The sequence below is a fragment of the Benincasa hispida genome, chromosome 2 (genome assembly GCF_027475165.1).
Source record: "Benincasa hispida cultivar pf3 chromosome 2, pf3_genome.v1.1, whole genome shotgun sequence".
NCBI classification, from domain to species: domain Eukaryota; kingdom Viridiplantae; phylum Streptophyta; class Magnoliopsida; order Cucurbitales; family Cucurbitaceae; genus Benincasa; species Benincasa hispida.
This window is the reverse complement of record NC_143479.1, coordinates 43,284,695-43,356,783: the sequence shown is the minus strand read 5'-3', so window position 1 is coordinate 43,356,783 and position 72,089 is coordinate 43,284,695. Positions and strand designations below refer to the sequence as shown.

General features: G+C 34.4%; 3 protein-coding genes and 1 pseudogene across 3 annotated transcripts; 1 reads left to right on the top strand and 3 right to left on the bottom strand.

The window, feature by feature from the left end:
- Nucleotides 1–23,936: 23,936 nt before the first annotated feature.
- LOC150037917 (uncharacterized) lies at nt 23,937–26,071 on the top strand (annotated as a pseudogene).
- A 7,756-nt stretch (nt 26,072–33,827) lies between these two features.
- On the bottom strand, nt 33,828–35,898 carry LOC120072067 (uncharacterized). The gene has a single exon (XM_090310692.1). It carries the CDS (start codon nt 35,798–35,800, stop codon nt 33,851–33,853), a length of 1,950 nt encoding a protein of 649 aa, XP_090166818.1. The 5' UTR covers nt 35,801–35,898; the 3' UTR covers nt 33,828–33,850.
- A 6,833-nt stretch (nt 35,899–42,731) lies between these two features.
- Nucleotides 42,732–45,041, bottom strand: LOC150037916 (uncharacterized). Its single transcript, XM_090311168.1, has one exon. It carries the CDS (start codon nt 44,818–44,820, stop codon nt 42,871–42,873), a length of 1,950 nt encoding a protein of 649 aa, XP_090167294.1. The 5' UTR covers nt 44,821–45,041; the 3' UTR covers nt 42,732–42,870.
- A 20,129-nt stretch (nt 45,042–65,170) lies between these two features.
- Nucleotides 65,171–67,958, bottom strand: LOC120071875 (Core-2/I-branching beta-1,6-N-acetylglucosaminyltransferase family protein). The gene is made up of 2 exons (XM_039024283.2): nt 66,511–67,958; nt 65,171–65,654 (listed from the first exon to the last, which is right to left on the bottom strand). The coding sequence occupies exon 1, from the start codon at nt 67,609–67,611 to the stop codon at nt 66,523–66,525; it is 1,089 nt and encodes a 362-aa protein (XP_038880211.1). The 5' UTR covers nt 67,612–67,958; the 3' UTR covers nt 65,171–65,654; nt 66,511–66,522.
- Nucleotides 67,959–72,089: the final 4,131 nt, after the last annotated feature.

The window sequence follows — 72,089 nt, the reverse complement described above, 5'->3', positions numbered from 1 at the left end:
TGTTGTCATCATTGTGTTGGAGTAATCATTCAAATCATTTGTCAAACCATTTAAAATGAAGTGTGTATATATATATATATATAAAGTATTTTTTCTTCCTAATCAGCAACTTCTTTTATTTGTTGTTCAGTCAGATCTTCGCTTGAAACGACTGGCTTATCTGTGGAACAAGCGTCGACAACTTTCTTAACTGTAAGAAAATACAACATCTTCTGCTTCTATCGTTTGAAGTTCACTCCTTCGAATTGGATAGATGATTAAGGGCCATCGCAAGGGCCTTCAAATTGGATAGATGATTATGACTTGTAAGGGCCATCGCAACAGCAACAGATGAAAACGTCTTAAAATTGTTGGAACCGGCTATCATCCGACGGTGAAACTTGATAGCAACAAATACTCACGAATGAAAGTCGTTAGAAATGGGAACTTGTAAAACAGAAACTCATTACTGGTTGAATCGCAGATTTCACTCTCTTTAAGATGTTTCATGGCTCTGCCCAAGTGTGCAAGAAACTCAATAGTATTGTCATGTCGTCCCCAACATAAACAACCCAGAAGTATAAAACTGTCTTGAACGAAGATGCACAGTGACCGATAAGAAAACTCACACCCTTCGATATGATATGCTCAAAAAACATATTAAAAACAAAGGAAGGAATGGAGAGGGATTGAGTTGTGAGTGGAAAAATGAGTTGTGAGAAATGATGGAAGGCTGACACTTTCTATAGGCCTTAAAGGGCAACTATAGTGCAAAACTGTCGGGGAGGAAGACGTGTCTAGCCACAGAACATGCGCATGTAGAAGTCGACACGGGCAGAAGACCAATGACTGAAGACCAAAAACTGATTTTATTATTATTTTTTAAATAAATAAAAAAATAATATTAATAATTTAATAATATACTCAAAAAATAATTTTTCCTCGCCACACCTAACCAACCAGATGGACGATGTCGTGCGCTATGGGATGTCCACCGTACCTACATTAATCTATCTCCCCACTCCCTCTAAAATATAGGTATGAGGACCAAATCCAAATTCCAAGATGGGAGTATATAAAGGAGAGTCCACTTCTTAACCTAAGCAATGTGAGATTCTCAAAAGCAATATTTCGTTTTAGAGCTCAAATTTTCACCAACAAAAAGTTAGATGCATTGTTGAAGAATGCAAATAGAGAATTAGAGTCGTTAAATTGAAAAGTTATGTAATATTTATGATTTCTAAGTACGATAATATACATACATTCAAAAATGAATCCTGACAAACGATCATAGACAAGCTTCAAGTTGGGTCCTTGGACATTTAATAAAGTAGAAGTTTGAAGACGTCAATCGTTCATATAGACCCAAAGACATTATGAAGGACATAAAACAGGAGAATGATGTCAGTTTAGGTTATGACAAGGCATGGAGGGTCAGGAAAGAAGTGATAGTTCTAGTTAAGGGATCACCGGAATAATCTTATTCAATGTTACCCAAATTTGGTGAAGCCCTAAAAATCGAAAATCCTGGTTCAGCCTTTGCATATGAACTGCAGGAAGATAAGTATTTAAAGCATGTCTCCATAACCATATATTAGTGGGAAGTTCCATTCGGTTTTCGTAACTGAAGAATGAAATGAAAATTGTTTTCATTTTGCTGAGATCACGCTTAATTACTCAAAGTGTGTTTGGCTTTCTATCGCTTAATAAATCAGAGCCTATACAATAGCTTGTGTTTATTAAACGATCGCTTACACATGCGCGCGCATCTACTAGACGATCGCCTACCTTTTGCTAAATGATCGCTTAGGGTCCGAGTTTTACTAAACGATCGTATAGACGATCGCTTACCTTTTCCTACATGATCGTGTACCTCACCTAAACGATCAAGCACCCTGTCTAAACGATATACTCGCCTTTCTCCCACTTGCTTGATCATTGTATACGATCTCTTTTCCTATTCCCCTCTACCAAATCCGAACAGAGCCCATTCTTTGGATTCTTACTCCGAGAATACCAAGGGTTCCAAGTGGTGGTGTCGTCCCTATCTTCATCTTTTTGTGTGGAGTCCATTCGTGGTAGACGATTGGGTATTGCCGAACGATAGCTTACCGTTCCAACGAGAGCGAGAGTGTCCGTTCATGGAGAGAGCGAGATTTCAAGTAAAGAGAGTCTTGAATTGGTAAGTTTACTCGTTCTCTTGTTTATTTATCTTTAAGAATGCTGGTAATTTAGTTGATTAATGTATATCTATTTGTTTGAATGTAAATGTGGAAATTCTGTCACAATGCTTTTAGAAAGATCCGCTTCCTCTCATAGAGACTCTTATATAAGAGTTCCTTCAATTTGTATCAGTGCCAAGTTTCTGATATTCCAAATTCATTGATGCAAAGAATTGCATTTACATTCTTGGTGGGTAAAAGCATGTCTACTCTCTGTTTTAAGCGTTAATTCGTTTGTAGATGTGTGGGTTAATGGAGTTTTATGGGTTGAAACCTTGGTTTGTTAAATTCTTTTACATTTCAAGTTAATTTAAAGGCCCCTGCGTTTTTGGGCATTATTAACTGCTATCGAGTTTGTATTCAAAGTTGTTTGAGTCTTTGAGTCATTTGTGAAGAAGCTTCGTAGCAAGAGTTGTTATTCTTTGAGGATGAAGACGACCAAGCGTTGGTTGGGTTATGTAGATGATGGGGTAGACGATCACTGAGTATCAGATAGTCGAGTGCTGTTTTGAGCACACGCACTAGATGATCATATAGCTCAGCAAGCTTCACTGATTAGTTACTGCTATATGATCGCGGAGTAAAGCACATAGTAAATTGTTTACCTATCGCGTGTTAAGCGATCATCTAGACGACCGATCTTCGCAGATTCGTTGTTGTCTAAGTGATCATTTAGCATCCGCATGCTATTGTCATGTGCGCTACACAATCATTTACCTGGAGGTGTTTACTAAACGATGGGAGCTTCACCCAGTGGTTCAAGACCCGATTCGTCTTTGAACTAGTTTGCTCGGTTGAAAAATGTAATAGATAGAATTTTTCATTCTGGTTTTAGAGGTGGTTCATCCCGATCCATTCAACTGTGATTTTATACATGAGATGTATGTTTTATATATATGTCATTTGGTATGCACATATAGCAAAATCCCACCTTAGGTTATGCATTGGTCATGCATCATCACTTTATTATAAATGTTATGATTTAGAGAAGCATGATTTAAATTACGTCTGAGCATGCTTATGCATCATATAATATAAGATTTATATTTATGCATGCAAAAAGCATTGACATGCATCATCTTTATATTATAATTGTTATAGTATAAGGGTGTATCGAAAGCATGTGTGCTTGGTTGTTTCTTGTATATAAAAGTTATGTATAGTAATGACTGGACATTGCATGAAGCATGACACATAGGTTAATTTATAAGTGTTATAAATACCTTGTTGTGTGGCAATGTATGTTTTAATTGTTTCTTTTATAAATGGTTATAAAAAGAAATTATAACTAAAATCAATAAGAAAGACATGCATGCCAACTTAGGTTTAATTCATGGTTTTAAAATGTTTAAAACTTGGATGAGATAGACCTAAGATCACGGTTCTAATATGATTAGCAACCTTAGGCTTAATCTTTTTAATCAGTTTAATGGGATTAAATTGACTAATAAAGGTTAAAGTGTAGCAAATCTACCTATAAAGAACCTTTGTCTAAGGTAGGTCCTGCCTAGGCTGGGGTATTTAAGGTGACGAAAACGTAACACCCCTATCTAGGAACCTACCTAGAAAGATGAATTAGATAAATTTGATGCATGCATACAAGTTAAGGACAGTCCATTAAAGAGTTTAATGTGACTACTTGAACTTGTTTTATTTCAAAGACAAAAGTTGTTTTTGAGCGGACTTATAAATGACTTAGACTAAAAATAAATAGCCGGATTGCCTAGGTTAATGAACCCGTAGGTAGAACATTCAGCGGGAGGTACTTGGGGCATTTGATGCTTCATTTAAACCTTTTGCGTTTCTCCCTTATTGTCTACATCGTGACATCTACCTTCAGCCTCGTGGAACCTTGACAGTGTCCCCCTAAAGAATGATGTTTGGGTAGGTCAATATCAAGGTGGATGGAGAGAATGTTTATAGTAAGTGGGAGGGGGAAGTGCGACAGCATATCCCACGGTCTCTCTCGTTAGGTTGAATAAAGTTTCTGCTCATAGCCTCGAGGCACCCTGAGAGTGTCCCCCTATAGGATTGCAGTTTTGCGTGTTTTTTTATTTGATTTCCTGTAAGAGGATAAAGTTACTTAGTCTCTTGTCTTAATCTACTTCTTCCCTACGGTGGGCTCATTAGGTTAGGACTCTGGGGCCGAAAATGAGGGGTCACACTTACGCGGAATTGTTAAGGGTTAACAGTTCTGGAGCGAATAAATGGTGGCTGTTAGGTTCAGTTCCAAGAGTTGATTCTGCCTAATGGTTGAGAATGTCTCATCCTAGTGAAGGGGCATCTGATCACCCCACCGGTGACGTTTGTCCTGCCTCACTGGGGCATCATTGCAAAATAGAAGTCTTAATAACTTAGGGTACTTGGAAATTGTTTTGCTAAAACTAATTGGTTAAAATGTGATTTAGCAAAGTCTTATAAAAATTTGTTTGTTTTTCAGCAACGGTTTTAGAAATGGCTATAGCCATAATTACTTTGTTAAGCGCCAAAAAACTTATTGGCGACAACTATTCGAGTTGGAAACATATGATCACGATGATACTTATCATCGAGGATCTGATGTTTGCCCTTACGGAGGTCTGTCCTCCTATTCCAGCTCCAAATGCTTCTCGAAATGTTCGGGAGGCGTACGAGCGATGGACACGGGCAAACGAGAAGGTCGGAGCCTATATCTTGGGCAGTCTTAGTGACGTGTTGGCCAAGAAGCATGAGCCCATAGTCTCAGCGCGTGAGATCATGGATTCCCTGCGAGGGATGTTTGGATAACCGTCTAGACAACTTAAACACGAGGCTATAAAATACATCTTCAACTCCAACATGGAGGAAAGCACCTCTGTTCGTGAACATGTGCTTAACATGATGGTCCACTTTAACATGACGGAGATGAATGGGTCTAGAGTAGATGAACGCAGTCAGGTTAGCATAATCCTGCATTCATTGCCGGAGAGCTTCCTCCACTTTGTAAGCAATGCGATGATTAACAAAGTGGAATATACCCTTACAACTTTCCTCAACGAGTTGCAGACATACCAATCTTTACTGAAAAGTAAGGAGAGAAAAAGGGGCGAGGCAAATGTTCCTCGTCTTCTCGAACGTTCCATTAAGGTTCGACCTCAGGGACAAAGTCTGCACCTTCTACTTCTAACTTTTGAGAGGGGAAGAAGAAGAAGAAGGGTGGTAAGGGGAAAGGGAAAGCGCCTGCTAACCCGCCACCTTTCGCCCCAAAAAGGGATCTGCTGTTGGTTAAAAAAAGAAAATATTTCTATTGCAACCAGGACGGACACTGGAAGAGGAATTGTCCTCGCTGGCTAAAGGAAAGGAAGGCAGCCAAGGCAGACAAAGGTAAATATAATTTAGTTGTGCTAGAAACTTGTTTAGTGGAGAATGATGATTCTGCTTGAATAATTGATTTAGGAGTCACTAATCATGTCTGTTCTTCTTTTCAAGGGATTAGATCCTGGCGACAGCTGAAGGCTGATGAGATGAAGATGCAAGTAGGCACCAGGCACGTCGTCTCAGCTGTGGTAGTGGGAGGCATCTAGTTAACTTTAAAGAATAAGTTTCTTGTATTAAAAGATGTTTTTGTAGTTCCTGATTTAAAAAGGAACTTAATTTATGTAAAGAGTCTGTACAATGTAAATACACTCTTTCTTTTAATATGGATAAAGTGTTTATTCATAAGGATAGTGTTGAGATTTGTACAACTAAACTAGAAAATAACTTGTATGTGCTAAGATCATTAGCCTTAAGTTCCCTCCATAATATATAGATGTTTAAATCTACCGTAACTCAATCTAAACGTTAATGAATTTCTCCAAATGAAAATGTTCAACTTTGACACCTTCGATTAGGGCACATCAATCTCAATAGGAACAAGAGATTGGTGAAGAATGGCCTTCTAATTGAGTTAGAAGAAAATTCTTTACCGGTGTGCGAATCTTGCCTTGAGGGTAAGATGACTAAAAGATATTATACTGTTAAAGGTTATCGAGCCAAAGAGCCTCTTGAGTTAGTACATTCTGACTTCTATGATCTTATGAATGTGCGAACCCGAAGAGACTATGAGTATTTTATCAGTTTTACTGATGATTACTCTGGTATGGGTATGTTTATTTGATGCAACGGAAGTCTCAATCCTTTGAAAAGTTCAAAGAGTTCAAGCTTGAAGTTCCAATTGAAGGATCTCTTATTGAAGAGTTCCATGAGCGCGTTCGGATCGCTTCGATTTCACAATGATCAAAATACATATTATACATTCAAAACATACAGTTTTGCAAACAAATACTAATTATCGACAAGGGAAATAGTACCATACCAGTTGAAGACAATCTTCAATCTTCGGCACTCACAGCAGCAGAAAACCTCCACGCAATCTACCAACACCCAACAGCAGCGTCAACAACAGCAACACATATAAGTACACGAACACGCGCGAGGCGACTATCATATAGGCTCTCGATTCCTTAAGTGATCGTTTACAATCTTACCAACGCGCGCTCTCTTTTTCTCTTCGGGCGTTTGATTGAACGAACAAAAAATGAAAACATTTTTCATTTTAATTCATCGGTTACAATAACCGACTTGCCCCACTAACCTAGTTCGAACGTGAATTTTTGGATTAATTATCATATAATTAATCAACTAATAAATTAATAAATATAATCATATTATATTTTTATCCTATAGTTTGATATCACATATCTACTATAGTATTTTCTCCTCTACTTGATATAAATCATATTTATATCTAATTTCCTCCAAAATAATGTATCTCATACATTTAGCCAATTATATCTATATAATTAACCAGTCCAATTATATCATATATAATCAAACTTCCTCTTGACAATTCGAACATTTCAAATTAACCCAAACACTGGTTCTCGGCTTTATCCAAGCTACTCAGGGGACCTAATGGACCTATGGCTCGAAGCTCCAACGATCCGTGAATAGCTGACTAAACTCTTTAGCCTGAGATCTACCATCCGTTAACTGTTAGGCATTCCATTAAAGACAAACAACTGAACTCTTCTTACCATAAATATATTTTTGTGTCCATTGGATATAACCAATCATGAGTACAATGACCTTTCATAGATGCTCGTAAGTACAACTGGGCCAAATTTTCGTTTTGCCCCTGTAGTTACATCTCAATTCTTAAGTACCACTGATTCCTCTAATGAACAATACAACATAGTCCAACTATGTGTGAACACCTCTCAGGCCAAGAGAAGGTGTATGGCGCCACATCGTTCAAGCCCCGGAATCAACCCTTAAGGGAGCTATCTATCTACTTACCCCCGTCTCGGGGAAGGAATGAATTCCATCTTGTGTAACTGGGTTCCCAGCTCCCAAATCAGACGAATCCCCAAAATGGTAGGTTTGAATCGATGAACTGGCCACTCATACCCATACAAATCAAAGGACTGCCCTCAATGGCAAGAGTTCCCAACTCACTCAGGATTAAGGTCATGTTACCTATGGTCATCCTAGTGAAGTGAAGTCTCTGTCATGAACAGTGTTATATAACGAGAAGTTAACACTTCGTGGTCAGGTTTTATACAAACTCTTTGTATAGGATGCCCTCGCTCGCATGTCCCCAATATGAATGATCAGGATTAGACCATCTGTGATAAGCCACAATACTTGTGACCATTCTACAAAGCGGGTTGCATCCTTAGCATTACTAGGATAAGGTTTCCCTCCTATATCCATATATGATAGACCATTTTGGTTATCACTCAAGACATGGTCCATTTGTATGTCACCACATACATGCTTGAGTCACATACAGATAACTAGGGATTTTATGGTTTATTGGTTTGTGGTAAAGTAAATAAAACAAGTAACTGAGCAAAATACAAGATGTGAAGTAAATATCATATATTAACAACACAAGTGTTCGTACAAATTGTTTACAAACTACAAGACACGAGACTTTAGGGCATCAACCCCAATAAAAAATGCATTGGATAGATGGATTAAAACACTTCGATCGAATCAAGGTGGAGAGTTTTTGGATTCGACATTCCAGGATTATTTGATAGAACATGGAATCGTTTTCCAACTTACAGCACCGGACACGCCTAAGTTGAATGGTGTAGCGGAGAGGAGAAACAGAACCTTGTTAGACATGGTTTGTTCGATGATGAGTTACGATTCCTTACCAGACTCGTTTTGGGGTTTCGTAGTGGAGACTGCGGTATACATACTCAACTGTGTTCCTTTCAAGAGTGTTGTAGGAACACCTCTGGAGTTGTGAAATGGGCGTAAAGCTAGTTTACGTCATTTCCACATTTGAGGTTACCCAGCACATGTGTTTGAGGCAAATCCCAAGAAGTTGGAACCATGGTCAAGGTTATGCCCCTTTATAGGCTATCCCAAAGGTACACGAGGGGGTTATTTTTATGATCCATCGAAAAATAGGGTGTTTGTTTCTACGAATGCTACTTTCTTATAGGAGGATCATATTAGGGAGCACAGTCCACGTAGTAAAGTTGTGTTATTTGAGTTTTCCAACGAAACTACTGAAACTTTAACAAGAGTTGTTGAAGGGTCTGCTTCATCAGCAAGAGTTTTTTATGATAGTTCATCTAGTACGTCGGTTCCACCTCAAGAGTTGAGGGAACCTTGACGCAGTGGGAGGGTTGCGAACCTGCCCATTCGCTATCTGAGTTTCACGGAAATCTTAGCTATGGTAGTAGATGGCGACGTTGAGGATCCATTGTCTTATCAGAAGGCAATGGAGGATATAAACCGGGATGAATGGATCAAAGCCATGGATCTCAAGATGGAGTCGATGCACTTCAACTCAGTATGAGATCTTGTAGATCAGCTTCATGGGGTAAGATGTATAGGTTGTAAATGGATCTACAAGAGGAAACAGGGTGTTGATGAGAAGGTGCAAACCTTCAAGGCTCGACTTGTGGCAAAAGGTTATACCCAAGTGGAGGGAGTCGGCTATGAGGATACTTTCTCACCTGTTGCCATGTTAAAGTCAATCCGCATCCTTCTGTCCATTACCGCTTATTATGATTATGAGATTTGGCAAATAGACGTCAAGATGGCCTTTCTAAATGGCAATCTTGAGGAGACCATTTACATGGTGTAGCCTGAGGGATTCATTGTCCAAGGTTAAGAGCAAAAGGTTTGCAAACTGAATCAGTCCATTTATGGGCTGAAACAGGCGTCTCGATCTTGGAACAAGATACTGCGATCAAATCGTATGACTTTGACCAAAACGTTGATGAACCTTGTGTCTACGGGAAGATCATCAACGGTTCAGTAATTTTCTTAGTGTTGTATGTAGACGATATCCTACTCATTGGGAATGATGTAGGTCTATTGATTGCAGTTAAGAACTGGCTAGCGATCCAATTCTAAATGAAATATTTCGGAGAGGATCAATTTGTTCTGGGTATACAGATCTTTCGGGATCGTAAGAACAAAGTGCTAGCACTGTCTTAAGCATCGTACATTGACAAGATGTTGCTCAAGTACTCGATGGTGGACTCCAAAAGGGGCCTACTTCCGTTCAGGCATGGTGTCACTTTGTTTAAGGACATGGGTCCCATATGCATCTGCCGTTGGTAGTTTGATGTATGTGATGCTATGTACTAGGCCAAAAATCTGCTACGCTGTGGGAATAGTCAGTAGTTATCAGTCAAACCCAGGACAGGGTCACTAGACCGCAGTTAAGAACATCCTCAAATATCTTCGGAGAACGAGGGACTACATGCCATGTATGGATCTAAGGATTTGATCCTTACTAGATACACGGATTCTGACTTTCAGACTGATAGAGACTCTTGCAAATCCACTTCAGGGTCAGTTTTTACTCTTAACGGAGGAGCTGTAGTATGGCAAAGCACTAAGCAGGGGTGGATCACTAACTCCACAATGAAGTTCGAGTACGTAGCGGCTTGCGAAGGTTCTAAGGAGGCCGTCTGGCTCAGGAAGTTTCTAATAGAGCTGGAAGTTGTTCCAGATCTGTCTAGGCCCATCACCCTCTATTGTGACAATAGTGGTGCTGTGGTGAACTCCAAGGAGCCCAGAAGTCATAGGCGCGACAAACACATAAAGCAGAAGTATCACTTGATCCGCGAGATAGTGCTCGAGGGGACGTGATTATCACGAAGATCGCTCCAGAGCACAACGTTGCTGACTCGTTTACGAAGACTCTCACGGCTATAGTGTTTGAGGGTCACCTTCAAAGCATGGGTCTATGGGACTACTTGCGGTTGGACTAGAGAAGGTGGGAGATTTTCTTATACTGGGTCTTAGTGTCCTAGTTTATTTTTTTGTACTAGTTTTTGTACAACCTCACTTGCTTTAAGACAAGTGGGAGATTTTTGGGTATGATGCCCTAAAGTCTCATGTCCGTATTTTATAATCACATTTTATACGAACGCTTGTGATGTATAATATATGATATTTTCTTCACTACATGACTTTACACATTGGATGTTTTTTTTTCTTTACCACAAACCAATAAACTAAAATCCCTGGTTGTTATTATGTAACTTAAGCATGTATGTGATGACATACAAGTGGATCATGCCTTAAGTGATAACCAAAATGATCTATAGTACATGGATATAGGAGGAAACCTTATCCTGGTAACGCTACGAATACGACCCGCTTTGTGGGATAGTTACAAGTGTTGTAACTTGTCATAGATGATCTGATCCTGATTATTTGTATGGGGACATGCGAGCGGGGGCATCCTATACAAAGAGTTTGTACAAGACCTGACCACAAAGTGTTAACGTCTCGTTATATAACGTCGTTCATGACAGAGACTTCACTTCACTAGGATGGCCATAGGTAACATGACCTCAATCCTGAGTGAGTTGAGAACTTCTGCCTTTGAGGGCGGTCATTTGATTTGTATGGGTGCGAGTGGCCAGGTTGCCGACTCAAACTTGCCACTTTGGGGATTCGTCTGATTTGGGAGCTGAGAACTCAGCTATACAAGATAGAATTCAATCCTTCCCCAAAGTAGGGGTAAGTAGATAGATTAATCTCTTAAGGGCTGATCCCGGGGCTTGAATGATGTGGCGCCACACAGCTTCTCATGGCCTGAGAGGTGTTCACACATAGTAGGACTATGTTGTATTGTTCATTAAATGGATCAGTGGTACTTAAGAAGTAAGATGTAACTACAGAGGCAAAATGGTAAATTGGCCCAGTTGTACTTACCAGCATCTGTGAAAGGTTATCGTACTGATGATTGGTTATATCCGATGGACACAGAAATATATCTATGGTAAGAAGAGTTCAGCTGTCAGTCTTTAGTGGAATGCCTGGCAGTTAATGGATGGTGGTTCTCATGGCTAAAAAGTTTAGTCAGCTATTCACGTACCGTTGGAGCTTTGAGCCATAGGTTCATAAGGTCCTCTTGGTAGCTTGGATTCAAGTTGGGAATCCGTTTTTGGGTCAGTTTGAAATGTTCAAATTGACAAGAGGGAGTTCGATTATATATGATATGATTGAACTATTTAATTATATATGATATGATTGACTTTATGTATGAGATATATTATTTGGAGGAAATTAGATATAAATATAATTATATCTAGTGGAGGAGAAAACACTATGGTTGATATATGATATTAAACTATATGTTAATAAATATAATATGATTATATTTATTATTTTTTAATTGGACAGTTATGGGATAATTGGTCGCCGTTCTTCGTATCCATATGTTAGTGGGAAGTTCCATTCGGTTTTCGTAACTGAAGAATAAAATAAAAATTGTTTTCATTTTGTTGAGAACATGGTTAATTGCTCAAAATGTGTTTGGCTTTCTATCACTTAGTAAATTAGAGCCTATACGATAGCATGTGTTTACTAAACGATCGCTTACACGCACGCACGCATCTACTAGACGATCGCCTATCTTTTGCTAAATGATCGCTTAACGTCCGAGCTTTACTAAACGATCATATAGATAATTGCTTACCTTTTCGTACACGATCGTGTACCTCACCTAAATGATCAAGCACCCTGTCTATACGATAGACTCGCCTTTCTACCACTTGCTTGATCGTTGTATACAATCTCTTTTCTTCCTCCTCTTTACCAAATTCGAACAGAGCCCACTCTTTGGATTCTCACTCCAAGAATACTAAGGGTTCCAAGTGGTGGTGTCGTTCCCATCTTCATCTATTTGTGTGGAGTCCATTCGTGGTAGACGATCGGGTGTTTCTGAACGATGGCTTGCTGTTCTAGCGAGAGCGAGAGTGTCTGTTCGTGGGGTGAGCAAGATTTCAAGTGAAGAGAGTCTTCAACTAGTAAGTTTACTCGTTCTCTTGTTTATTTATCTTTAAACATGTCGGTAATTTAGTTGATTAATGCATATCTATTTGTTTGAATGTAAATGTGAAAATTATGTCACAATGCTTTTGGAAAGATCCGGTTCTGCTCATAGGTACTCTTGTAGAGTCCCTACATTTATTACTAGAGAAAGTTTTTGTTTTTTTGTTTTTTTTGTTTATGTTTTTTTTTAATATTTTTAGTTAAATGTCTGGTTTAGATTTGTGACGTATGGATTTGCATGTTTAGGGTGGTTTTGCTTGGTGTTGTATGTTTATGATTGTTTTGCTTGGATTTGCATGTTTAAAGTGGTTTGTGGTTTTGCATGGATTTGAATGAATTTGAGGTAATTTTGCATGTTTAGGGTGGTTTTACATGGATTTGCATGTTTCAGGTGGTCTTGCAAGGATTTGCATGTTTAGAGTAGTTTGCATGGATTTGAATGGATTTGGGGTGGTTTGCATGAATTTGCATATTTATGGTGATTTGCATAGATTTGCATGGATTTGGGGTGGTTTTGCTTTGATTTATATATTTGGGGTCTTGCATGGATAGGCATGGATTTGGATGTTTAGGGTGGTTTTGCATGGATTTGTATGTTTATGATGGTTTTGCATGGATTTGAGGTGGTTTTTCATGTTTAGGGTGGTCTTGCATGGGTTTGCATGTTTCAGGTGGTCTTGCATGAATTTGCATTTTTGGGGTGGTTTGGCATGAATTTGCATGTTTGGGGTGATGTTGCATGGATTTGCATGTCTTGGGTGGTCTCGTAGGGATAGATATAGTACTTAAATGAACCATTGATAATGCATGAATCATTTCATTACACATCATTCATTATATGTACTAAAAATAATACTCTATTGGCCCAAATCTGAATAGCATATTGTCTACGAAAATAGTTTATGGTATCCATTTTCGTACCAGTTACATTGTAGTTAAGAAATTTACATGCATATATACCACAATCACCACCTTCATCTTGTTGTGGCATGGAATTATCTCGATGTAGACTCCACCGATCTAGTGGAAGATTCTTGTGCTCCATAACCCCACCAGTAGTGAGTAGACAGGAAAAAATTTCACATACGATTATCAGCTCATGTTCCATGTTTGAATTTGAATGTAGTGAAACCATTGAATCATACACGATTAACTCTTTGGCCTCCAAGTTTGCACATAGAAGTACCCGGTGAATCTTAGAAAGGTTGAAAGGCATATATACAACATCAATGTTGCTCCAAGGTACATTCAATGTGTTGACCCTTAATGTACTTCAATACATTGGTCTCCTTCTCCAATCGGTAGTACGATTACCATATCTTAGAAAGTTCTGGTGAAATAATAAATAAATATGTGAACAAATGTGTTTTGAATGATAATAGCTAAAATTTAGAACGTACTGTCACTACAAGGTCAGTTATGGAAAATTTTCGACAATACAGGTCTGAGCGAATTTGCATTTTTTCCAAACAAACATAAATATAGTGTCTATTACCTACATGAGGTTGTTGAGTCTCAGATATGGACTGCAATGCAAATAATTAGGAATGCAAAAGACAAAGGAAGTAGGCACGAAGTAAGAGCAATTCATACCTCATTATTCAACCATTTATATGGCATCAAGAGACTATTAAACCATATTTTCTCCGTATAAATATACGATTTCTTCGTATTGTAGTAGTCGAATCTGCGTTGACCGTCCACTTATTGAATTTAGTTTCAAGGTCTTCAAGTTTGTCGATGATGGGATTGTAGTATTTTATTTTTTTTTATCTCTTACCGTTGTTTCTTGTATCTTTTTAAGGGGTCGTTAATTTTCAATATTCTTTTTCCTTCGACCTCCATGAACTTCTATCACACTTGAAGTGTCCTGAGAACTTACTTCAATAACTTATACTATGACATCCCGACCTTGATAAGATCTTGGAGTTTAAAAGAAAATTCATATTTGAAGTCTGAAGGGTAAAAGTTTGGCTAAGTAATTTAATTCATAGCCTAAGACAAGTGGAGGAAATCCTAAGAGTTAGAGTAATTTGAGCATAGAAGTCCATGTGGACGCATGCTTGGAGGTGAAGTGAGACACAGAGGACACATAGTTATGCCTTGAGTTTGAAAGGAGAAAGCTAGGCTTGAAAATGAGATAGAAATCAAGGAAGAAGGAAGCAAAAGAAGGTTGGATGCATATGGTTAAGATTGGACTTATAGGGAGACCTTGTGGATTCCATTTTGAGTCTATGGGGAATAAGATGGAAGCATAAGACAACCCCTTGGGAAAGAATTGCACCAAGAAAGCCCAATTGCCCTCGTTGAACACACACCTAGGAAGGAAAGCATAGGTTAGGCGCATACCTAAGGGGGAAGTGTAAATTGAGCGCATACCTTTTGCTATAAACCAAAGAAGGAAGCTATGCTACAAGAAGGAGACAAGTTGGGAGCATAGCTAGGAAACCATATGTCCAACTTTAGAGAACCATGCGTTGGAGATACTATAGGAGGGAAGGAAGTCACCTTAAGTGCATAAAGGTTATCTTGGAGACTATGCTATAAATGGAGGAGAGCATGTGTTAAACACAAGAAACTATGCTATAAAGAACTGTTAGATGATCTAGAGGAAGGAAAGGAAGGCTTGGGTGCATACTAAGACAAAAGGTGGGTGCATAGTAGGGTAGATGAGACCACTTAGGCGCATACCTAGACAATGATGGATGCATGGAAGGGTCATTAGGGATGTTGGAGACAAGTGAATACTTAAGGAAAGATTTGGTTAAATATGAGTGAACCATGTGTTAAACTATGCACCACCAAGAGGGAAAAAATAGGGTTGGAAGCATAGAGTGGGGATGATGGGTGCATAAGGCATTCAAGGGGGAAAAATTGGCTAAGTGTTGGATAACATAGGACACAACAAATAAAGGAACCCTAGGAGAACTAATGATGGGCGCATAGCTAGTAATTTTGAGCACATAAGACAAAATCAAGGGGAGACATCATCCAAGAATGGGGCATAGGAGGGAATTGGACACATAGAAGGAGGAAACATGTTAGGTTTTATGTCCTAAAACTCGCAGTTTGTAAAATTAAACATATTCTATTATCAATATAAATGTTATTTAACATTTCTTCAATAAAGGTATTGAATTTATTAATTGCATTCATAAAGTCTAAATCAAATAAACTAAGATCCATGGCTATTATATAAATACTTGAACTTTATGCAGAAACATAGAGATATATCAAGTTCGAGTAAATAGCCAAAATGGTCTATAGTATATGATTAAGGTTGGGTACCTTATTCTGGTAACACTATTGGATGTGGCCTTCTCTGTAGTTGTTACAAGTTGTTTTAAAGATACTACAAACGAAGTGATCCAGATTCGTTCATGTATTGACTTGAGGAGTGGGGGCGTCCTATGCAATGAGTTTGCATAAGATCGGACCACGAAATAAGTCAATCTTATTTTATAATGTTGTTTACTGTATAAGACTGACTATTTCACTTGGATGACCTAGGTAACTCGATCTTAATCCTGAGCTAACTATGGACTCCTATTTATTTGGGATTATCCTTAGATTTTCATGAGTGAGGGTTGGCTCAACAATGCCAGCTCAATAAGCTTCCCATTTAAGAGGTAACACCGAGTAGATAACTGGAGACATAGGGTACAAGACGGAATTTATGCCTACTCGATTTAGGGATAGAAGAAAGGTTGTTCTCTTAAGTACTGAATCTAGGTCTTGAACAAGGGGCCCCACCCTTTCACTAGGTTGAGAGGGATCTGGTTTAGTGACTGGATCACAAACCAATTGTTTATTAGAGAATTAGTAGGAACTTAAGGAACAAGACGTAATATCGGGGGTAAAACAACATCTTGACCCAGCCGTTATTACGAACAACCTATGAAAGATCAATTTACTAGTTATAATTAAATTATATGGACATAAATATATCTATAGTGAGGAGAGTGCAACTATCGAGCTATATTGGTGTGACTTGATAGTTAACGAATATTGATTAATTTGATCTAAAGAGTTTTAGCCAATTAATCTTAATCGTTGGAGCTCATGATCTATAGGTCTATAAGGTCCCTCTACTAGCTCGTAAAACATGAACACCTTGAATTATTAAATTGGGTGAATTTGGAATGATATCAATTTGAAAGTTTCAAATTGAAATTAGGGTTCGAATTTGGATAAGTTAAAATTCAAATTAGGGTTTGTATAAACTATATTTAATATAATTATTTAACGTTTAATTTATTGAAATTAAATGAAATTGGAGAGTTTATGATATTTAAATATTGATTTAAATATCAATTACATGAATTAGATTCATATTTAAATTTAATGTGTGATTAATTTGATATTTGATATTAAATTAGTTAATTGATTAAATATGTTTAATTAATTAAAATTAAAATTAATTTCCAATTTTAAATTCAATTTAAGAAATTGAATTTTGATATTTGATTAATTATGAATTGATTAAATCAACTTTTGATTAATTTTTGAATTTATTCATTATTGCAATGAAAAAACTGGAAAAACTGGATTATATGGGTTTTGCCCACAAACACCTTGAGAAGGAGGTGTTCTTCCTACAAGCATACATAAATCCCACTTGAATTGAGAAGTAGGTGTTGGCCATTTGATGGTTATGGAATGCTTGCATGCTGAATAAATATAAAACTCTCAATTGTGAAGAAGAAAGATGGTGGTTCTTTAGCTAAAAAGAGTTTCTACTACTTCATCTTCTTTCTCACAAGAACCCTCAATATCTTTCACCAAATTCACTCAAATTCGAGTTCTACCGCTCAAATTCAAGGATGAGAATAGTAGATAAGATCTCTTGATAGTTCACTGTTGATTTAGAGCTGATTTAAAGTGAAGAGCGGCTTGAATTTGGAAGAAATCGTCAAAGGTATGTTTCTCTTGAAACCCTCTGTTGAATTTATGAAATAGCATGCTTTAGAACTCGCATTAAAAGTAATTAGAGTGTTTATTGATTCTATTTGCTTCCATTGCATGCTTGTGTATTCCATCAAAATATGTGCCCAAGAAGGAAGTCATGCGCCCATGGTGTGTATGTTCATGAGTTGGTTACAAGGAAGAAAGGAACATGGCTCAATTGGGTGAAAGTTTGGTTAATCCGAGTAGGAGGTGAAAGATGAAGATGCAATGTTGAGCATGCGAAACGAGGAATTACCACATAAAAAGGAGGCATGCTGATAGCTTGTAGAAATACAAGCTATTGCAGTCTTTTACTTAGAATTATGAGGGTTGATGAGCAGAGTATGCATTAATATTGCTAAGGATTCATGTGGAATAATGAGCTTACGTCGATCAACACCGAAAATTCCCGCTAACCCTATATCATGCGTTATTCTACGTCAAAATGTCTATTTTTGTTGCTACCGCAGGAATCGATCATATGCATTGATCCCAGACCATCACAAAGTCATCACATGCATTGATCTTCATGAAGACTAGTTTGTCGCATGGAATGCTGCAACTACAGAATGATAACCATGATAAAAGGTCGATCGTAAAGTGGGTGGAATGCGTTGATGCTTCAGAACAAACAATCATGAATGCATACCTTGAGAGTGTCAAAGAGATAACATGATTATGACATTTCACCTACCGCACCAGAAATGGCAGTGATTCAGAGTGGGATTACCAATGTTGTCAACGTTTGAGCTCTATAAATAGAGCCTTGAAGTCTAAATTCAAAGCATCCGAGTCTCTACCTTAGGTAGATTCTTGTGATCACAAATGAGAGCATGAGCAGACAGTCTTTGAGAGTTCTTCATTCTCATAACCCTTTCCGAGTGATGACTGGAGCTTCGTCAGAGATAGAGCTCGAGAGAGACTACTCCACCACCCATCCATGGTACCACCGACAGCCTTGACATATATCTGATGGAAGCAAGTGATTGCCTACATCATACCCTCCACCTCTCTTCTTATCTCTGTGTTGTATTACATTTTGGCTTAAGACATTAATACAATTTATAATCAATGCATCATTTTAGTTCCTTCAACACTTCATCATCTTCTTCCACTTTATCATCTTTTACTTTCATCGCAATTAGTTAAGTGTTGATTGTAAGAGTTATCACATACTCAATCATGCGACATAAAGATATGACGCATGTAGAAAACCACCGAGAGGTGTGCGTTGCGCGAGTATAGTGAGTCAATCCTCTTTGCTCAGTGCGAGACTATCACAATGCTTGTCTATGAGTTGAGTAGTTATAACCAACTGCCCAAGAGGGTAAGTGGTGGAACTCACTAAGAAAAGTAAGTAGTGTTCCTAGAGATAGAAGTAATATTATGCTCAACACAACCATGCATTATAGAGATATAAGCATGAGGCTGACCACCGAGAGGTGTGCGATGTATTAGTGTGAAGAGTTGGGATAACCCTTTCAACCAAACTTAATAATGTAATGAATTTATCCCCTCCACAATTCTACTTCTCCATACATCTTATTATGCGTCAACAGTTGTCGCATCTCTATCAATTCTCATAGTCAAACTTCAATTGCTCAGTCTATTTAGTTAGGAGTAGGAGTAGTGCATAGTCAATTAACTTCTTTCTTTTTATTTTTATTCACCGCCTCAAACACATGACTTTACAAACATCATTTAGATGTAAGTCCCCGTGTTCGACCTCGGATCATCCCGAGAAACTTGTGATCTCGTTATACTTTGGCGAGAGAGCAAGAAAACTTGTGACAGGACACATGGTCATCACATACATTATCAACACATAATGCATATTCTTTATATTAATGCATGACCATCAGCACATGACAATTAATAGAACAATTCATTCCCCAGCAAGTTTTTGGCATCGTTGCCGAGGACTTGGTAGCTAATAGTTTGTTTAAGTTTTGTGTTTTCATAGGCCCCCTTTTGGTCTTAGGCGTACTGTGGCTTGTGCGACCAAGTTGGAAACAATATTTGAGTGAAAGTGATGTGCTAGGATTCAATATTGACCCTGAGATTGAAAGGCTATTTGTCGCATAAGCTGGAAGTAGTCTTAGTAGCATGGTAACCGCTATATGGCCAATGAATGCTGGAAGCTCTTGTGGTCGGGACAACGAGTTCCTTGACCTAAATAGGCAAGTTTGATCCGCTGCATGGAAGAGTCCTTGTGGTGAATTCACTCCAATTCTTCCAGGGATGTCTGCTACTCTATCTTTACTTAGCTTTTCTAGTTAATTTCTTAGTTGATTTATTTGATTATTGTTGTTTTGGATTTACGATTGCTTTTCTTGGATGTGGTATTGCGATTGCTCCTTTTTTTGGTGTGATCATAATTTCCTCTCGGTGTGTTGTTTCAAAAGAAGAATTCTCTCATTCACTGCATGACTATTTCTTTTGCATGAATTCTAAGTATTGGCGCAATCGATATTTTTTCCTGCATCGTTCTTTTCTTGTTATCTTTCATGCGTTATTATTTTGAAATTCTCTTTTGCCTGCTTGCCTTCTTTTGTGTTAATAAATTAGCATCCATGATGATACTTATATAAATTCACTACATCCACTAACTAAACATCGCATGGCTCACCTCGCTTTAATAACTTCTTCAAAGTTTAACAGTCTTAAGTTTTATTATGTGCAAACCTCTGCTCAAACCTCTTTTATCACATTTATGAAGAGTTCGTCTTTAGCTTTTTGGGAAGGACCCTGCCACTCTCTAAATTTGGGGGTGGGATCAGATAGAGCAAATGCGTTCAATTTATATATGGCGATAAAAAAAAAATAAATAAAAAAGGAAAAAAAGTAAAAAAAAGAAAAGAAAAAAGAATAATAATAATAAAAAATTTATCATAATAAAACTCTGTTGTCAACACAAAAGGGAAACCCAAGCTGATAAGAGTTAAGTTGTGAAAGGTACCTACCCGTAGTTGGATACTTCGCATGATAGACATGCAGGTAAACCAAAACGAAGGTAGGTGACCAGGATCAATGCATAATAACAACTCCTCTGTCTAGCACGAGCTAAAATTAACTAGGATAAGAGTTGAGTTGAATATGGTACGCAACCGAAGTTGGATGCGTGCGTGACACTCGTGGGGGCAAGCCAAAACGAAGAGCGTAACCAGGTTCAATGCCTTAATCTAATAATAAATTGCAAAGCTTTGAATCGTTTTGAACGATCGCATTGTAAAAAGCTAAAAGCAAAGTTGTCTGCGATGAGTAAAAAGTTTTGAGTGGAGGCTTACCAGAATTAAATTTAGAAAATATTTCTTAGCAGAAGTGGCTAAGTTTAAGGAGAGTGCTGCTACCCAGGTTAGAAGTATAAGTGAATTATATTATGAGAAGCTGGTCAATGCAAAGGAAGAGTTAGAGGGAAAGTTTCAAATTTCCTTAGTATTAGGCATGCTTGAGGACAAACATGATTCTAAATTTGAGGGTGTGATAGCTTGTAGAAATACAAGCTATTGTAGCCTTTTACTTAGAATTATGAGGTTGAGCAGAGTATGCATTAATATTGCTAAGGATTCATGTGGAATAATGAGCTTGCGTCGATCAACACTGAAAATTTACGCTAACCCTATATCATGCGTTATTCTGCGTCAAAATGTCTATTTTGGTAGCTATTGCAGGAATCGATCGCATGTGTTGATCCCAGACCATCACAAAGTTGATCACATGCACTGATCTTCATGAAGACCAGTTCGTCGCATGGAATGCTGCAACTACAGAGTGATAACCGCGATAGAAGGTTGATCGCAAAGTGGGCGGAATGCGTTGATGCTTCAGAAGAAACAATCATGAACACATACCTTGGGAGTATCAAAGAGATAAGATGATGATGACATTTCGCCTACTGTGTCAGAAATGGCAGTAATTCAGAATGGGATTACCAATGTTGTCAGTGTTCGAAATCTATAAATAAAGCCTTGAAGCCTAAATTCAAAGCATCCGAGTCTCTACCTTAGGCAGATTCTTGTGATCACAGATGAGAGCATGAACAGGTAGTCTTTGAGAGTTCTTCATTCTCACAACCCTTTTCGAATGACGACCAGAGCTTTGCTGGAGATAGAGCTCGAGAGAGACTACTCCACCACCTATCCATGGCACTACCGACAGCCTTGATATACATCTGATGGAAGCAAGAGATTGCCTAGGTCAATCACGTTTAACAACCTCTATAAGCTCAAAGACCATATTTGACATAGACGGACGTTGCTCAGTAACATCTTTAGTAACTTGTCGATTCAAAAATTTGTTAATGACAAAGGCTGAAAACACAAAGCAGTGACCTCTCACATGAACCTTTTTGTAGTCCGAGCTATCTGCATTATTAAATTAGTGAGAGGGATTTACATAAAACTCACGAACCAAATTAAGGTTGTATGACCTAAGGTTCAACATAGTGTAAACAATATCAACCTTCACAAGTAAGTTCATAATTTCTAGATAGTCTTGAGCTTGTTCAGACAAGTCTCTTTCTATAACAATTCTCTCGTTAACAACAAATTTTCACATCTTAGCACTGTTCTCAGAGTGAAAAGATATATTGTCTAAAGGAACAACAAGAACATCATTTTTTTTCACTCTCTTTTTTATCTCAGTTTTCTGAACATCCTTATCAGGCATATCCTGAGGATCTTTTTCCAACACATTTTCATTTTCTTCTTCATCAACCCATTCTGAATAAATAACATCTACATTTTGAGTACTTGGCTTTGGAGAACCAACACCCTCATTAACACACTTTTACTTACCCTTTTGCTTCAACCGACTAATAGGCACGTGGTCATAAGAAGAATCATCAACAGAAATAGAGGGGTTATTACTCGCTTCTTCCTTCTTAAGAGTATTTTCACTCTCTTCACTCTTATCAGATAAGTTATCTTTAGTTTTGTTCTTAGAACTTGCTTTACTCGAGTTACTTTTATCATTCCGATACGATCATCTTCATTTCCCACATCCTCAGATTCATTAACCATCCCAGATGCAATAACATTTGACAACACATTTAGAGCCTCGACCTCAATATTTTCAACATTTTGAAAGTTTCATCGATATTAGATTCAATACCCAACCCAGTTGGACTTTTTTTAATCAAATTATCTTTTGCAGAATCCATAACGTCAGAAATCCTATATCCTTTTACCCTATTTTTATCCATTTTAATTTATTCATCATTCGTTGCAAAACAACCCCAGCCAACGTAATATGTAAACAATATCAGCACTCCACATGTATCTAGAGCATCATTTTTACCGGTGCGTTCATTGTGAAAACAGCCACTTTGACCCCAAAATTTATATAAACCATTAGACACATTTTTAGTCATTTGTAATCTAACATTAGATCAAGGAAATAAATTTGAATAAACTTTTACGGCTTAATATTTATTTGTATTGTATTATTTGTTATTGTTACTTTTAATTTTACAAATATATATATATTCTAATAATATTGTCAAATAGTTATTAAAAAAAGAAAACAAAAGAAATGTGATCACTTAAATGAAAAAAAAAAAAACATAAAGAGAAAAAAATTGTAAAAAGAGAGGAAAAACTGTAAAACAAAAGCAAAAAGTGAATTGCCACGTGGCATGATAAGGATGAATGAATTGGTAGCTTAGCACTTGGTACGGATTGAAAAGCAGTTAATTTTTGGCCTTAAATTTGTTGTCGTTCACGTGGGATGAGATGAATTCTTGGAGTGTAAATTTTGGTTTCTAACATTCAAGAGAATTAGTTGGATAGTACAAGTGCAATAAATGGATGGCAGAAAAAATGTAATTCCAAGTTTTGACTAATAGACAATAGTAAGAATGAAGATTTGGCTTAATAAATTATTGGAGTGAGGTTTATATTTACTTCATTTTGAAAAATATAAATCATGAGATTATTGGAATTTTCGTTTGAATTGAAATTGTAGTAATTTACGACTTGAAGTGTGATCGATATTAAATCAACAAGTAGTTTATTTTATAAATATTTTTATTATTTAAATAAATATTATGGAATCTTATGAAACTTAGGATGATTATATATGATTCAAGAGAAATATTTATGTGATTTTCAAAAATTATCAACGAACTTTAAGTAATTTCATGTTTTAGTTGAGTTTATTATATGTTTATAGTAGTCAATGCATATGCGATAGTAGGCGTATACTTGGGGTTGGCGATTTTGCTACTCAAGGCCTGTGTCAAAACATGATAGTTATTTTTTATAATTTTAACCTAAAAGTGAAAGTATCTAACCTATGGGAAATTTATCATCATTGTGTCCTACACAAGGTAATAGTTCATCTATGTAGGTGAGGACTAGCAGATAATACACGTTGAAAATGAGTAATAAAACACAAAGGTAGAGACATACACCCTTGTTCATTTATCATTTGTTTTTCCTTCTGATAGATCGTCTTCTTCTCTCCATGAGTATGTTTCTATCTAGTTTTTGGGTTGTGTTGTACAAATGGGAACCTTCTGTTTCTCTACTTCTAAGTTTATGTATACAGTTGGTTCTACTTCCAATGGGGTTGAAAAGAAAATATAGCTCAAGCCAATTCCTTCGCTCGTCTCTCTTATTTGCATACTCCTTTGCTGATTGGATTGCCAATTTTTTATTTGGCATACTCGTGGATCAATATGGTAATGGATGCTATGACCAATCCTCAGATCTCACATATATCATTAGAGCCTTCTTCGCTCCATTTTTACTACTTCATTTAGGTGGCTCCGACACTATCACTTCCTACTCAATGGAAGACAACCAACTTTGGCTCAGAACTCTTCTTTCCATGCTTTCTCAAACTCTTGCTTCATTATACATCTTGCTTACCCAGTAACCCACTTCTGATCTCAAGTATGTGGCCTTTCCCATTTTTATTGCTGGGGTAATCAAGTATGGTGAGAAGATATGAGCTATGAGATCTGCTTCTAGCAAACGGTTGCAAGATTTGTTGGCCGTTTTAGCTCCTTCTCCACCTCCAATCACTACCCATCAGGAGGAACTTCTAGATCTTCAAATGTTGCACATTGCTTTCCACTTCTTCAACAGAGACAAACGGTTATTTGTAGGTTTAGGTCCAACCACTTATGACCATCACCAACACCACCTTTCCTATTATGACAAATTTGACTCTAAATCCGCTTTCAAAATCATTGAGCTTGAGCTTGGGTTTATGTATGATTTTTTCTATACAAAAGCCTCCATCAACCATTCTCGCTGTGGTCGTTTTTTTCGTCTCATTACCTTTTCTTCTCTTGTCATCGCCATTGTCACCTTTTGTATCACTGATAAGAGTGAATATTCTAAAATCTATGTGCTTCTGGCATTTCTCCTCTTCTGTGGAGCTTTGTTTCTTGAAATCTGGTCACTCTTTTTGTTTCTTTTCTCTGATTGGAATGTAATCTAGTTGACCACTCAATCCCCTTCTCATCCCTTTCTTCGTTTGACTTTTAAACTCATCTCTCATTGTGGATGGTCCATCAAGAAAAGAAGATGCTCCAAGTCTATTTTTCAATACAATCTTATATGTCATTGTTTGGAACAGATAAACAATAACTATTATTCCAAGTTCCTCGACTTCATCAAAACCATGCCAAATTCATCACTTCAACCTCAACTCATCCCTAATAACCTTGAAACACAAATCTTCCAACAACTAAAGCAAAAGTTGGAAGGTGCTGAATTAGAAGACAACAATAAGGTAAATAAGCAAAAGTTTTTTGGTTATAATGAAGTTGGTTGGAGCCTAAAATTAGATTTGGACGAAACAATCCTCCTCTGGCACATCGCTACCGACATTTGCTACCATTCTTCGAAAAATGAACAAGGGGAAGAAGCATTATCAAAGTCTAGCATATTGCTGTCTAATTTTTTGGCTTACCTTCTAGTAGACAGTCCATCTTTATTTCCAAGTGGAATGAGTAGAATAAGGGTTAAGGCCACTAGTGACCATGTTGTTGAATATATGCAAAACAGGAAATTAGGTAATGATGATGCTTGTAAGAGTTTGTTGAGCTTGGAGTTGAAGATTCACAGTGAGGAAGAGCAAAGGAAGTCAATGTTATTTGATGGTTGTAGGCTTGCAAGGCAGCTTGAAATGGTAGAAGAATCAAAGAAATGGGAGATAATAAGGAATGTATGGGTGGAGCTGCTTGCACATATGTCATGTGAATAAGAATGGTACGACCATGCTAAACAGCTTACACAAGGAGGCAATTTGGTAACTCGTGTGTGGATTTTGATGCACCATCTTGGATATGTCAAACCAGCTGAAGTTTTCACCATGCATATGCAAGAAGACTTACAAGATACACTACCACTACACCATGAAATCCTACCTGATCATGTGCTGGAAGAAATATTAGACAGTATATTGACGGCTTTGTAGGTCATATCGGTCTATATTAAAATTCCCTAGTTAATAAAATGGGACACAATGTCTCCTTTCTCTTTATTTGGTATATTTGATTTTAGGTTTGTATTTGTGGTAAAATGCAAAAAGTCTCTTATCGATAATTTTTGCTATATTTGCAATTCTTTAGAAATATTGTTATACACTTAATCATTAGTTCTAAAAGTGATACCTATTGCAATTGTCCTTATTTTTATTCTATTATGCAATTTTATACTATGGATAAGTCCATATATACCTCAACTATAATGTGAGCTGAAACAAATATTTGAAGTGTATATGTTGTCTTTTCATGCGTGAAATATCTTGGTTTTAAAAGAAACTCTGCCAAGATTTTTAATTGAGTACTTTATTTTTTAAGACATATGAAGAAACTATTTGCTAGCTACTTATTTTAGGCTATATTTTTAGAATTTAATAATGAGTTTCTTAGTCTAAATCCATTATCAACATGTCATGTCCTAAGTTAGTAAGGTAGGGTGTGTCACACAAAATAGGAAGAAAAAAATAGTGAAAAAATTAAATAAGACAAACACACTTAATCCTTGAAGACATCGGTTCCTCGATGATTCAACTTGAAGAAAATCTCCCATGGGTAGATTCCTTGTTAGCTGCTGATTGTTGCTCTACTTAGTCGTGTTTTACATTTGTCAATGTATCCTCAAGAATCAAAATCAGTTGCCAATTACCTAAAAAATATCTCATCGAGCCATAACTTAGTTGTTAATTAATGTGTCATGATATATAAAAAAAATAAAGTATTTCAGTTTATTATTATACTAAAAATAAAGTATATTCATTGACTGATATACCAAATATAAAGTATATCAGCTAATATATACCTGTTGATATACAAGTGAGGTTAAAATTAAAATAATAAAAAATGAGTTCTTTAAAACTTTCTGCTATATTTGCAATTTTAAAAAGTTATTGCAAGATTTACAAATATCCTTTTATATATATAGGTATATATTTGCTACCCATTACATTTTTTTCAAGAATATAACTGTGGAAAATATGAAGAAGACGTGTGAATGAAGGAAAAAATCAATATGTAGACTCACATTTATTATACAAAATTAGTTCTTTTCATGACACATGGTTTAAGGGATTCAAAATATATATCAATTTGTGGACTCACATAACCCACAATCAATCCAAAATTAAAATGGAAAACTACAATAGGTAACAATTTAAATATGTTATCTTGTAGAGTATCAACCATATTAATATCAACCATATTTAATATTTTGTAAATATGGCAAAAATGTCAAATATGCATTTTGAATTATTTTATATTTCATATTTGTCTTAAATGATCAATTGATAGAGAGAAAAAAAGATAGAGAGAGAAAGAGGACATGTTCGATATACCTCAACTGTGTTATATATCTTATCCTTCAATTCAACAGGCACATGTTTCCACATTCATGTAACGACTCGACCCCCTAGGACTTAAGTTAGGCCGTTACTAAATACATGCATGCATGGAATTTAAAACGACACTCTTTTATGGTGAAATAAATGCTAAATAAATAAGGTAAGTTCAAAAGACTTTCATCAAATTCAAATATTTAAAATAACAATAGAGTACCTATAAATCATAAATGATAATAAATAAGTTTGAAAACGATTCTTAATAGTAAGTTTCAAACATCAAAACTGAAAGTTAAGAAAAACATAAAAAAAAAAAAATCTAAATCTCATGAGCGGAAGCATAAAACTGGTCCCAGTGGCTCGATCACGGATTCCACTTGTCATTCGCCGACGCGTCCCTACCCTTACCTAAAACAACAACATGAGAAAGGATGAGTATAAAATACTTAGTAAGTAACCCCATTACGGAGTCAGGCTAGGCATCTATGTCCTCTAGATGCCTACCTCTGGTGAAACATATAAACTACTCTAGTGGGCATCTAACTAATTAGTAAAGACACTATCATAGTCTTAACATCAAAACTATCACAACATGGTTCTATGACATAAATATACATCTCAACATCCTCAGATCAAATATAACCTAAAATAATAATAATTATTATTATTACATCTCAATAATACTAAAAAAGAAAAGAAAATAAACTATATTTTATTCTTTTCCTTATTCTACTTTATACTATTAAATTCTTTTCCTTCCCAAAATGAAATTAATTCCTGTCATTAATTTCCAAATTGAATAAATTCAATGCCAAAAATTAAATTCCCGCAACTACACTTGACTTCCAAAATTCCAAAAATGCCCTCAATAAAAAAAGGAATTACTGAAATTACATAAATAATAAAAAAATAAAAAAAATATTTGGTGTGTCACATTTCATATGTAATGGGGACATGGTAATGCACGCATGGCCCAATAAAGGAGTTTAACTTGGCCCCATTTTCTCCAATAGGTACTCCGTCATCATTATATTCCACTAGTTTCCTCTCTCCGACACTTCTAACTCGTGTCACATTGAACATAATGGTAGGTCTCTGCTTCTTTTTCTTTTTAGTCTTTGTTTCATTCTGTTGAACAACATCATCTCCACCAATCTCTAAGTCTTCGTTTCTTGCCTCTAAATCTGTGTGCTCCATGTGGTATAAGATCCTGTCAAACCAAGATTAAAAAGTAATATATACATATTAATCAAATGTAGTATTTGTAGATAACAATAAGTGCAAAATTAGATGTAACATATAATATTATAATTTAAAAACCCACCCACAAAATGTTGTTTAGGAATCTATGTGCTTTCACAGTCCGATCGTAAATATGTATTCTCATCCAAATCATTACTTCCATTAATATTTGGCATATCACTGGGTTCTCCTTGACAGTGTAATATGGTATCTCCAAGTTCGTCGTCATTATATTGATCTTCAAATTCTCTCCGTGGTGGAGTAAGCACAATTGACCATCTAACGTCACTTGGGCCCTCAACATAGAACACTTTCCTTCCTTGGGTTGCTAGTATAAAAGAATCAAACTTGTGACCTGTTCTATTTAAATCAACTAATACAAAACCAAGGTCATCCATTTTCATACCACTATTGTTCTCAACTCAATCACATTTAAACACTGCAATTTTGAACTTATTATAATTAAGTTCCCATATGTCTTGTATTACTCCATAAAAAGACATATCTCCAGTGATAAGATTTTTAGCTTTTGAACTGAACACTTGCATTGTTTTTACCACTAAACTAACTCCATTATTTTGTACACTTCGATCCTTATCATAAGACTTTGTGTGATAGCGAAATCCATTAATGACATAACTATTGTATCTAATCACAAAAGGATGAGGGCCATGAGCAATCCACCTCAAGTTATATGAAACTTCAACATTTCCCATCGAAATTTCAGTTGCCACCTACCATGAATTTTACCTCAACGTAATTAATGGTTGTTTTTTGTATAGAAAAGTATATGTAGAATAGTTTTATTTAACTTTTTTCCTCTTCTCGTAAGCATATTTCAATTAACGGTATGGATGATTGGGTGCTAGAAATTTATGATGTCCAATGTATGCCATTTTCTTCCCATATTTCAATCTTATAGAAGACGTATTATCTCCACAAATTGGACATGCTTTATACCCTTTCACACTACATCCACTAAGATTTTCGTATGCAGGAAAATCATTGATTATCTGTAACAAAATTGCCTTTAAATTGAATAGTTCTTCTTGATAAGCATCATAACATTCAACACCACTTTCCCACAAGAGTTTTAAATCTTCAATTAGTGATGCTAAGTACATGTCGATTCATCCGCTGGTTTCTTTGGACTCGATATCAACATTTGTAGCATCATGAACTTCCTTTTCATGCACAACCATGGGGGAAGATTATAAATAACTATCACTACGGGTCAATAACTATATTTAGAACTCATTTCACCATGTGGGTTTATTCCATCAGCTGAAAATGCTAAACGAGGATTCCTAGGTTCAAAACCAAAGTATGACCACATAAAATCTACTAACTTCCAAGTCGGAGAGTCTGCAGGATATCGTAATGTACCATCTACTTGTCGCTCATTAGCAAGCCAAATCAAATTTTTAGCACAGTCAATACTTCTAAACAACCTTTTAAATCGTGGAATTGGTAGAAAATATCATACAACTTTTGCAGGAATTTGTTTTTTCCCTTAGTTTGTATTTTTAGCATACTTCCATCTTGATTCACCATGTTCAGGATATTCAATTGCATTAGGATATTCTTTTCTATACAAACGACAATTGTTAGGGCATGCATGAGTCTTTTCATAATTCATTTCCAGTGCACATAATGTTTTCTTTGCATCATACATTTTATGCTGGGAGCTCAATGGGAGTAGGCAACATTTCCTTTAAAGTTTTGAGTAGTTCTAAAAAACTAATATCACTCAATCCATATCTAACTTTTAAATTATACAACTTGACTAATATAGATAACTTGGTGAACTTTTTGCATCTTTCGTATAATGGTTTTTCAACATCATTAAGTATTTTCTCAAATTTATTTAGGTCTTTTTAATATTCCTCATGAGCAACTTCAATAATTTCTTTTATACTTCCAACATCATTATCTTCATACATGTAGGTGTCAAACTTGTAAGATTCCTCACGTAAAGATGAGGTAGGTAGTTGTTCACCATGCTAAAACCAAATCTTATAACTTTAATCAATTCCATTAACGTATAAATGATCTCTAATACCATTGCGACTTTACTCTTCACCGAATACCCACATTTCAAACAAGGACAACGAATAGAGGCATTATTTGTATTAGAAAATCCAAAATTGATGAAGTTTTTTTGCACCCAATTCATAATGTTTGGATAATCTACTTATGTGCATCCATGATTTATCCATAATTGTAAATCCAGTAAGAAAAGATGACCACTAATGGTTAACTTTCGATAAAATTATATCTTTTATATTAAAAAAAATGGCACTTTCAAATGACACTTGCTAATTAATTTCCACAAATAAAGTGTGGGTAACAAATTAGGTGACAACTTTGACCAAAGTCATGTCCTAGGTGATGACTAGCAAAGATAGTGAGATTTGTTTACCAAATCACATAGAAGTTAGAGATGTTTAAAGAGATTGGTCACTTACTAATTAATTTTCAATGCAAGCATTTACATAAGTATCTCTAGGTCAAACATTCTATCAAATTTTTAGCTTTTAGTGGGTCCTCAACATAGTATATGCATAACTCTAGTTAGGGGTGAATCTACAATGTAAAATTCATAAAACCAATCAATTCTATCTTTTAAGAACTAAACATATTTTAGGACCAAGCAAACATTCTAGTAAAATTTAGAGCAGAATAACGCCAAAAAAATATAAATAAAAGATCAAATAAGAGCAAAGAAACATTTTAGGACCAAATTGTGATTCACATTTGAGCAAGAACAACACCAAAAATCTCCAAATAATACCAGACCAACAAAGTAAACAAAGACCAACAGTAGAAGAGAAACAGAGAAAACCACCAAGAAAATAGAGACAACCATCAGCTAGAGAGAGTACCATCCATTACAAAGAATTGAAAACCTAAACTACAAATGGAATACCATCCATTTTACGAAGAAGAAAGCAAGTGAAATCGAAATGTGTGAAATGAACCTATAGAGGCATGCCAGTACTGTTATCGATGCATCAGCGTGGAACCACCGATGGCAGTGTGAAGGAACCGATTGTATAGCAAACGCTAACTTTTGAGAAAAACTTCGAAGACGATGGGAAGATGAAGAACTGAGTGCGCGAGCGTGTGTACACTCTTTCGATTGATTTTCTTTCCATAAACAAGGGAAGCCAAAATCACGTGCGAGGATTTTTCAGTTTCTAAGAAAGTTAGTTATACTTGACGTTTTAAAAATGACAAGAAAACAAACTTAAACTTGATGTTTTTAAAATCTCAAGTACTTAATCAGTGTGAAAAAATCCAAAAAATTTTGCCATCCTCCGCCTTCTTTCATTATTTTTGAACTTTTTACATATTAATTGATATTTTTTTCATAAAAACATCGAGTACTTTCTAAATTTCAAGTCCCAAGTAATGTTTTTTGTAGTAGTGAGAAATTGAGAAAAATAGTTTTTTCAGTTTCTTGGTTCGGAACCTAGTTTTCTTAATTCTTTCTTTTTTTCAATTAATTAATTTTTAATTAAAAATTAAAAATAAGCAATACAAAAAATTAGCAATGAAAAAAATTGAAGTAGAAAATCAAAATTAACAAAGAGAAAAGGAAGAAAAAAGTAAAAAGTAAAAGTAAGCAATAAAAAAAAATGAAGTCAAATGAAAAAAAATGAATGGAGAGCACACGACAGGAGAGGAGAAGAAATGGGGAGAAAAAGAATGAAGAACACGAGGGAATGAGAAGAAAAAGGAAAAAAAGAAAGAAAGAAAAGAAAGAGAAATAGAGAAGGACAAACTTGGAAATTAAAAAAAATTAAAAGGCGACTGATCAACTTTTGCCATATATATAACTATTTTTAAATGGTGCTATATTGGTAAATATTTTTCATTAATTTGCTGTCTATTATAATTTTCTTTTGAAATTAATAGCACAATTATCCTCTCAAAGATAGGGCAGCAAGGAAAACGTTTTTCTTGGGCACCAATAAAGAGGAAGGTTCTATATAGGACATAGCATTATTGGCAGACTGACAGAAGTTCAAAGAAATTTCAGGTAAGAAATAATAATAATAATAATAATAATATAAAAAAGAGAGGTTCTAAGAAATTTCCCTCATGAAATTAATATGGGGGAGGTGGAAGCTTTAAATGTATTGACAGAAATTTCTTTAATACTCGATAACACTATATTAACTTACGTCTAGGAATAGCTTATTAATCAAATTTCTTAGAACCTCTATTCTTCTTCTCTCCTCTTATTCATATTTTCTTACCTGAGGTGGCTAACGTGGTCGTTTAACGAATAGCTATAGCCCACGATCCTTCTTCAAAACTAGTGTCAATACTCATACATCTCATTAGGTTATATTTAAGACAACCACTTAGACGGTACAAAAATATGTTCAACTCAGGTAGCACCTAAGTTTTTCTCTAAACTAAATCTCTCTCTCACACACATATATAACATCACTTTATACAAATGTGAAGAACTTGACAAAATGATTTAAAGTCATTTTTTCACCAACTAAATGTGAATCCACCAAAAACATAGTTATCTCAATTCCAAATTATATATATTTTTCCCTTTAAAACTAGCAAATTAATATTAGAGAAATTTTTATAGATGGGAAAAATGTCAAACTATTTATAGAAATAGCAAAAAAGAAAAAATATTGATAGATGCTGATAGTGATAAACTTATATCAGTTTCCTTCACTGATAGACGCTAAGTCTATCACAACTATAATTAAATTTTGCTATTCGTGTAAATATTTTCTCCTATTTTTCTATTTTAGAAAATCTTCCTTAATATTAATAAACCTACAAAGATAAACATATTACTTTTTATATTCGTGTAATTTCCAATCTGCTAAATTAAAGAGGGAAATAAAAAGGGGAGAATTCAAAAGGGTAATTGCAATTGGTAGCATTTTTAGGAATAATAACCAAGTATATAACATCATTTTAAAAAAATACAAATATAGACAAGTCTATCAGCGATAAACTTGGAGTCTATCAATGATAGACTTCTATCGTTGATAGACTCTTACAAGTCATATGGTCTATCACTGATAGACTATTTAAATTTGGCCATATTTGCATTTTTTTTACATTATGTTATATCTGCTAATACTTTGGATCTAATGTCTATATTTGCAACTCTCTCAATTCAAAAAGTAGAATAGAAATTTGCATAATAAAATACAAACTCAACAATCCATTATTAATTTTAAAAAACAAATCCAATAGTTCGAATAAAAATCTAATCTATAAATTTGCTAACTCACAATATAAATTAATTAGGGAATTTGAATTTAGAGCGAGACAATATTGAATATAACATCAAACATTTGTTCCAACACATAATCAGGTAGGATTTCATGGTCTAGAAGGGGTTGATCTTCTTCCATAGTGAATACGTTGGATGGTTTGACGTATCCAAGGTGATGCATCAAAATCCATACACGAGTTAGCAAATTCCCTCCTTGTGTAAGATGTTTAGCATGATCATACCATTCACATTCACATGAAATACGTCCAAGCAACTCCATCCACACATTCCCTATTATCTCCCATTTCTTTGACTCTTCTATCTCTTCAAGCTGCCTTGCAAGCCTACAACCGTCTAACAACATTGACTTATTATTCCTTTGCTCTTTCTCAACATTATTAACCTCAATCTTCAACTCCATATTCTTCAACATACTACTCTTCCTACCTAATTTCTTGTCTTGCAATAATTCAAGGACATGTTCACTTGTGACCTTAGCCCTTTTTTGACTCATTCCACTTGGAAATAAGGATGGGCGATACATTAAAAAGTATGCCAAAAAATTAGACAGAAATACGCTATCTTCGGGTGAAATACAAGATTTTGGTGCTTCCCTTTGTTCAATTTTTGAAGAATGATAACAAATATCGGTTGCGATGTGCCAGAGGAGGATGGTTTCATCCAAATCTAATTTTAGGGTCCAACTGATTTCATTATAACTACAACAATCTTGCTTAATTACCAACTTTTGCTTTAGTTGTTGGAAGATTTGTGATTCAAGGTTATTAGAGATGGGACGTTGTACTGAAAACGCTGCCATAGTGTTGATGGAGAGGCTGTTGAAGAACTTGGAATAACAGGTGTTGTTTCTCTGTTCCAAACAATGAGATATAAGATTGTACTGAAAAACAAAATTGGAGCATCTTCTTTTCTTAACGGACCATCCACAAAGAGAGATGAGTTTAAAAGCAAGACGAGACAGAGTATGAGAAGGCCGGGAGTGGGTGGTCAACCAGATTACATTCCAATCAGAGAATAGAAACAAAAAAAGGGAGTACATTTCAAGACCCAAAGCTCCAAAGAAGAGGAGATATATTAGACGCACATAGGCTAAAGGATATTCCTGCTTATCAATCATACAATAGGTGACAAGGGCAATGACAAGAGAAGAAAAGGTAATGAGGTGAAAAAGACGACCACGACGAGAATGGTTGATGGAGGCTTTTGTGTAAAAGAAATCATACATAAACCCAAGCTCAAGCTCAATGATTTTGAAAGAAAATTTAGAGTTAAATTCGTCATAATAGGAAAGGCAGTTTTGATGACGATCAAAAGAGGTCGGACCTAAACCTACAAACAATCGTTTGTCTTTGTTGAAAAAGTGGTAAGCAGTGTGTAGCATTTGAACATCTTTCACCTCCTCATGATCATGGGTAATGATTGTAGAAGGAGTTGAAACGGCAAAAAAATCTCGCAAACGTTCGGCCGAAGCAGTTCTCAAAGCCCATATCTTCTCACCATACTTGATTATCCCAGCAACAAAAATAGGAATTGCTACATAATTCAAAGAAGTGGGTTGAAGAGCTAGCAAGAAGATGTAAAACGAAGCAAGAAGTTGAACGAGCATTGCAAGAAGAGTTCTGAGCCATAGTTCTTTGTCTTCCATTGAGTAAGCAGTGATCGTGTCGGAGCCGCCTAAATGAAGTAGTAAAAATGGAGCTAACAAGGCTCTAATGATGTATGTGGGGTCTGTAAATTCGTCGTAACAACCACTACCATATTTTTCGACGAGTATGCCGAATGAAAAACTGGTTATCCAATCAGCAAAAGAGTATGCAAATAAGAGAAACAAGCGAAGGAATTGGTTTGAAGTGCGTTTTCTCATCAACCCCATTGGAAGTAGAGCTAGCTGCATACATAAACTTAGAAGTAGAGAAATTGAAGGTTCCCAATGGTATAACATAACCCAAAAACTAGATGGAAAGATATCCATTAGAGAAGAAGATGAAGATGAAGATGAAGATGAAGATGAAGATGATGTAATATGTACTTGATTTCGAGGGGAAATTAAATTGTATATAAACAAGGATGTCACTTTGTGTTCTTGTTTTATAGTTGCTTCTTTTTAGTAACGCGTCCTAGAAATGTCTAAGTCCTTAGTACTTGGACAACCATCTTCTTGGAGACCACACACACAACCCATTATGTACCGCATGTTTTTCCTTTTTTTTTTTTTTTTTTACCTTAAATGATTCAATTGATAACATTTTTTTCTTTTATGACAATATCAATATATATTTCTTTTTCTTTTATCATCCTATATATTTCTTTTTCTTTTATCATCCACACAACAATTTTATATTTATTATAAATATTATAAAAAAGATGTCAAATCTCAAATGCTTAGTGTCCTAAAAGTCAGGTATCGTTTTTCATGTTGTTCATGTGCCTTATAGTAATTCATACGTGGTGTCTATGTAAGACCACATCATACTTGCCAAATTACCTATAAATAGTGGTATTTGGTGGTTTTAAATTATATACACATAGGTTAAAATAAAAAGAAAATTTCATATATTTTCTGTTTCCATTATTCATATTTACAATTTTAGTTATTTTATAAGTTTACTTATTTTATTTTATTATTTTTATTTTATATTATATTTTATTCATATCCGTATTCTCGTTGTGCTTCTCAATTTTACAATAATTTTTAATTAATTAATGAAAATTTGAGAGTTTATGGGTACGGAAAAAACATAAGAGAATTTGCAAATTTTATAATAGTTTTCTAAAATTATAAACAACCAAAAATAAAAACATGTATGTCTGATATAGTTTATTATTTGTATATAAATTAGTTGATATACTTTATTTAAATAATATCATTTATACAACTGATATGTCAGGATTTTAATTGTGTTATGATTAGCATTGTTTGTTTGATTTGAATATTATTGTTGTTTGTGTTTCATTTTGATTTAGAGTTACTTCCATTCATTCTTTTGATATTGATAACATGATATATGTTCTGGCATTAGTTGTGTTATATTTTTAAAATTGATTTTGATGGTATATCAAATGCATTAATTTTATTAAATGTATAGCAGATATTTCATATTCAGTTCGTCGATTGATTGATCTACTTAATTTAGAAGAAAAAAAATATAAATTAGATTGTTGATATACCAAATATGAAGTATATCATTCAAAATGACACTTAAAGTTTAACATCGATATTTCAATGGTATATTAATAATAATTCAAATAGAATTTAAAGTAGATCATTATTATATCAATAGTATATCATAATTCGTTCAAAATGCTAGTGATATACATGTTGATATACCAATCAGGATAAATAGATAATAATAAAAATCGAAAATCAACTTTAATATTTTTATGCTTTATTTGCAAAACTTGAAAAACTATTGCTAAATTTTGTAACTTAAGGATCTTTTTTGTTATTTTTGCAAGTGCTCATGAAAATGATAAGGAAAAATATGTTTCATAACATAAAATAATTTTGTTTTTATTGAAACTTTTAAACAAGTTAAAATTTTTATTATTTATATTCCATTCATATCACGGATATTTTGATTATAAAATTGCGGTTAGCTTTATGTTATATATATACACACACATATGGAACAATTTTATCTTGAAAAAAAATCATAAAACAAAAAAAAAAATATCAGAACGACAGGGGAACCAGATAACACTATCTTCCGGATCAACCTCAACCTTAATCAGATGAACCTGCATGGACAGGTCATCCAACTCCCTAGAATTGGAAGGTCAATTCCAAGTTCCATCAAAGAAAATAAAATTCTAAATTTGATTATCTGTATTATTTAATGAAAGTTACTTATAGGTGATTTGTCACCACTAGTTTGAAGAGAGGCTAAGCAATCATTGAATGCAAATAGGTCACCTTTATGACAAATAATGGAACTTACTTTTGTGTGAACAATGCGCTTTCCTTTATTAAAAATAGTGGAATAGACTTTTTTTCTCCTTCTTTGTTTCCCTAACGTGTTGCTAAGAAGGGAAAAAAAGAGATACTATGTGTAATGCGGGATTGAGAGAAATATCTTAATCTAGAATATTATAATCTTCATTGTGGAGTCCAATATGGAAAATACGAGAAAACGTAATTAATTAGACCTACTTTTTATACTATCATTGATTCATTACATTTTTACATGTGGTAGAAAGAAAAAGAAAAAAAAATGGAAGCTGCACTTATAGCTAAACAACTTATAAAAATCGAGTCCTTATCTCCCAATTTTTACGTTTTCAAAAATGAGAAAAAATAAATAATAAAGGTAATTGTTTTAAATAGTAGAACTACTGAAAATTTTTTCAAGTATACAAAATATCACTGTCTATCAGTGATAGACCGTGATAGACTTTTATGGCTCAGTAATAGAAGTCTATCGCAGTCTATCATTGATAGACAATGACATTTTACCATGAACAAAAAAAAACCATCTTTTTGTGCTTTTTTTCTCATATTCATTGCTAACTTTGGTGTCTTTTCAAGCTTCTTTTGGAGCTTTGGCATGCACGCTTGTTTTTCTGTCCCCACTAGGCCACTTCGAGCAAATTTCCTTAGATGCAAATCCTTATCATTAAGGTCTTCCTATTTCTATATATGTGTTTACATTTTACCTTCAATTTCTTCCTTTATCCATTCTTAACCATCCTTACTAGTTTTTCCCTTCACACTTTTCACCTTTATTTCACTACATACATTAATACATGAAATATCAATAAAACGATACCACTATATTTTAGTTCGAATAATGACTAATTGACATCTTATGTTTTTTACTATTGATATACCTAAAATATCATAAAAAATAAAATGTTTGTTATACTATAACTAATATACTTGAAATATATAGATATAAAATGAAACATACATAATCTATTTCAAAATAAATTACCGATTGTTGTTTAATTTACTATTGAATGTACTTGAAATATCAATCAAATGATACACTATTTATTTCAAATAATGACTGGTTTATATCGCATTCACTGTTGATATATTCGAAACATCATTAAAAGAGAATATTGATTGTTATGTGATATATTGCTGATATATTTTAAATATCCATAAAATTATTCAGTCAGTTTTACTCCAGATATTGCTGATATATTTTGCTTCAAGTTATTACTGATTGATGTCCGATATTTCAAAAATTCATAAAATGATAAACTTGCATTTTACATATTAATATACGTCCTATGAAATAGGTACAAAATATCAAGTATATCTATACTATAAAAAAAAATTCAAAAACAATGGGTTCAAGTGCCATTGTATTTTCAATAGAATATTCCATGGCCATGGGGTGACAAACAAGAGGTGTGCTTTGAAATTGTTGGATTCCCATAAACCCTAATTTGGGTAGTGTGTGTATGTTTTGGAAGTAGTGAGAATATAATATTGCAAGGAATAAGGCGGTTGAGGAGAAACGCTTGCAAATGCAACATTGTTTTATGTTTGTTAAAAGGATAAAATTGAAATAAAAGATTTTGCCATATCCACAAATAGCAAAATTTCAAAGATACAATTGCAATTTCTCTAAGAAAAAAACTTGGGTGCTCCCTTGAATGTACCTATCTTAGTACATCCCAAGTATAGTCCAATAAAATACTGCCACGTGATAGTTTTATCACTATAACAATTTTGGGCTTCAATGTCGGTTGAAAATAGTTTTATCGGATGTATAATGTCGGTTAAAAAAATGGATCTTTAATGTTGGTTTTAAACCGACATTGAGGATGGCCTACAATGTCGGTTTAAAACCGACATTAAAGGCCTCCCATTATTTTTTTTTTATTTTATCAAAATTTTCATTTACCTCTCGCGCGCGCTTGTGATACATTTCTCTCAACTCTCGCACCACTCTCTCACTTTACCAAAACTCAAACCCTCAGCTAGTCTCACCTACCCAAACAAACTCTCTCCTCTCTCACTAGCTGCTGGTCGGCCATTTGCCTTCAGATGGGGGTGTCGTCATCGTTGTTGTCAAGTGTCCAACAGTTAACGATGAGCTTGACGTTGTTCGGTCTCAGGTGGGGTATCGTTGGTTGTCCGGAGCTGGTTGTGTGGGTTGTGTGTCCGAAAGTTGCATTGGTTTTCCGGCTGGTTTCAGGTGGGGTACTATTATACGTGGGTTCGCTCTCCGACGGGTTTCTTTCGGTAGGTGTTCGACAGGTTTCGAGTGGAGTTGCGTTGGTTGTCTGACGGGTTTCTTTCGGTGGGTTAGGTGTTCTCCGATGGGTTGGGTTTCTTTCGGTGGATTTTCCAGTGGGTTTTATGGGATTTGTCCAGTGGGTTTCTTTCGGTGGTTCCGGTCGTAGAGATAGATCACCAGCGTCGTGGTCAGCTCACCGTTTGTCAGATCTGCCGTCTTAATTGTATTCGCAAAGGTCCGGTGCTTGCCGACATTCCAATCTTCGAGTTCCGGTTCATATCTTTTCAAGTTTGTGGGCTGTTTAGTTGTTTTGCTTGGAAACGTATAATTTTATTTTCATATGAAGAACATATTTTGTTATTTAATTCATTTTATTTTTATTTTAATGATCTTTTCAAGTTTGTGGGCTGTTCGCAAAGATCTTTTCAATTTAGTGATTTAAAGTTATTTAATTCATTTTATTTTTATTTTAATGATTAAGCTTATTGAAATTTAGAAATGTTGGAATTAAATTAGTTGAAGTAGTCTTGAAATTTTTTTATTATTGATTGGTGTGGTTCAAGTGTTACTTAGGAGTTATTTGAAATGCTTTTGGTTATGTTTGAGAGAAAAGGCGGTGAAGAAAACCAAATACAATGGTGTTGTGTACTGGAGAGCTTGTTAATGTATTTGGAGAATAAGGAAACATAAGGTGCATAAATAAATATAAGATAAAAACAAAAGTGACAATATTTAAGGGGCTAAATTAATGTTATGTTTTGTTCCAATGATTAAGCTTCTTTAAATTGGTTGATGTTGCATAATTTACAATCTTATTTTACAATCATAATTTTTTACTTTTAAATTTTTCCTTGTTATTGTTTTTCTTTTTTGTAGATTAAGTTGCATATTTTACAATCATGAATATGTCATAGATGAAAATGAATAGTTTTTAAGAAAGTTAGTTATACTTGACGTTTTAAAAATGATAAGAAAACAAACTTAAACTTGATGTTTTTAAACTCTCAAGTACTTAATCAGTGTGAAAAAATCCGAAAAATTATACCATCCTCCGCCTTCTTTCATTATTTTTTACCTTTTTACATATTACTTGACATTTTTTTCCATAAAAACGTTGAGTACTTCTAAATTTCAAGTGCCAAGTAATGTTGTTTTTGTAGCAGTGAGAAATTGAGAAAAATAGTTTTTTCAATCCCTTAGTTCGGAACCTAGCTTTCTCAATTCTTTCTTTTTTCAATTAATTAATTTGTAATTAAAAAATAAAAGTAAGCAATAAAAAAATTAGTAATGAAAAAAATCGAAGTAGAAAATCAAAATTAACAACGAGAAAAGAAAGAAAAAATTAAAAAGTAAAAGTAAACAATAAAAAACAAAAAAAATTAAGCCAAATGAAAAAAAAAATGAAGGGAGAGCATACAACAGGAGAGGACAAGAAATGGAGAAAAAAAGAATGAAGAACATGAGGGAATGAGAAGAAAAAGGAAAAAAAAAAAGAAAGAAAGAAAAGAAGAGGAATAGAGAAGGACAAACTTGGAAATTAAAAAAATTTAAAAGGCGACTGATCCACTTTTGTGTAATTATTTTTAAAGTGTGCTATATTGGGAGATATTTTGCATTAATCTGCTACCTATTATAATTTTCTTTAGAAATTAATAGCACAATTTATTCTCCTCAGAAGATTGGGCAGCAAGGAAAACGTTTTTCTTAGGCACCAATAAAGACGAGGGTTCTATAGGACATAGCATTATTGGCAGACTGACAGAAGTTCAAAGAAATTTCAGGTAAGAAATAATAATATAAAAAACATGGGTTCTAAGAAATTTCCCTCATGAAACTTCTTCGAAACTACTGTCAATACTCATACACCCCATTAGGTTATGTTTAAGACAACTACTTAGACGATACAAAGATATGTGCAATTCAGGTAGCATCTAAGTTTTTCTCTAAACTAAATCTCTCTCACACACATATATATATATATATATAACATCACTTTATACAAATGTGAAGAACTTGACCAAATGAGTTAAAGTAATTTTTTCACCAATTAAATGTGAATCCACAAAAAAAAAAGTTATCTCAATTCCAAATTGTATATATTTTTAGCTTTAAAACTAGTAAATTAATATTAGAGAAATTTTTATAGATAGGAAAAATGCCAAACTTTGTATAGAAATAGCAAAAAAGAAAAAAATATTGATAGATACTCATAGTGATAGACTTGTATCGGTTTCTTTCACTAATAAATGCGGAGTCTATCACAACTATAATTAAATTTTTCTATTTATGTAAATAGTTTCTCATACTTTTTTATTTTAGAAAATTTCCCTTAATATTAATAATCCTACAAGGATAAACAAATTACTTTTTATATTCGTATAATTTCCGATCTGCTAGATTAAAGAGGAAAATGAAAAGAGTAGAATTCAAAAGGGTAATTGTAATTGGTAGCATTTTTAGGAATAATAATCAAGTATATAATATCATTTAAAAAAAATTGCAAATATAGACAAGTCTATCGGCGATAAACTTCTATCGTTGATAGACTCTAACCAGTGATATAGTCTATCAGTGATAGACTCCTACCAATAATATGGTCTATCACTGATAGACTATTTAAATTTGGCCATATTTACAATTTCTTTTACATTATGTTATATCTGTTAATACTTTGGGTCTAATGTCTATATTTGCAACTCTCCCAATTCAAAAAGTAGAATAGAAATTTGCATAATAAAATACAAACTCAAAAATCCATTATTAATTTTAAAAAAAAAACCTAATGGTTCAAATAAAAATCAAATCTATCAATTTACTAACTCACAATGTAAATTGACTAAGGAATTTGAATTTAGAGCGAGACAATATTGAATATAACATCAAACATTTGTTCCAACACATAATCAGGTAGGATTTCATGGTCTAGAAGGGATTGATCTTCTTCTATAGTGAATACGTTGGATGGTTTGACGTATCCAAGGTGATGCATCAAAATCCATACACGAGTTAGCAAATTCCCTCCTTGTGTAAGATGTTTAGCATGATCATACCATTCACATTCACATGAAATACGTCCAAGCAACTCCATCCACACATTCCCTATTATCTCCCATTTCTTTGACTCTTCTATCTCTTCAAGCTGCCTTGCAAGCCTACAACCGTCTAACAACATTGACTTATTATTCCTTTGCTCTTTCTCAACATTATTAACCTCAATCTTCAACTCCATATTCTTCAACATACTACTCTTCCTACCTAATTTCTTGTCTTGCAATATTTCAAGGACATGTTCACTTGTGGCCTTAGTCCTTTCTTGACTCATTCCACTTGGAAATAAGGATGGACGATACATTAAAAAGTATGCCAAAAAATTAGACAGAAATATGCTATCTTCGGATGAAATACAAGATTTTGGTGCTTCCCTTTGTTCAATTTTCGAAGAATGATAACAAATATCGGTCGCGATGTGCCAGAGGAGGATGGTTTCATCCAAATCTAATTTTAGGCTCCAGTCGATTTCATTATAACTACAACAATCTTCCTTACTTACCAACTTTTGCTTTAGTTGTTGGAAGATTTGTGATTCAAGGTTATTAGAGATGGGACGTTGTACTGAAAACGCTGCCATAGTTTTGGTGGATAGGCTGTTGAAGAACTTAGAATAATAGGGGTTGTTTCTCTGTTCCAAACAATGAGATATAAGATTGTACTGAAAAAAAAATTTGGAGCATCTTCTTTTCTTGACGGACCATCCACAAAGAGAGATGAGTTTAAAAGCAAGACGAGGCAGGGTATGAGAAGGTCGGGATTGGGTGGTCAACCAGATTACATTCCAATCAGAGAATAGAAACAAAAAAAGGGAGTACATTTCAAGACCCAAAGCTCCAAAGAAGAGGAGATATATTAGACGCACATAGGCTAAAGGATATTTCTGCTTATCAATCATACAATAGGTGACAAAGGCAATGACAAGAGAAGAAAAGGTAATGAGGCGAAAAAGATGACCACGACGAGAATGGTTGATGGAGGATTTTGTGTAAAAGAAATCATACATAAACCCAAGCTCAAGCTCAATGATTTTGAAAGCGAATTTAGAGTTAAATTCATCATAATAGGAAAGGCGGTTTTGATGACGATCAAAAGAGGTCGGACCTAAACCTACAAACAGCCGTTTGTCTTTGTTGAAAAAGTGGTAAGCAGTGTGTAGCATTTGAACATCTTTCATCTCCTCTTGATCATGGGTAATGATTGTAGAAGGAGTTGAAACAGCAAGAAAATCTCGCAAACGTTCGGCTGAAGCAGTTCTCAAAGCCCATATCATCTCACCATACTTGATTATCCCAGCAACAAAAATAGGAATTGCTACATAGTTCAAAGAAGTGGGTTGTAGAGCTAGCAAGAAGACGTAAAACGAAGCAAGAAGTTGAGCAAGCATTGAAAGAAGAGTTCTGAGCCATAGTTCATTGTCTTCCATTGAGTAAGCAGTGATCGTGTCGGAGCCGCCTAAATGAAGTAGTAAAAATGGAGCTAACAAGGCTCTAATGATGTATGTGGGGTCTGTAAATTCGTCGTAACAGCCACTACCGTATTTTTCGACGAGTATGCCGAATGAAAAACTGGTTATCCAATCAGCAAAAGAGTATGCAATTAAGAGAAACAAGCGTAGGAATTGGTTTGAAGTGCGTTTTCTCATCAACCCCATTGGAAGTAGAGCTAGTTGCATACATAAACTTAAAAGTAGAGAAATCGAAGGTTCCCATTTGTATAAAATATCCCAAAAACTAGATGGAAAGATATCCATCGGAGAAGAAGATGGAGAAGAAGATGAAGATGATGTAATGTAATATGTACTTAATTTAGAGGGGAAGTGAAATTGTATATAAACAAGGATGTCTCTTTGTGTTCTTGTTTTATAGTTGCTTCTTTTCAGTAACGCCTACTATAAATGTCCATGTCCTTAGCACTTGGACAACCATCTTCTTGGAGACTACCACATACCCAACCCATTATGTACCACATGTTTTTCCTTTTCCTTTTTCTTTTCTTTTTTTTAAAAAAATTATTCAATCGATAACATTTCTTTCTTTTATGACAAAATCAATATATATCTCTTTTTCTTTTATCATCCACACAATAATTTTATTTTTATTATAAATATTATAAAAAGGATGTCAAATGCTTAGTATCAAAAGCCATGTGTCGTGTGCCTTATAGTAATTCATGTGTGATATCTATGTAAGACCACATCCTACCTGTCAAATTGTCTATAAATAGTGGTATTTGATGGTTTAAAATTATATGCACGAGGGTGAGAATAAAAAGAAAATTTCATATATTTTCTGTTTCCATTATTCCTATTTCCATTTATAATTTTAGTTATTTTATAAATTTACTTATTTTATTTTATTATTTTATTATATTATAATTTATTCATATCCGTATTCTTGTTGTGCTCCTCAATTCTACAACAATTTTCAATTAATCAATGAAAATTTGAGAGTTTATGGATACTGAAAAAACATAAGAGAATTTGCAAATTTAATAATAGTTTTCTAAAATTATAAATAGCCAAAAATAAAAACATGTATGTCTGATATACTTTAATATTGGTATATAAATCAGTTGATATATCTCATTTAAATAATATCATTTATACAACTGATATGCCAGGACTTTAATTGTGTTATGTTGACATTGTTTGTTTGATTTGAATATTATGTTGTTTGTGTTTCATTATGATTTAGAGTTACTTCCATTCATTCTTTTGATATTGATAACATGATATATGTTCTGGCATTAGTTGTGTTATATTTTTAAAATTGATTTTGATGGTATATCAAATGCATTAATTTTATTAAATGTATAGCAAATATTTCATATTCCGTTCGTCGATTGATTGATCTACTTAATTTAGAAGAAAAAAATATATAAATTATATTGTTGATATACCAAATATGAAGTATATCATTCAGAATGACACTTAAAGTTTAACATCGATATTTTAATAGTATATTAATATTAATTCAAATAGAATTTAAAGTAGATCATTATTATATCAATAGTATATCATAATTTGTTCAAAATGCTAGTGATATACATGTTGATATACCAATCAAGATAAATAGATAATAATAAAAATCGAAAATCAACTTTAATGTTTTTTTTTGCTTTATTTGCAAAATTTGAAAAACTATTGCTATATTTTGTAACTATAGGATTTTTATTTTTTATTTTTTTGCAAGTGCTCATGAAAATAATAAGGAAAAATATGTTTCATAACATAAAATAATTTTGTTTTTATTGAAACTTTTAAACAAGTTAAAATTTTATTATTTATATTTACTTATATCACAGATATTTTGATTATAAAATTGTGGTTAGTTTTAGGGTATATGTTATATATATACACACACATGTAGAACAATTTTATCTTGAACAAAAATTATAAAACAAAAACAGAAAAAATATTAGAAAGATAGGGGAGCCAGATAATACTGTCCTCCGAACCAACCTCAACCTTAATTAGATGAACCTGCGTGGACTAGTCAACCCACTCCCTAGAATTGGAAGGTCAATCCCAAGTCCCATAAAACAAAATAAAATTCTAAATTTGGTTATCTCTATTATTTAATTAAAGTTAGTTAGAGGTGATTTGTCACCACTAGTTTTTTTTTAAGACATCAAAGCAACAAAGCACAAGCAAACACAGGGCAAACAAACCAAAACAAAGCCCACAAGAAGACCAGAACAAAACCAACACATAAAAATAAAGTCACAAACCACCAGGGAGAAAGCCAGAGAAAAGAACCCAAAACCCTACAAACTAGGGACAACAGCAAAACAAAGAACAACGTAAAGATCAAAAAGAAAAAAACATCTGTAAACACACTAGATAAGACCAAAAAGGTCAACCAGCCAGGAAGCAGCATGATCACGAACCGTAGAGATCATAAGGTGAACCAGAGCTGACACCGACCTTGGTCGACCTCCATGCAGCCGCCGATTACGCTCCTGCCAGATGTAGTATATGGAAGCACATCAGAAAACACGAAAAAACTTACTATGCACCCCCTTACCCGACCCTACTCGGCACAACCAACTCAGCTCTACATCCCAACCCACCACCCGATGTGACGACCCCAACTGACGCAACACCCCAGACCACACCTCTCTCTCAAACCCACACTCAAAAAATAAATGATCCCGACTCTACACCTCTCTCACACAGAAGACCCCCCCTCCCCCCTCTGACAACACTCCCCAACTCCTCAACCAATCCTGCGTACCCAACCTGTCCCTCACAGTTAACCACGCACAGAAGGAGTGATGCGGAATACCGCTCCCCGCTCACAAAATACTAGCCTAAGCCACCCTAGGACGATGAGGACGTAAATTCTCCCACGCACTAGCGATAGAAAATCGACCACTAGCATCCGGTACCCAAACCTAATAACCCTCCCCCTTCACCCTAAGCCCTACTACTTAAAAAAAAAAATCCCAGATCTCAAGTAGTTCCAAAGACACTGTGGGCCACCTTCAACCTCCCTCACCATCCATGGACTCTGACAACTGCACCTCCAAACTACTTCTTGCATCGTAAACCACCGTAAACTCGTATGAATCCAAAATCGCACCTCTCGACAGCCAAGGATCCTACCAAACAAAACAAGACCGACCATCGTCGACCATCAAATGAACCAGATGCTTGAATCTATCTCTACTACGCAAGATAGCTCTCAAGCATCAAGACCTCCCAACCTCACTCCGAATAGCCCACAAAGACTGCCCACGCAAAACATATGCCTCCACCTATGCCACTCATAATGATAAAAAATTTCTAATAAAATAAAGAAAAATTGTGTGAATATCATATAGAAAAATTTGTCACCACTAGTTTGAAGAGAGGCTAAGAAATCATTGAATGTAAATAGGTCACCTTTATGAAAAATAATGGAACTTACTTTTGTGTGAACAAAGTGCTTTCCTTTATTAAAAATAGTGGAATGGACTTTTTTTTATCCTTTCTTTGTTTCCCTAACATGTTGCTAAGAAGGGAAAAAAAGATATACTAAGTGTAATGCAGTATTGAGAGGAATGTCTTAATCAACCTAGAATATTATGATTTTTGTTGTGGGACCCAATATTTATTAGGATTATGGAATTTTGGTAAATACTAGAAAACGTAATTAATAAGACCCTACTTTTTATACTATCATTGATTCATTACGTTTTTACATGTGACAGAAAGAAAAAGAAAGAAAATGGAAACTGTGATGGACTGTGATAGACTTCTATGGCTCAGTGATAGAAGTCTATTGCGGTCTATCACTGATACATAATGACATTTACAATATTTATAAATAAATTGATTCATTTTCCTTTATTTGAAAACGACCAAAAAGACCATCTTTTTGTATTTTTTTTCCTCACATTCATTGCTAACTTTGGTGTCTTTTCAAGTTTCTTTGGAGCTTTGGCATGCACGCTTGTTTTTTTGTCCCCACTAGGCCACTTTGAGCAAATTTCCTTAGATGTGAATCCTTATCGTTAAGGTCTTCCTACTTCTATATATGTGTTTACATTTTTAACTTCAATTTCTTCCTTTATCCACTCTTAACCATCCTTACTCTAAGTTTTTCCTTTCACACTTTTCACCTTTATAACTACACACACTAATACATGAAATATCAATAAAATGATACCACCATATTTTACTTCGAATAATGACTAATTGATGTCTTATATATTTTACTATTGATATACCTAAAATATCATAAAAAAAATAAATGATATTGATTGATAATGTTTGTTATACTACAACTAATATACTTGAAATATCTAGATATAAAATGAAACACACATAATCTATTTCAAAAGAAATTATTGATTGATGTTTGATTTACTATTGAATGTACTTGAAATATCAATCAAATGATACACTATTTATTTCAAATAATGACTGGTTTATATCGTATTCACTGTTGATATACTTGAAACATCATTAAAAGAGAATATTGATTGTTATGTGATATATTGCTGATACATTCTAAATATCCATAAAATTATTCAGTCAATTTTACTCCAGATATTGCTGATACATTTTGCTTCAAGTTATTATTGATTAATGTCCGATATTTCAAAAATTCATAAAATGATAAACTTGTATTTTACATATTAACATACGTCCTACAAAATAGGTACAAAATATCAAGTATATCTATACTATAAAAAAAATTCGAAAACAATGGGTTCAAGTGCCATTGTATTTTCGATAGAACATTCCATGGCCATGGGGTGACAAAAAAGAGGTGTGCTTCGAAATTGTTGGATTCCCATAAACCCTAATTTGGGTAGTGTACGTTTGTAAGTAGTGAGAAGATAATATTGTAAGGAATAAGGCGGTTGAGGAGAAACGCTTGCAAATGCAACATTGTTTTATGTTTGTTAAAAGGATAAAATTGAAATAAAAGATTTTACCATATCCACAAATAACAAAATTTCAAAGACACAATTGCAATTTCTCTAAGAAAAAAACTTAGGTGCTCCCTTGTATGTACCTATCTTGGTATATCCCAAGTATAGTTCAATAAAATACTGTCATGTGACAGTTTTATTTTTTTTAAAAAATTAATTTTTTCTAATTTCGTTTTTTTCGTAAAGAAGTGGGGAGTGTCATAATCGCTATTTCGGAAGCTTCTCTTAGCGATTGTGCGGCACTTGTTCTCGCTCACGAACAAGTCAGCCAACTTGAATACGGACTGCCGGTGGCACACCGAGTGCCTCTCGCAACCTCCACCCCCATTTTAGGGAAAACGGTTTTAGAAAACGGGTTTGGAGAAAAGGTTTTCGTAAGCAGTTTTTGTGAGTGTGAATAAAGAAAGAAAGATTGTAGTAGGCTAGAAAGCAATAAGCAACAACAACAGCTTTATAGAATACTACTCCGGGTATGGGAAAGTGATGATTAGTCTTATCCCCATATAGTGCATTCTGAACAAAAAGCCAACTGGCACCCTTGCATATGTAAAAGGGCGAGTGGTCACTTACAATGAAAATGTAAAGAAAGCAAGCTAACTAAGCTAATACAATACATGATATGAAAGTATGCTAGAAGGGGGTTGGATCGGGCATACGGCCATGGGTAACAGGCCCTAGACAAGCATGACCGTGACATTCTCCCCCACTTAATTGGTTGACGTCCCCGTCAACCGACCTTGTTCAAAATCTGCGATGGCTAGAGCTGCATTCTTCAAATCTTCGGCCCGCTCCCAACTGATCTCTTCGTCGGGGAGATCCTTCCATTTCACTAAGAACTCTGTCAATTCTCATCTGGGTCTTCCAATATGTCGCGTACGTTTATTCAGGATTTGTGCAACTTCTTTCTCAGCGGAATTCTTCATCGTGACCGGTAGACGTCTTAGCATGTTTCGTTGTTCATCCTCGGGATCGGGATGATAGGGCTTCAGGATACTTACATGAATGACAGGATGAATCTTCATCCATGAGGGTAACTGAACCTTATATGAGGTTCTCCCGACCTTCTCAATTACCTCCACTAGACCTTCATATTTCCTTATTAGCCATTGGTCTCTCTGGCCTCGGAAACGAAACTGTTCCGGTCGTAGCTTAATCAGGACCTTGTCCCCAGCTTGAAACTCGAGGGCCCTCCGCTTCTTACCAGCCCACTTCTTCATCCTTCTTGATGCTCTTTCTAGGTAGGCGCGAGCTATCTCAGAGGTTTTGCTCCACTCTTTAGTGAAGTTATATGCCTGAGGACTTTTGCCTGCATAAGGGTGGTCCACCAAGTGTGGCATAAGTGGCTATCTACCGCACACCACTTCGAAGGGTGTTTTTCCTGTCGCGGAACTCTGCTGGCTATTGAAGCTGAACTGAGCCACATCTAACAACTGGACCCAGTTCTTCTGCCTAGCGTCGATAAAGTGACGCAGATATTCCTCGAGCATACTGTTGAAGTGTTCTGTCTGGCCGTCAGTTTGGGGATGATAGCTAGAGGAGATATTCAGTGTTGACCTCAATATTTTGAACAATTCTATCCAAAATGTCCCAGTGAATCTTTCGTCCCGATCGCTAACAATGCTCATGGGAACGCCCCATAATTTCACGATGTGTTTGAAGAACAGCTGGGCAGTCATCACGACTGTGCACATCTTCGGCATCGGGATGAAAGTGGCATATTTTGAGAACCGGTCGATGATAACAAGGATCGATTCGAACTCTCCCACCTTGGGAAAATGGGTGATGAAGTCGAGAGACACGCTCTCCCATGGTCTAGAGGGCACAGGTAGGGGTTCCAGCAGATCCGCTAATTTTGCCCTTTCGACCTTGTTTTGTTGGCATACAAGGCAAGTCTTGGTAAATTGCATGACGTCGTCTCGAAGGCTTGGCCAGTAGTAGCCTTGTTTCAGGAGGGCATAAGTCCTCTGCCAACAATTATGTCCTGCCCACGGTGTGTCGTGACACTCCTTCATCAGCGACCTTCGTAACTCTCCGGATCTGGGGATGTAGGAGTGATTTCTCTTGGTGTATAGTAGATCGTCTTCCACCCAAAACTGGCATGTCTTCCCCTCTTTGGCCAACTGTATGATGGCCTGTGCCGCTGTGTCATTTGTCAAGTGAGTTTTGACAGTTTCTCGTACTGTTGCACTCAACATACTTGCTTGTAGGTGGGCGAACATGCACAGGGCCGCATGTTTGCTCTTTCGACTAAGAGCATCGGCCGCTTTGTTACTTTTCCCCGGTCTATGTTCGAATTGGAAATCGAACTCTGCTAGACACTCTTGCCACGTGCCTGTTTCGACGACAACTTCGGTTGGTTGAAGAAGTGGCAAATGAAGTTGTTGTCGGTCTTGACCACGAACTTGGCCCCCAAGAGATACTGTCTCCAGGCCCTCAAGCAGTGAACTACTGCTAACATCTCTTTCTCGGAGGCGGCATACCTCCGTTCAGCATCATTTAGTTTCCTACTCTCATACGCGATGGGGTGTCCGTCTTAGAGGAGGACACCGCCCAATGCGAAGTCAGAAGCATCAATCTCTACTTCAAATGGCTTGGTCACGTCGGCAATTCCGAGGACCGGCCCCTCAATCATCACTTTCTTCAAGCCCTCAAAGGCGGCTTGACATTCAGGAGTCCAACTCCATTGGCTATCTTTCTTCAGCAGTTCGGTTAATGGCCCTATTCTTCTTGAGAATCCTTCTACGAACCGCCTATAGTAGTTGGCTAGTCCGAGGAAGGATCGTAGTTCGGTCATGGATGATGGTACCCTCCAGTCTTTGATCGCGGCCACCTTGCCCTCTTCCATACCAATCCGACCACACTCAATCACGTGGCCGAGGAAATTTATGCGCTCTTGGGCAAAGGAGCACTTCTCTCTCTTTACATACAATTGATTTTTCCTCAGTTTTTCGAAGACTAGTTGGAGGTGATGTCGATGGTCCTCCAGCGAGGCACTATAGACCACAATGTCATCGAGATACACTACGACGAATTTATCGAGGTACCCGTGAAATACTTGGTTCATTAAGGTACAGAAAGTTTCTAGAGCATTGGTGAGGCCAAAGGGCATCACGAGGAATTCGAAGGCATCTTGTGACACAAGTCGTCTTAGGTTCGTCTTCTTTAACAATTCGGACCTGATAATATCCTGACCATAGGTCCAGCTTCGAGAAATACTTAGCGCCGTGAAGCCGATCAAATAAGTCAGTAATGATAGGAAGGGGATATTTGTTGCGAACTGTGAGCTTGTTCAAGGCTCGATAGTCGATGCACAACCGGAGGTTCCCATACTTCTTCTTCTGAAATAGTACTGGGGCTCCGTAAGGGGCCTTTGCCGGTCTGATAAATCCTGCATCTAACAATTCGTCTAACTGTTTTCGGAGTTCGGCCAATTCTGCGGGGCTATCCGATATGCATTCTTGGCGAGCGGCTTTGCCCCTGGTAACAACTCAATCTCATGGTCAATCCCCCTTCGTGGGGGTAAGGACTTGGGCAAACTTTTAGGCATGACATCTCGATACTCTTCCAAGAAAAATAGAACGTCTTGGGGGATCTCCTCTTCGGTGGTTTCAATTGATTCTATCGGGATGGCCATGAATGTGGGTTCGTCGTGGGCCAGGCCTCTCTTCAATTGGAGGGCTGAGATCATTCTCACCCCATTTGGCTGCTTGATACTGGCTTGAACTATGGGGGGTGTAGATCCGGTAATGACTAGACATTTGACGAGGGGCATTGGTATAACTTTATGTTCAAGAAGGAACTCCATCCCCAATACCACGTCAAAATCATCCACTTGACAATCAAGAAGTCAACGAGGCTCTTCCAATCTCCTAACTTCACCGAAGTTCTCTTCGCTATCCCTGTAATTGGTAGGGCTGCAAAATTCACAGCTTTCATCTTCCCTGCATCTCTTTCCCAGGTCAAGTTTAGGCGGCGGGCTTCCGTTTCAGTCATGAAGTTATGGGTGGCCCCAGAGTCGACCATAGTGCTCTTGGCCAATCTTTGGTTGACCCAAGCGTCCACATACATGAGTCCTCTCTCTAGTGGCTCCGTCGCCTTTCCCATTTTCTTCTGGAGCGCAGATAAGAATTTCAATGCCCCCATCCTGGGATTCTCAATTTCTGCAGCTGGCTCGATTACTGTCTCCTCTAGTTCAGCCTTGTCTTCGGAGCTAGAGGCTAATGTGGCTTGAAAAGCATTGAACGCGGTCCGATTTGGACATTCGCCCGCCCTGTGTGGCCCTCTACATATGAAACAAGGCAGGGGGCGATTGTAATTGTTATGCTATTGTGGCGGCCCCCGCCAGTTGTTTCCTGATCTCGGTTGGGATGGTTTACGGTCTTCTCCTGTGTTCTTGTCTCTTCCCTCAGGTCTGGGAGGACTGGAACGACTATTTATGTTTCCCCCATTTGAGAAAGTTGACTGCTTCCTCATATCTTGCGAGTCAGTGCTAAGGTCGTATAGCTGTTCAGCTGCCGCATAGGCAGAGGGGAGATCCTGTACTCTCTGTTCATATAATTTTGATTTCGCCCACGGTTTCAGCCCTTCGACAAAGCAAAAGACCTTGTCTTTCTCTGACATATCTCGTATATCCAACATGAGTCCTGCAAAATGTTTTACGTAGTCCCTGATGTTATCTTTTTGCTTCAGCTCTCGGAGTTTTAGTCGAGCCAAGATCTCGACATTTTCAGGGAAGAACTACGAGCGAAGTTCTTGTTTCAATCTATCCCAAGTATCAATAGTGCATCGTCCTTCCTGTATGTCTGTAAATCGTGATCTCCACCATAGTTTTGCATCTTCAGCCAGATGCATCGTTGCTAGTGTGACTTTCGACTCTTCAGTCACCGTGTTTGTCGCCTTGAAGTATTGCTCAAGGTCGAAGATAAAGTTTTCCAAGGCTTTTTCTTCCCGCACCCCACAGAAGGGTTTCGATTCTGGGATCTTTATTCTGCTTACTGCCATTGCTCCCCCAGATGGGGTTTGGTTCCCTACCGCTTGGATGGTGAGATTCACCCTTACGCTCACATCCGCTATCTCGGCTCTGACGACGTCAAGGGCCGACCGAAAGTCTTCAGACAAATCAGTTACCATATGAAGTATTGCTTTTTGGGAGCCGTCCAACTCTTCGACGCGCTTCTCTATGTGGGCAACAGAGCCCGATGAGCTATCGCCACGTTCAAAGCTGCCGGACCGTGCTGTTTTGATCTTGAGGGTCTCTACCCTCATCATCAATTCTCTGACGGGTAATCCATCTAGGCGGCCCACTACTGCATCAATTCCATCGGCTTTCTCAGCAACTTCTTATAGTCGAGTCTCTAGGAAATGGATATTATCCGGGACCTCTCTCAGGTAGAGCATTTGCTCTTCCATCTCTACCAACCTATCCACATGGGACTTGTTCAGGTTCTTCGTCGCCGACATGATCACTGATCTTTCCCTCTGTGAGCCGATTTGGCTCTAATACCAACTGTCACAATCGCTCTTTCGGAAGCTTCTCTTAGTGATTGTGCGGCACTTGTTCCCACTCACGAACAAGTCAGCCAACTCGAATACGGACTACCGGTGGCACACCGAGTGCCTCTCGCAACCTCCACCCCCGTTTTAAGGAAAACGGTTTTAGAAACGGGTTTGGAGAAAAGGTTTTCGTAAGTAGTTTTTGTGAGTGTGAATAAAGAAAGAAAGATTGTAGTAGGCTAGAAAGCAATAAGCAACAACAACAGCTTTATAGAATACTACTCCGGGTATGGGGAAGTGATGATTAGTCTTATCCCCATATAGTGCATTCTGAACAAAAAGCCAATTGGCACCCTTGCATATGTAAAAGGGCGAGTGGTCACTTACAATGAAAATTAAAGAAAGCAAGCTAACTAAGCTAATACAATATATGATATGAAAGTATGCTAGAAGGGGGTTGGATCGGGCATGTGGCCATGGGCAACAGGTCCTGAACAAGCATGACCGTGACAGGGAGCATACGAGTTGTTGCACCTAATCATTGGTCTTTCTTTAATTTGTTTTGCCATCTATTACAACTTTTTAAGAAAAATATATTCTTGACATGTAGAAACAAGGTTGTACGGTAAAAGAAGGTGATAACCTAACTAGTACCAAATATTTCTCGAAAAACACTACTACAAAAACAGTGTTTCTTGACGTTTTTTAAAGGTCAAAAATCACTTTTTAAAACTCGACATATCGCTACTTAAATCAGACATGAAATCCTTACAATAATTAATAATGTCCATACATAGCATCGACGAAGCTTACAAGCTCACAATTAAATCATCACTTTTAAAGCAAGTAAACAAATTAGGAAAATCAGAAAACCCACACCTCACAAATATTCTATGAAAATATCAGAAAATCCATAAATAAGGTGCCCAAAGAATCTCAAAAGCAACGTTCCATGGAAACTCCATTTCTTATGCCAATATCTTATCTTACATGCCAAAAACAAGTAAAACTCGTGCAAATTGGCCAAAACTGAAGCCTAATTGCCAAACCCTTCACACTTTGACCTAAACATCGTGAGGAGAATTATAGACTAAATGATATACTTAGATTTAATATTTTTTTAGTTGATAATTTAGATTAGTTAAACTTAATTAGTTATTTTCATATTCATTATATGGTTATAAATAGCCAATTAAGGATTGTAATGAGAAGTTTTTTAATATCCATTCAATATAGAACATTATTCTTGGAGCGTCTTCTCTCAATTAGGGATGGATTTCCCTTGTTTAGCTATGTACTTGATTTGAATACTTTTTCGCTACATCACATCGTGGGCGAGACGGAACGCCATCCTAAAAATCCCTAGCACTGCATTGTTGTTCTTAAAAATTAGGATATCACCGTGACATTGTGTTACCATTTTTAAGTGTTATATGCGAGCTTCGTAGGCATTGCAATGCTTCCTAAGTAGAGGCAATATGATCTTTTCACATCTTTGGAGTTTCGGTTGCTCAATTAAAATTCCAAAAGCTTGGAATTAACCCTAAATCACCCTTAGCACTATGGAATGCACACTATGCTCGAGATTTAAGTTACAATAGCCTACAAAATAAAGAATAATAAGCAAATATTACAATTATACTCTAACTAGCAATGAGAGAAGACTTGTAATGTGATGAGACAGGCTATCCATCAACTATTCAACATTCAAATTAGATTAACAAAAACGACTCAGGCTATCCATTAACTATTCAACATTCAAATTAGATTAACAAAAACGACTCACTTGACTATGAAGCCTTTGCCTGTAAAGTCCCATTAGAGAATAAAGGGTGTGTTTAATTGAAAATATAAGTCATTTTGAAAGAAATTGGAGTGTTTAGTAACTACCAAAATAGTTTTTTAAGTGTATTTTAATTTGTTTTTATCAAAAGAACTCATTTTTATTTAAACAATCCAAATGGGCCCTAAGAAGCTTAATTAACTTAACTATATTTAGGATGTGGTTTGTTTATCTTAAGATACAAGTATCAAGTTTGTTAACTGATAGTGTTTAGGGATGGTGTTGGACCAAAGGACATAAACGACATTACAAGAAGACAAGGATGACGAAACTAAAAAGACAACAAAGTTTGAGCCGAAAGTGACAAGCTAGGGCAAAAATGGGCTCAGGAAAGGAAGATAGCTTAGGTCTTGGCCCAATACGAGTATGTGGCCAAGCCAGACACTAGTAAAATATCGTAGAGTGCCCTTCATATAAGCTAGCTCAAAGGAGGAAAAGATGATCCTAATGTAACTCTGAAACCCTGAGAGATAGACCTAGGTCATGAAAGTTCCATTGGAAGTAAATAATTCATGAAAGTTCGAAGTAAAACTATTATATGTTACTAAAACTCTAAGCTTGTTGCACCTATATACTTAGATAGCCTAATTGACTGCAAGTTGAATAAGCTAGGACCCTCTTTATATTATCTTGTAATATTTCCGTGGTTGCCACAAGGAATGACGTCGTAGCTCCTACAGAAGTAATAATGATCAAAGTCGTTGGTGGATATTCAAATAAAGGAGAGCACCTTTCTATCATGAAAACGCCAACTGTTACCATAGTAGTTGCATGAATCGAAGCGGATACTAGAGTGGGACCCTCTCTAGTATCGGGTGACAAAGTATGTGATCCTATCTATGCAAATTTCCCAACAACACCATTAAGAAGTAAAATACAAATAAGAGTTATGGCATTAAATCTCATATTGCAAGAAATCCAAGAATTTCTAGGGGCACTAGCACAAACAAAAATGGTAGAAAAGTCTATTTTTTGAAAGAGAGAGTAAAACAACCCGAAATCCCAGGAGCTAATCCAAAATCACCTACTTGATTGATAGACATAGCTTTTATAGTTGCTTTATCTGGCTGAAGTTGCGTAAAGTATCAGAGTCCTTGTGACAAGCATCTCACAAGTGTGTAGATTTTTCTATCATGTAGGTCCCGTTTTTTTTCTGAATTACAAATTTACGATTGTTGACACATGACAGTCAGAGAAATTTTCCCACGTTTGAATTTTAGCATCAACATTCATCGTAAAACAATACTATACAAACTCAAGTATACGAAACTCACCTTTTATACCATATAGTAATCATTGCATGTTACAATTAAATTGCAAACCAAATACATGTTACACAAACTCAAGTTTTTATCGTTACATATTCCTTTGTACAATTTAGATAATACAAATTCTCTTCCTAGAAGAATTTGACAATATAATTATTATATATCTATTTATTTGTTCAGTTCAAACATTTGACGTGAAATCTTTATACTGCAACAAAAATTCTACCTTAGTTAAAAAATAGAATAATCATTCATAAATAAGTAAGACAAATATCTTCATTAATGCAAAATATATAATATCATATAATAAGCTTCGTAACCATTATCATAAATTAAAATTTTTAACCCCTTGGCGGAAAATATATGTATTTAACTAGTAAAATCCTGAAATTTAAATGCTTTAGGACCTTTTTGAAAATTTTATAAAATTATCTGCACATTTATTATTATTCTTATTATTATTTTTGTTATTTATATTATTGTGGTCAATGCGACAGCTCCACTTTGGTATTTTATTTTTTTGCTTTAAATACATTGCCTCTTGTACTTGGTCAATTAATTCGGCTGTTTCTTCAAATAATGTGATGTGTAATACAACTTCAATGGGGTGTCCTTATATTAAAAAACTCACTCTCCTTATTACACGGATCTTCCAAATTCAACATGTCTTTTTAAATCTAAATTATAAAAAATATTTATAAATTTTGAATTTTGTTCCAAAAATATCTTTGAAATTTCAAAAATTTTGATAATTTTTTTAAACAAAGTATTTTTAAAAAGTTTCTTATCATTAGTTTTGGTTGAATACCTTTGAAACTTCAATTTTCATTAAACCCTTGAACTCTTAAAAATGTTTTAAGGATTTCATTGTCTTTAGTATGTCGACGAAAAACGTTAGTAAAGTCATCTCAAAATATCATAAATTTTAAATATTTGAATTAATACCCTAAATCTTATAAGGGATAAAATAAAATTTTCTTACTGTTAATTAGTATATGGGTGGAATCTGTGTATCTACACTTCATAAACCAGTTCATTACTTTTTTTTTTTTTTCCTTTTTTTTTATCTCTTCTTTGATACTTCTTATTCCTCTTCTTTTATTTCTAATCTCTAAAACTAATGGCAAGGTCATTAAAGGTAATGAAGTGCAGATAAATCGTTTTCTTTTATATACTAACATAAGAATATTTTTAATTTTTTTAATGTTAAGGGTATTAATAATGCAATTTTTGAAAATTTAATAACATTTATAAAATGAGATACTTAATGGTTTTTTGTCGTAAACTAATGATATGAGATTTTTTTTTAACATGGTTTTGAAAGACTATTAATAAAATTTTTGAAACAAAGTATTAATTGTTTTCATTATAAAAAAAATAACAGCAAATGTATTTTTGAACTATGTTTCAAAATTTAAAGGTATTAACGAAATTTTTTAAAGTTTATTGAGTATTTCAAAAACAATGTGGAAAATTTAGTCATACTTCCTATAATTTTGGCTTTTTTTACCCTCTTATGATTGAGCCTCCACATTATGGATTTGACAAATATATTATTATTATCTAATTAATTTAGTTCAATGTTACATTAAACATGTTCTTAAGCTTCGATTTAAGTTTTTGACTTTCAAATATTTCGTATTAGTTTCCAAATTTTATATAAAAAGTTGTTTTTGTTTCTATAAATTTTAAAAACATGGTTTTTTTAATGAAAATATTATTATTAATTTGCCAAGTCATAGCAAAATTGACTTGAAACTATGATGATTATTAGCTTTAATATTTAATTTGGAATACGAAAGACTAAATTTAAACCTTTGTAAATATATGAACTAAAATTGAAATTATCAAAATCCAAGAACAAAAATGATATTATATTAACCTAATATTTTTTTTTGTTATGGTTGAACAAAACCTATGCATATTTTGAAAGTTGAAACTCAAACTACTACATATGGTTTCAATTAAAACTTGTCGATGTTGATACATATTAGAAAATTTTCGGAAATAATCTTTGAATATTTTCAAAATTAGCACCCTTTTAGAAAATTCGTTGAAATAGTTTTTCTCAGTCGATCTTCAAGATTTGAATAAAAAATTAACTTTTTCATATTATCCATTGTGGGCTTCTTCGGTGAAATCTCATGAAGATTACATTGATATTCTTACTAATTGTTTCAAGATATTATGTAATATTTATTGATCTTATACCAAATCTTATATCTTTTTCAAATTTTCTCTAAATTTCGTTATCTTTACCAAATCTTATATCAAATCTTGCGTAGTTTTTCAAATATTTTGCCCAATTTTATTTCACAATTATCTGAATTTACAAATTTTCAAATGGATTTAGCAATTATCCAAATGGATCTCATGTGAGTGCACTATCATGGTTAAATGTTGGGAAAGATCAAATTTTGCAATCAATTAAGTAAGATATGAGAAATAAATAGAATTTCAGTGCTAATCTGAGCAAGATTTCACCAAGAAAGCCTAGATATAGATTTCACCATGAAAACCCAAAACATTCAATAGGATAAAAAAGTGAATTTTTTTTATTTAAATCTCGATATGGTCGATCTTGATCGAGATGGACCGAGAAAAACTATTTCAACGAATTTTCTAAAAGGGTGTTAGTTTTAAAAGATGTCAATTTTTGGGGCTAGTTCTAATAATTTCCTATACATATCTAGATAAATAAACAAGAAATGTGGTAAAGTCAATAAATTATTAGAGGGCAAAATAATTTATTTTACACATGTACTAAGTAGTTATTACTACTTCAAAGTTCTTATCCAAAAATATCTTTAAAATTGAATTCAAATACTTTAAATCAAGTTCAGATTACAAAAAGAGAGTACAAAAGGTCTAAATTATTTTAACCACCTAAGACTCATCATAACAGATGTCATTTCTTGCTCAAAAATGTTCGAGTTAGTTTGATATCAATCTGAAGCTACAAACATAAAAGTTCTAAAAGATTAAAAGTCATTAAAAATGAGATTAAGTTCAACTCGAATGAGTATGTCCTGAATATTAAGAGATCTATGGTTCACTCTTTTTTTAGGAATATGATATTACAAACTTGTCTTCGACAATTATTAAGAACAACCTCATTATAACGACACCTGTTAGTGGTTTTGTCGCTATTGTTTTTATTAAATAAGTCAGTAAATAAATTAGTCCAATGAATGATTGGGTTAGTTTTTATGCAAAGTTCAAAAACTAAAATATAGTGTTTGGAGGTTAAAGGGATAAAAATAGAATAAACATGAAAGTTAAGGGTGTTTCATTTGTGATTTGAAAACATACATTTAAAAACAAAGGATTAAGTGAAAAACTAGATGGTATTTCATGACTGTTTATTAATGTGTTTTGTACCAAATTTCAAAATTAAATCTTAATTTAAACTATTGTTTAAAATTTGTTTGATATTATATTTCTAAACTCTAAAAATAGTTCTAATTACTATTATTTTCAAATATCATACAATTTATAATATATTATGTTATAAATATTTTAATTTTTAAAAAATAAAATGAGTTTGTAGCATGAACTATTACATTTATCAAAATTCTAATTTTTTTCTAATATAAAATCTAAGCCTCACTACCCTCTTAGAGCGTTACAAGGAATTTTTTGCCGGCTCCATATGGATTCAGCTTAATAGATTCCGTTAACAATCTTGATATTTAAGATTCAAAATCTAAATACGCTAAAAATATCCAAACGTTGTGTTTCTAAAATGAATTTATTTGATTTAGTAAATCTGAAAGCATAAGACATAATCAAAATTGCATATCAGACATGTTCAACACCAAAACATTATTCAAACATTAAAAAAAAATTTTAAAAAAAACTGTTACAACATTTTTTTTTTTTATGTAAATCCTTTTTCTATAAGAGACGGAGGTGGGAATAAAATAAGAAGATGAAAGATATTAAAAGAAAATAGGGTAATTGATTTAGGTTTGGGAAGATGGAAAGAAATTAAAGATAAGCAAAGAATAAGACAAATGATATATTATAAAATGGGAATTGTTGATTTGGGTTTGTTGGGATGGAGGGAGATCAAGATAAACATAAAACAGGCTATGATATATTAAAATAATAATAATAATAAAGATTATTGGGTTTTTATTCGTTAAGATCAAACATTAAAATATTGATGTTGATATCGATATCGAGATTTCAATTTTACGGATATATCGATAAAATATTGATATCAACGAATATTTCTATAATTCACCAAATTTTCAAAATTTATTTAGATTAATAATTAAGTTTTTTACTCCAAAATTAAGGTATGGATATTGTTATTAGTAGTCATATTCATATTAGACAAAATAAAAGATATTTTTATGTCTAACTATATCGATATCGATATCGGAGATATTCATAGATATTTAATATCGATATCCAATCCTTCAATTTACGGATGTATCAATATATTAACAGATATTTTCATCCTTAGATAGGATGGAGTGAGATTGAAGGTAAACATAGAACAAGACAATGATATGTTCTTAAAATAGTGTTTAATGATTTAGATTTGTTAGGGTAAGTATAGAACAAACAAGAAAATCATTTAAATTTTAATTGTTCTTCACGTGGGAGAATAACACCAAATGGAGTTTATATTTAACAATAAAATTAAGGGGGAATATCTATTTCATTATCTTAAAACTTAGATAATTTATTTGGGGATCTTACTATAAAGGAAATTTAGTTCATGTTTATTAGTAACATGTAAGAAGCTTACATGTTTGGGCTAAAATAATTGGCAGTCTACAAAAAACCTAGCAAATTGAATTCAAGATTTAAGATCATGTGGGTCAATGATTCTATTTGCTTATCTTTGGTCAAAAAACCTAGCAGGACGTTTCTGGACATTAACGATTTAGTTATCTTTCATCTTCTAATGTATATAAATTACAATCAGTTTGAACGGAAGAAAAGATCGGGACAAATGCTATATTTTTGCCAAAATCTAAAGATAACATTTAGATCCTCCTCAAAAAATCTCATAAGCTACTTAAAACCTAACTCAAATCTCATAAGCTACTAAAAACTTGACTCAAGTCGAGACTAGATAGTAGGAGGATTAACAGTTTTAGGAAGCACCTCAAAGAGACACCAAAAGCCAGCTATTGAGATGAGAGAGTCAAGCCACTTAAATATCACATTGGTCATCCCATTCTAACTTATGTGAGCTACCTTTGTCCCATATCGATTAGAATGGGATGACCAATGTGGGACAAAGGTAGTCTATATTACCTTGATTTCTAACACACATGAATATTCTCCTCAAATTTCTCATAAGCTACTTAAAACTCGACTCTCGACCCAAGACTAGTTAGTAGGAGGAGAAACAGATGAATGCTCCTCTTGGTTCTGAAGTTTTCCTTTATCTCATTCATCAGTGAAAAAAAAGAAAGATGAAGCCTCTTCAAAAGTTCTCATGAGCTACTAAAAGTCAACTTGAGTCGAGACTAGTTAGCAGGAGGATTTGATGTAATCACTGTTCTTGTATTTACATTTTATGCATGTACTTACTATTAACCCTGATGTACTTACTGTTTAACTTGGTTGGGACTGGCTTACCAGGTTGCCAATTGAGAACCTGAGGCTTCATAAAAGCTTACCTTTGTATACATTAATCAGACTATGGGTAATAAAACATCGACAGTATTTTCCATAACTTCTTTTTGCACGAAACAAATAACTAGCATTAATGACAGTTCAACTAAAAATTCACTAACTAATGATGGTTCAACTAATTTACCCACCATGACCCAAAATAATGGTTCAACTTCCAATAATCTACAGACACTGTAGACATTTAAACAATAGATAAAATTAAAAAGTAATAATCATTTGGTAGCAGCAGCAGAATTTGGAAGGTAAATCTTCAATTCAGAATTCGACTTTATTTAGCAGTGAATTCTAAAGCCATAGAGAACACAATGTGTTTGGTGGAATCAAATTTCAGAGATGTATCCTGTTCTTGTCAACAAAATAGATCTAAAAGAAAGTCCCATGCAGTTAAGATCAAACTCAAGGAGTCAGAAACAAGAACATATCAGCTACACTATCCATCAAACTTACGATCCAACTAGACCACAAAGATTAAGGTTCTGAAAGAATATTGTTCAAGATTTCAAAACTAATTGAGTGCAAGATTTCCAGAAGAGTTCTCTTTCTACTCACTCATATTATTATTAAGAATTCACCCTACTCATGATTCAAATAACAGAGAATGCAGTCTTCCTCAAATCATCAAGATTCGTGAAAATTAGTGTTCTTAAGCATTCAGAAAACCATCCCAAGCAGGTCTTAAATTATTTGAAACTTTTATTGTTACTTTATGACTGTAATCCTGCATTCTCCATGGACCATATGATGTACTCAACTTGGTGATTCAGCTTAGACTGGGCATCAAGGAAAGACATTTAGTTGCAAACAAAAGGAAGAAAATAAAAAACATTAGCTAAGCAAATCAACACAGAAATTATTCTAAGGCCATCAGACCAGTGACTTCTCAATTGAAGCCTTTGCCTGTTAGTCCCAATATAATTATAGGATAGTTGGTCTCATGAATTACATTTGTGTAAGTCATGATTAAGACGCTTAACTATATCCAGGATGTGGTTTGTTTATCTCAAAATACAAGTTTCAAGTTTTTTAAATGTTAATCGTACTAGACAAACATTGTTATATAAACTCAAGTCAAAGAAACTCACCTTTTATACAAAATAGTAATACCTATATATCAAACTATATACATGTTACATAAACTCAAATTTCTATAACCTATTCCTCCGTACAATTCAGATTATACAAACTTTGGCTTTCCGAACTCTAAACTTATTAAAACAGCGAGTGAAGCATTTTCCTTGTAGCTCCATCCTCATAAAAACATTAGGGAAAAGGAAAAGAAAAAAAAAAAAAAAAAAAGAAAAAAAAAGCTAAAAATCACAATGATTAAGAAGAGTAAAGAAAAACTAAGCACCTGTTTCAAGCGCAAAAAGAGGCCAAAAACGAAAGAGCATAGAATCATGACAACCTTCATATTTTCCAGTAACCAATAATCCATTCTATTCTTCAATTCCTTCCATGATATTACATATTTACAAGAAAAAAAAAAAAAAAACCATAGAAATGACAGGAGAATGATTCTATTTTTTTGTTTCAGTTCTTCTGCCAGTATTTCTATTGTTACATTATCAAAATACAGGGAACAAAAAGTGGAAGAAATTAAAATTAAAATACAACTTTCGACAAGAGTACCTTGCATTCTGCTTCACTTGTATCTCTTTCCCGAACTATTCTTTTCCCTTTAAAAAAAAAATTTGTTTTGTCCAAAGCTTTTTCTGGACGGGCAATTCTGCAGTCTGGATGAAAGTGGGCTTACAGGCTGTGGGCACTTTGGCGCCTCTTCATAACCGTATTCCCACACAAAACTTTTTCTTTTTCTTCTTCCTTAGCAAGAAGTAAGGCTACACAGCACTGTCCTGACACCTTTTTTTTCCTTTTTTTTTTTTTTTTGTCTTTAACCTGTAATAATGCATAAACACAGGACGTAAGGTACTGTTCACTAGTTAGCCAAAAGAGTACAAAATCTACTCTAAATTGGACTTGTGGATTATTTTGATTTCTTCCTAACCAAAAGAAGAAGGTAAGAATTTTCAGATAAATTATACAAATCAAGATGGCTAAAAACACATTGCTCATGTTCTTCGAGTCTCAAGGCTTATTAGGATTGACGAGAGAAAACTATTTTTCAAAAAATTCATTTTTATTTAAACCCTTTTGATGAAAAGGGTTAAAATACACTTTAAAAGTGTTCCAAATGTTATTTTGAGTGGTTCTCATACATTTGAATTTTTTCTAAAATGACTTATTTTCATAATTAAACACTTAAAAATTAAACCAAACACACCCTAAATCTCTTTGAATTGAATAGCATCCAGAACTTCAATTATCCAAAGGACTACAATGGTCCTTCTAGTATGGAAATGCAGGTCAATTTTGAAACACGACCCAACAAACTTTCCTTTCTTTCTCTATTGAAAGGAAGGGGAAAAAACCTGAACAAAGAGACCCTATGAAGCTTCATTGTTACCAAGGAAGAGGCAAAACATAATCAACTTGAATTCCCAATAGCTATTCGAAATCAGTTGGACAATGGCCACCAAAATTTCCCAATGGTTATGAGGGTCTCTCTGCTATTACCTAAAAAATAGACAAGAAATCTCCATTCTTCTCAACCCATTCACAAATCTCGACCAACTATGTTAACTCATCAGCAAAGACACAAACTCACAACTAGAATTCTAAAACCAAAGGGAACAAGGAAGAATGCAGGCTACAAATCAAGTAAACAAGCAAATTCTTAACACAACCAACTTACCAGTAACAGATTTCAGTCCCGGAAAATCACAGACTTAGCTATAGCCATCAGAGGTCTCAAGCAATCCGGAGTGAATTTCCGGGCAAACAAATAAGACTCTGAATAATTCGATTTCCGGAGCTGGTAAATAAGCTTAGGAGAAACCTCTGAACTTTGATAAGTATAAGGATGCCCATTAGCAGTTCCAGTCCAATTAACCCGAGTAAGTGTGTATTGGGTACAACCACTCAGATCCCTCATTGAAAGAAGAGTTGGAAAATAATGTTCTTCAGGGTAACAATCCTCAGAACTTTGGCAAGGAATCTTAAATTTCCTCCACAACGTCCGATCATTAACAACCACCAACGCGTGTTTTCTAGTCAACACAAAGAACTGAGATCCAACTCGAAATTTCTCAAAAGGAACCTCGGGCATCATGGTGAATCGACCCCTAGCATTATACCTCTGCCATAGATGTCGTTCTTTGGAAACAATCTCAATAAAACTCTTGAATCGAATCCGCACACCCAAATGAGTCAACTCAGAGGGAGTGGAGGTAGAATCAAAAGTAGTGGAAGAAAACAAAGAGTTATAAACATAAGAAAACGAATGAAGAGGGATACAAAACTGAGACAATAAAGCGAAATACGCATTAGCAGGATCATCAATCATGGCGGTGGCGATAAGGCGGCGCGTGGCAGAGATGAGAGTAGGAGACCCACGATAAGTCCGTTTGGCAACAATAAAACGACCCAGAAAAGGGCCGCCAGGGCGTGTAATGTTGATGGAAGGATCAGCATGAACATAAACATTGTAAAGATCTGAGGAATTGGGGAAGAAACGAATCCAAAGAGGAGCAAAATGGAGGTCAGAATTAGTGAGAAAGAGGAAAGCAATCTTCAATTTAGGGTTGTTGGTGGAAGAAAGATGGGAAAACGTAGATGGGTTGTTGGGATTAGATCCAGCGGTGGCGCGATTGAAGAGAAAGAGATCGTCGTGGTCGTCCGGTGGAGGGATTGGAATGGATTGAGGGCGTGAAGGGATGAAATGAGGGGCGAGAAGGAAGAGGATAGGAAGAGAAAGGAGGAGGGAGAAGGAAAGAACAAAGGGGGTAGAGAACATGGAGGGAACTGGGGTTACAAGTCTCAAGGAGGGAAAGTGGGAGGAATTGAAGGAAAATCTGGAGAAAGATGGAGTTCCAGAATGGGAAAAATGGTGATTATGGTCTGGAATTGTGACAGAAAGTGGAGAAGAAGAAGAAGAAGAAGAAGAAATGGAGAATTTGGGTTTCTGGGAAAGCCTTGATTCATGAAACTCAGCCACTGTGAGCTGTGGAAACAGAAAATGGAGAAACAGAAACAGAGAGAAACAGAGAGAAAACGATATCGATGGCGAGAGAAGACTGAAATTGGGGGAGGAAGAAAGGAAGGAAGGAGAAGAACCCCAAGCTTGACTCTCAGAACCTTCTGTGAACTAACGGCGTCTTCATGTTTCTTTTCTTTTTTTAATTAAAAAATAAATTATTAAAAATTAAAATATTATTTTGAAGTCTGTGTTCATGTTTGTCCAATTTTAGTATATTTAATTTTAATCAATCTTAATTTAATACATTGAGGTTTATTTTACTACTAAATAATAAATAATAATTTTTGTGGAAGAAAATACTTAAAATAATTATTTTAAATGATAAAACTGCTAAAAATATTTATAAATAATAACAAAATATAACAGTTTATTTGCAATAAACCACGATAGATTATTATCTCTGTCTATCATGACATAGATAGATTCACATAGTAGTCTTTCGCGGTCTATTTTAGATAAACGATGATATTTTACTATTATGTGTTACACATTTTAGTTATTTTTTTATATTTTAAAATAGCCTTAATGTGAATATGTTTACTGAATTTATAATAAAAATATTAATAGATAATAAAATATTTTTTAAAAATCAACGATAAACTAATCATGGGACTAAATGTAAAATTTATTGAAGATATAAGGACTAGAATTAAAAAAAATTCAAAATATAAAAATCAAAATGATATTTTAACCTAAAAAATTATCCCTAAACTTTATCATTTTGTTTTTAAAATATCATTGTTTTTTTAAAAATGTTACAATATTAACTTTTGGTATTTATGAACAGCTCAAATGATATAATTTCAAATGTTGTAATAGTAAGTAGTATAATGTATTTGGTAATTTTATACTCATATTTTGAGGAGAGTGAAGTATTTAGGTTAAGATACCATTTTAGTCTCTTAATTTAAAATTTGTTCTATTTACTATCTGTATTTTCAAGTTATCAAATTTAATTTTCACATTTTTAATAAAAGCTTAAGATTCTTCTCTATTTAATGTTAATTTTTTTTTTTTATAAATCTCCATTAGGTTTTTTTCTCAAAAATTTGAAAATATATTCACATTATGTCATTTATTAAATGAAAACTCTTTTATTGAATTTGAAAAAAAAAATATCTTTAAACCAGTGTGATATGATGACTTATTTTATGATTTATTGAAACTACAAACACTACATTTGAACATCTGAAATAGGAACTAATATAAAACGAGTGCTAAATATCATATCAAAATAGTATTTTTTTTTTTCTTCAATGGTGTTTTTTAAGATAAGATGAGAGGCTTCATGTAGTTCGATTATTACATGCATAATGAAAAGATAAAACATTCGATCTTAGAGAACGTAAGTCAAATTCTTATATCACTCTAAGCATAATTTAGTAGATAAAACATCAATCACTAACTCAACCGTAGATGATTCGATTTTCTACCTATATAATTGTTGAACTAAAAACAATCCATTTTAGCACAATTTAAATATATTGCAAAAATCTTAGGTAAACAAGATATTGTGAAAATAGGGAAAAAAAAAAAAGATGATACATATGATGTCAATTAATAAAGTTAATTAATATACAAATCAACTAGTGATATACCAAAGATAGAGTTGATAGATTAGTTAATTATATAATAAGAATAGAGTTAGATCAATAACTATTTACCATTATTTAACTTAGCTTTTTTTAATAAACCATTATATCAGTTAGACAAATATGTTTTAAAAAAATCGTATATTTTCAATTAAAAAAGATTTTTTTTTATTATTATTATTATTTTCAACCGTTAAAAGTAACGGCGTGGGGAGGGGATTTGGAGCGTGATTACACTGGAACGGGCAGTGGGAGAGAGCTGCCCGGCTGCCCAAGGAGAAAAAAGGGCAGGGTTTCGCGGGGGTTTTGCAAAAAAACAGTTGTACGGTCGAGACTATTTCTATTTATATATTTAATTTATTTTTGGTAATATTATTATATAATATTTTATAATTTAATATTCTTTGTGCCTACCTATCTTTACAACAGCGAGTTCATTTTTTATTTTCCTAATTTTATTCAGTTAAATTTAATGCTTCAATCCATGTGAAATTCTGACTTTGAGGGAAAATTAAAAAAACAAATTAATGTTCAGGCTTAACTCTTTTTTCCTTTTTTGTTTTTTTTTTTTTAATAACAGATCTAGCTCTTTTTTTTAATTATGAAAAATATCAATTTGTACTTCAAAATTTGATGGTTGTATCAAATAATACCCTTAAACTAATAATTATATAAATTTAAATCCTAAACGTTCAAAAATATGTCAAGTTTTACCATTCTTCAAATTACATTTAACAGATATCGTGTGAAACTTATAATTTGTATCATCTAAATTCCTAAAATTTCATAAATGAATCATTTTAAATCATGTATCAATAGTCGCACATGTGTAAACTTCTTCAAGTGTCAAATTTATAAAATGAACCATTAGAGTCGATATATGAATTATTCTCAAATGAAATTTTAGTTGAACACCTAAATTGATTCATTTATGAAATTTAGAGTGTAAATTGATATACTTAAAATAGGTTTATTTTAATTATAAGATTCAAAGCTCAATTTTGCTGAATAATTAACTGTTTTTTGAAAACATTTTCTAAGAATAAAAATTGAAAAAAATTGTTTTAAATGATAAAACTACTAAAAAAATTTTAAATATTACAAAATATCACAATCCATCCGTGTCTATCAATGATATTGCAAAATGTCACAGTTTATTAATGTTTATAAGTGAAAGTAGTACTACAATCATACTATCATCTATCACTGATAGACAATAACTTTTTGCTATATTTATAAATATTTTGATTCATTTTACTATATTTGAAAATAACACAAAATATAAGTATTAAATAACTTCCTAAATTTCATCAAGAAATTTGTGCGGAAGATTTGAAAGTTACTTGCCCTTATATAGGAAAAAACACACACTTGACCCTTATGTTGAGTGTTGGTACCAATTTAGTCTTTTATCTTTGAGAGAGGTTCAACTTAGTTTCTAATGCATTAATGTATTTTTCAATTATATATTGTTTGGCAATGAATGTTGAAATCCACATATAAGACATGTTTTAAGAGTGAATTTGAAGTAGGGTTCAAAATTAATTTTTAATCATTTAAAATTAATTAAATTTTTTATTTAACATTTTTAAATGCAATTTTCATACTGTCAAGGTTGATTTTGAACCATTGGAAACATCTTTTGAAGTGATTTTAAAAATAATAAAAGTTATTTTAACTATTTTAAAATCACTCTTAGAACATATCAATTAAAGAAAATCCTTGTCAATAGGAAAATGGGATGTTTGGGAATTGCTTATTCTCAGCAAAGTGTTGAAATTGTGAAACAAACATGGGTTTTGGATGTATGTGTCAATTTCCATCTAGAAAAACCTCAAACTAAACGACTCCTTATGTAGGATAAAATTTATAATTTTTTTTTCTTTTTTCTTTTAGGCTGCTTAAGTCTTCTTCAATTTTTGCTAATTCATTAGGGTGTTCAACTATGTTTGATATGAGGGTATGAGTTGCTATGAGATGGGTTATCAAGCTTTTGGGGGCACAATTTTGTATGTCACCGATATTTTATGTTCATGTCCACTAATTAGGTAATAGGGCAGTAGATCCTCATCACCATTGATGTCCCCATTGTCACTCTAGCCACCACCTCTAGTTGTTAATCCCACCCACCATCTTTGGTGACTTTTGTCGATGACTAACTCCGACCACCACTGCTAATGGCCAACTCTGGCCATCATTGTTGGTGGCCACCTCCACCAACTCCGATGACCATTATTTTAAATTATTAGTTCATATTATTTTATAGTCATTCTTTATACTAATTTAACATGAATAAAACACCTTTACAATATAACAAACCAAACAAATTTGTACATAAAAAAGAAAGAGTTACCAAACATACGAGTATTTTTATAAAAAGTATTTCAATAAAAAATGACCTTTTAACAAATATTTTTTTTTCTAAGTTAATTCAAACAAAAGCTTTTATCATCACAAAAAGATAAGTATGAATCGAAGTTTGAGAGGTGGAAGAAAGTTGTTGAACATATATATCAGACAGAGGATTAGATGGAGGTTTATGTTTTTTTTTTTTTTTTTTTTTTTTATGTGTAAGTGGACTTAGTCATTTTTTTTTTGTTGAACATATATATACAAAGAAAGAGGCCATTTGTTACATTTTTT

Bases quoted from the DNA above. Each gene is read 5' to 3' on its own strand.
- LOC120072067 (XM_090310692.1), bottom strand. From the start codon at position 35,800: ATGGATATCTTTCCATCTAGTTTTTGGGTTATGTTATACCATTGGGAA.
- LOC120071875 (XM_039024283.2), bottom strand. From the start codon at position 67,611: ATGTTCTCTACCCCCTTTGTTCTTTCCTTCTCCCTCCTCCTTTCTCTT.
- LOC150037916 (XM_090311168.1), bottom strand. From the start codon at position 44,820: ATGGATATCTTTCCATCTAGTTTTTGGGATATTTTATACAAATGGGAA.